The 72089-nt window shown below is 31.3% G+C and overlaps 2 protein-coding genes across 2 annotated transcripts; one reads left to right on the forward strand and one right to left on the reverse strand.

Moving 5' to 3' along the window:
• Positions 1 to 3387: 3387 nt before the first annotated feature.
• LOC131854762 (uncharacterized) lies at positions 3388 to 5741 on the forward strand. Its single transcript, XM_059205903.1, has 3 exons — positions 3388 to 3482; positions 4811 to 4934; positions 5055 to 5741. Exons 1-3 carry the CDS (start codon positions 3388 to 3390, stop codon positions 5739 to 5741), a joined length of 906 nt encoding a protein of 301 aa, XP_059061886.1.
• Positions 5742 to 15417: 9676 nt separating this feature from the next.
• Positions 15418 to 20044, reverse strand: LOC131854763 (uncharacterized). The gene is made up of 2 exons (XM_059205904.1): positions 18652 to 20044; positions 15418 to 18560 (listed from the first exon to the last, which is right to left on the reverse strand). Exons 1-2 carry the CDS (start codon positions 20042 to 20044, stop codon positions 15418 to 15420), a joined length of 4536 nt encoding a protein of 1511 aa, XP_059061887.1.
• Positions 20045 to 72089: the final 52045 nt, after the last annotated feature.

Genomic DNA, 72089 nt, shown 5'->3' on the forward strand with positions numbered 1-72089 from the left:
AGGATAAACCATTGACCCTACACTAATGTAATTAATTATATAAATTCTTTTTTCAAGCGTTTGGGGGTGAAGAAGCAATGAAGAAGATTAATAGAAACAAAAGTATTTTGTAATAACTAGCTATTACTCGCAATTTAGTTTGCTTTTTTTTTACATTACAGATATTCGTTCTCATGATACATTCTTACCTCGTATTAAATTTAATTAGTATTCACTCAGCCGTTCAGCCGTAAAAAGGTAACAAACAGACATATTGTAGAATTAATACTATTCTTACGGAAATATAATAGTAATAGTTATTTTATGTATGTACACAGCTATGTACTGTTACTAAAATAACTATTACTAACTTGAAGAAATACACAATTGATATTTTTTTTAATATAATGTTATATGTTGTCAGGGAATTACGTGTCACGAGTGAGATAGTTAGTCCCTCTATCTCACTCGTGGTTTTAATGCAAAGCAATTAAATTAGTTAACGATTAGAGGTTGTTTAATGCAATTTATTTATTTATTTTAATATCCAGAAATAGAAAAACTTCTGTTTTTATTTTTATCTATGTATACATTATGTACGTATTTACAAAAAAAAATCTAGGTATTTATATCAGTTGTTTAGTACCTATAACACTAGCTCTGCTTAGTGTGGGTTTAGATGGCGTTGTGTTAATTATCTAGGATTATTTATTGTTATTATTATTTATTTCAATATGTTGTACAAAGAATGGCTGCTTCATCTATGTCCGACTATTGGAATATGGAATATACAAAGTAAGTTTGGAAGTAGATTGCATTTGTCGAATGCACTTGGCAAAGCATTTTGCTGACCGCGGCATGGCATGCATAACCAAGTACTCGGGAAAACAAGTTCACAGAAACAGAATATATTTGCTTAACCATATTTCAGATATTTGTAAGACTAAATTTACTAGTCTGTTGGTATTTTCACTGATACTTTTACTTGGTTAAGTTTAAATTTATTTTTATGTCGAAGGAGAGACTCTAAAGGATTAATACAGTATTATGTGTCCTAATATACATAAGTTTCTAGCTTGATATAATAGAGCGAGTCTTATGTCCTGACTATGATCTTTCTAGTAGTATGAAGACGGTATATGAATAAAAATACTAACGGAGAGGGTAGACTATTTGTTTGTTCATAATAATTCGTTTACAAACATAAATCGTGCTATAAATTGCCTTAGTGACTAACGAGCATGGAAAAACCTGAAATTTCAGGAGTTCATTATATTTGTAACCACCGTTAGTATCCTGTTATATAAAATGTACGATTCTGGTGGTAGTTTTTTAATGAGCGTTCTAGCAAAGGAATGACATCACATAAATATTTTAGATGATATGATAAATTTTGTATGTAAATGTATACTCAAAATCCTTGAAATATTTTCAACTGCCTAAGCGTTATTACTACATATTCATACAGTATAGCAGGAGTTACATATAAATTTCGCTGCTCGTAAAACACCTATTGAGATTTTTACAGCTCTCTTTTGCTTATTAGTAAGCCCTCTTGAAGAGCCTATTGGGTGTCGTTTATGCATTTATGTTTATGTAAGGTTGACATAAAAAATAACAACTTTAGTGTAAATAGCTTAAAATATATACCATATTTCTTAGTACCATTTTCTGACATAAAATATAGCTACGTTCCTCCGCGTGATAAAATCCATCATGGTAAATATAATTAAAAGTAACAATAAACTATTATAGACGTACGGACTTTCGTATTTATAATATTAGTATGCATGGATTTTAAAAACATTATACAATTTTATGTATTTTATTACTTAATACCGTACATTATTTATCAAATATTAAAAAGTGTTATTATATACTAAAACGTCCTATTTAATAGTGTATATTCTTGTTATTTATTGTAAAGTTTTTATGAAAATTCAACTAAATAATCATATTTACCCGAGATACTGCTCCTAGGCATAAAGTCAGTATTAACTATAAAAAAGTTTTTATACTTTAGGATACATTCATAACCTTTGTTAAGAAAGTTGTAAAAACCACGAGTCAGATTGATAGATGTATAAATAGATACAGGACACTAAAAAATAATGTAAATAAATTTATGTTAATATTATTTGGTTAAAAATTATGTGTGTTCAGTAATACACATACACAATAAAACATGTTAGTTCATAAAGAACCTGTAGAAATTGCTGTACTGAAGATAATTTGTTATGGCATAATGATATTGTTATTTCTATACTTTACGCGATTTTTAAAATACATGTCAAATAAGAGATATTGTTTAGAAAATCGGAACACCAAGAATTTAGCGCGGTCCAGTCCAATAACGTGTTCACATAAAGCTAGAACCCATACACCGACTAAAACAGAAACGGCCAAGGACGATAAGAAGTCTAAAAGAAATAGGAGACGACGCCACAATAAATATACGGCAGAACAGTGGCTTCCTAGACGAGACCCTTACCATAGCCACTATGTTGAATACGAATGAAAAAGAAAGCTGATGTAAAAGTTACCGACTTCGAAACTCGTCCCTTACAACGTCAGCCGAAATGTGTTGTGTATATTCTTGTTCAAAATTTACATGTTTATCATCTGCGTCCAAGGCGAATATTGTCGTTTTTTTGTGAACTTTAGCGTAAGCAATTAAAACTTTTTTAAAGAGCATTCTTTTTTTGTATTCCCAGATATTCAATTGAAAATCTTAAAACATAGTACATTTATTAGGTAGTATAAAACTTGTTATAGTTTCATATTACACTGAATTTTTAACTGAATTCATATATTATAGTAATTTTGCTATACATACAATTCTAAAAAAGTATTAAACCTGAAAAGAAGGTTCATACTTTTTAGCCTAGAAACAAGCAGTTTCGAAGACTCAATTATTTTTTATGTAATTTCAGCATCTATTCTTTAAAACCAGACATAGCTTGCTAAGAAAGCAGCTTTGTAGCAGAATTAGATGAGACAACGGTTAATCCAAACATGTATGTACAATATATCATTTTACCTATATCTATATATATAATAAAAATATAATTGGTCGCAGTATGTATATGAAATATATAAGTGAACTATTGTTGGCGCACTATAGGTATAAGGAGCTAATAATAATAATTAACCTTAATAGAAGCCAAAATAATTATTGTTATAGTTTTTATCTATTTGCCTGTTGCTTTAGTGCTTTTTTATCTCAAACAGCTCAACTGATTTACGTAAGATTTTCACTAATTATTGTGATAAGCTTCCCTTAGGTACGAATCGCAGTTTCTCTAGTTTATCGTATAGTAGAGTAAGATTTTAGTTTTTACACAACCCTCAGCAACAGTTGGTAAAAATATACGTTGCTACTACGATGACTAAATTTACATCAACAAAATGAGATTTAAGTTCATAAAGTTGTCGCAGTGTGTAGTCGAAGAAAGCCAAGCGTTCTTAATTACAGCGGACTATTTTACGGCATGTTACTCAAGGTAATTAGCGTCTACCAAGGAATTAAAAAAATCTACATGCAATGTGAAAATTCTTGCTTATCGCGAAATATGATATACTTGCACTACTAAATCTTTAAACTTTAATATTCAAATGTTTAATATTACTCTACATTGCTAGGCCCTATTACTAAAATAATTTACTAGAGCCTATTATTAAAACGCCGACTGAAGTGAGTGTGTACGCTGACGGGGCACCAGAAAGTTAATTAATATGACGAAGAAGTCAGGTCAGCTGACCCATAGTTATGAATTCATAAGGAATTAGTTCCATCACTATTACATTTATAGTATCCAAGTAAAGAAGATACACTTAATCATATCTTCTCCATCAGCTCATCGATTCTATAATTATTATACAGTAATCGCCCTCTCCATTGTCTTCATCTTGTGCTTTCAACTCACGTCCTTAAAGATTCTTCGCTTGTTGTGACATGTTTTAATAAGACATTTCACAATAGGCAATGCTATTATCTACAGCTTAGGATCCCAATTTATTTGTACGATACTGCAGCTGAAATATTCAGCGAGATTCGTTTTACTTTGCGGCATATTTCTGCTTTTATCACTAATAAAAGTGGAATTATGTGTTGCATTCTTTCAATTGATAATTTATATTTGTTGATATTCCGTCGCTTCTCGTTTTAACTATTGTAAGAACATTATCATCGCAATTACATTTAGAACGATTCTGTGATACAATAAGAAGTACATTAATTATTTTATAATTTAATTGTTAAAATAAGAAATCAGTATTGACTTTCTATCGATTAAACATCTATTTCCTAAGATAATAATTAGAATTCGGTAATAAATACTATGGAACTAATACAATATAGGGGAGACCGGGTACAAAAGTAACGGTAGGTCGAAAGTAACAAATGGTCTGTAGGTTTCTCCAATAGCCATACGCCACTTCGCTACGTAAGGTGTTTGCTGACTGCGCCGCCCCCCGCTTACATTCAGTCGCCGCGCGCGCCACGCGCTTTTAGGTTGTGTGAGAGGACGCTACGTGATTTCACAAATCAAAAGTAAGTTTTTTAACGTTTTCTTATTTAATGTTTTCGTAGTCTGAAAAGGATGATACCAATATGAACATGTGCATATTAATTCTTGATTAGATTGATTACACACTGTTTTCATTCGTTTTTATCTATCACGTTCCCTTTTAAGGTTATCTTTCATGTTTCAACAAAAATATGGTCGGGTACAAAAGTAACATATTCTATGGGTACACAAGTAACATGTTACTTTTGTCCCCGTATTGATTGATTTATTTAAAACTGTTATGTGTGTATTTTTTTCTACAGAATGCCGCGACAACGCATAAGGACTACCACACGAGGAACTACTGACATGGAAGTGTACCGAAAAGCAGCTGAAGAACATGCCAAAGATGGTACAAAAATTAGATCCCTGGCAAAAAAATATAATGTTTGTCATGTAACTTTATACAGATATATAAAAAAGATAAAAGCAGGAAATACTAGCGCAATTGTGGGCTACCGTTGCGTCAACCGTGTGTTTAATATTGATGAGGAAAAATGTCTTCAGGACTATTTGATCGAATGCTCTGGAGTTTACTTTGGGTTGTCTCCACCTGAAGTACGAAAATTGGCATATGAGTTGGCGATAAAAAACGGAAAATCATTTCCTGAAAAGTGGCACGATACACAAATGGCTGGTAAGGAATGGTTGGCGGGTTTTTTAAAGCGACATCCGAGCCTCTCTTTGAGATGTCCGCAAGCAACAAGCCTGTCGCGGGCCTCCAGTTTCAATGAACATAACGTGAGTAAGTTTTATGATAACCTTGCTAATGTAATGGATAGGTATAAATTTGAGCCAAACGATATCTGGAATATGGATGAGACAGGGGTGACCACTGTCCAAAAACCTAGTAAAAATCAAAAAGGAGTTAAACAAGTAGGCGCAGTAACCTCAGCAGAACGTGGGAGATTAGTAACTGTTGCTATAGCGATTAATGCTCAAGGAGGACACATACCTCCTTTTTTTGTATTCCCATTGAAGCGATACCAAGACCACATGATACGTGAAGGTCCTGTTGGTTGTGCCGGAGCTGGCAATGCTAGTGGATGGATGCAGGAAGCAGAATTTTTACTATTTCTAGAACACTTCAAAAAACAAGTCAAGCCGACAGTAGATCAAAAATGCTTGTTACTGCTCGACAACCATGCATCACATATATCTATAGCTCTAGATTTTGTAAAAAGAATGGAATAGTACTGCTGTCGTTTCCACCCCATTTCAAGCACACACTACAGCCGTTAGATAGATCAATATATGGACCATTCAAAAAAATGATAAACACTGCTACAGACAACTGGATGCGAAATCATCCTGGGCAGACAATGACTATCCATTACATTCCTGGGATTGTTAATGAAGCATTTCCTCTTTCTGTCACTGATCGAAATGCAATTGCTGGATTTGCCTGTACCGGTATAAGTCCATTTAACAGGAACATTTTTACTGCTGTCGATTATGCACCATCATCTGTCACTGACCGGCCTTTACAAGTTAACAATGAAATTCCACCAAATGATCAGTTGACCAATTTTGACGCAATATCCTCCATTCAAGTTGATCCAGATACTCTAGTAGATAATATTCCACCATCGAGTGACCGGACTGTCCAGCGTACAATTAGCGATGATATCTCTCAAAGATCCAACTCGCCAGTACCAGGACCTACTACAACAAGCAAATTCTTCTCAACCATTTGATTTCACTCCTAAAGATCTTAGACCTTTACCACAAGCGGGTCCGAGAACTACAACAAATAAAGGACGTAAAAAACGTAAGACAGCAATATTGACGGATACGCCCGAAAAAAACGCAATTGAAGAAGAATACCAACAAAGAAATAAAGCCAAGAAAATGGTTTTACAACCACATACTGGAAATGGCAAGAGGAAGATGACATCTACGAAAGGAAAGGGAAAAGGAAAAAAGACAAAGAACGAAGCTAAAGACAAGGAAAATAAATCTGACGACGAAGATTGCTTCTGTCTCGTTTGTTTAGAAACTTTTAGCAACAGTAAACGAAATGAGCAGTGGATACAATGTACCCAATGTAAAATGTGGTCACATGTTGAATGCGTCAACGATGATGCAAATTATGTGTGCCATAATTGTGAGTCTGACTAAAAAACTAATGCTAATTAGTCTGTTTATAAAAAAAATATTACTATATAATAATTGATCTCATTACTTAAAGTAAGAATAATTTGTTTTGTTTTCTTGAAACATTTTTGAGCATTTAAAGTGTAAATGTTTACCTGTGTTATTAATACAAAGTCTACTAATAAATAATTTATCGATTTAATATGTATATTACATTCATTACAAACCCCTTTGTCCAGTTACTTTCGACCCACAACGTGTTACTTTCGGCCTGCCTACGTGGTCGGAAGTAACAACTGACGAATTTTTTTGAAGTCTCTGTGATTCATATAAAATACACAATAAAATGATAAATCAAGAGACTAATGTAAAGAATATAAACGGAATTTATTTATGGCTATATTAATTTTATTAAAATAATTACACCTAACTAGAAACCAAGGTAAAAGTGCAAAATGTTACTTTTGTACCCGGTCTCCCCTATTTTGAATAATTATAGAACCAATTGTGTAATTATGCAATTATGAATAGGAAATCCCCTTTTGTATAATAATTATGTAATACAGGAAATTTTAATAGTAGTAAATGTGTATATTTTATTAGAAGACAATTTCTGACAGATGTCTTTTCACACAGTTCTAACAATGTGCTATTTTCTACCAATACGATACGATTGATTCCTATTCACGAATAGAAATTGATCATATAGCACTTACTAAAATTAGATAATTCACGTGACACTGAATAAATAAGATTTCCGTTTACAATAAAAACGTTTCTATAGTTAATGGATTCTATATAAATAAGTTAATTTTGCTATTTTATATGGTCGAAGTATATAATGAAAACTCTCAACAATTTTTTGAAAGAAATTGCAGGAAGTTCTGTAATAATATAAGTAATTATAACTGAACTAGCAGGCTCTTACCAGAATAGGCTGGACAGGAAGCATGGACAGGGAGTGAACACAAGCAGGAATACAAGGTGAGTATTGATGTACGTCAGTAACGGGAATCTTACAAGTCCCAGGAACTGCAAAAAGTTCCACCCTTTGGCACACGATGGACCCGGCTCTGACATGGTGAAACAATGGAATGCTAAGAATCTTATATACATAGATATAATAATATTATAATAATTGAAATTTTAGATTGTAATTAATTTTACATATTGTTTTTAAATTTAAAACAATGTAACCAATCATATAATATATTATTGTATTATGGTATATTATACCTCCATTTTTTTTCGGAATAAAAATAATTATAGTCTGTATTTATTTGAAGTACATAATCATATATGTATTTTAACATACAAAGAATGCTATTGAATTGACAGACTTTATAAAATTGGTGCAATAATAATGCCACCATCCATAGTACTATATAAAATATTTAATACATATAATATAATATAAAAATAAAAAAAATATTTTATATATCTAAACACAAGCTTTATTAAGTTTGGGACGTTGTAGATAATTTGTACGTATTATACAAGATTATTATTATATATTATAGACGCTGTAAAATTTTTTAAAGAGTTTTTATACCATTATATTTATAAACTTTGTTAAGAAAGTTGTACAAAATACGTCAAATTGACAAATCTATTAATAGAAACAGGATACTCTAAAAATATAATGTAAGTAAATTTTAGTGAATTTTATTTGGTTGGAAATTATATGTGTTTAGAATACAGATATATAAAAGATGTTAGTTCACAAAGAACCTGATGAAATTACTGTACAGAAGATCATTTGTTATGGCACAATAATGTTGTTATGGGTATACTTCATGCGGTTTTTAAAATACATGTCAAATAGGAGTTATTGTGTGGAAGATCGTAACAACAAGAATGTTGCCAAGTTTCGTCCAACAACGTGTTCATATAAAGATAGAACTCATTCACCGGCTAAACCTGATATAGCCAAAGACGATAAAAAGTCTAAAAAAAATAGGCGACGACGCCATCACAAAAATACTGCAGAACAGTGGCTTCCTAGGCGAGACCCCTACCACTATGCTGACTATGAATAAAGAAAGAAAGCTGATGTAAAAGATTTCCACTTCGAATCTCGCCTGTTTCAGCGTCAGCCGAATTGTGTTGAATACATTCTTGGAGAAAATTTACATATTTATCATCTGTGTCCAATTAAAACTTTTTAAGCAGCAAACTTGTTTTGCATTTGGATATTCAATTTACTAATTTTAAATATTTGTATAGTTTTATTATATTACATAGAATTTTCAATTTCAGTTCAAGAACTAAGACATTTATGTAATTTCAATACTTTATCTCTTCGTTTAATCCGGAACATAGTTTGCAAAGCAAGCAGCTTGGTAGCACAACTAGATGAGACAGAGGTACCCATACAAACGACTTACAAAATCTCCCTAATGTATATATAACGCAAATGTAACTTATGTTTGTTGTAAATAAAGATAGATAAGAAAAAATATTATTGGTGAAATACCTTAATAAAAGCCAATAAATATTGTTACAACTTTTTTCTATTTGTGCGCGTCTGTCACTGAAACAGCATAACCAATTTTAATGCAACTTTTAGTAACTTATTGTGGTAAACTTCACTTAAAAATGTTAGTTTTATTCAAATCGATTTACAAACAAACAAGAAAGTTATACGGCTACGAACTAGCGGCCTCGCTAGTTTCTGTTATATTAAGATTTTAGTATTCTCACGTTCCGTAGCAACAGTTGGCAAAAATATACGTTGCGAGCTAATGTACGACGACTAAATTTACATCCACAAAATGAGATTTAAGTTCATAAAGCTGCCGCGGTGCATAGTCGAAGAAAGTCGAGCGTTCTTAATTGCGGTGGACTATTTTGCGGTATGTTACTTAAGGTAATTAGCTTCTACCGAGGAGTTAAAAAGTCTACATGCATTGCAGATGTGAAAATTCTTGGTTATCGCGAAATCTTATTATTAATATTATAAACGTCAAAATTTGTAAGTATGATGATGGATGGATGAAGGATGGATATTTGTTAGTCTTTCACGCAAAAACTACTGAAAGGATTTTAATGAAACTTCACAATGGCATAACTTTTACATCAGAATAACACATAAGCCATAAATTTCATGTGGGTGAAACCGCAGGCACAGCTAGTACTGGTACTCCTAAATCTTTAAATATTAATAGTTAATAGTTTGATTAATTTAATATTACTTCACTAGATGATAAACTACTAGAGCCGGTTACTAAAATAGCAAAGATGATCATGGTATTGTGCATCTGCCTGTTCAGTGGTGATAGGACATTAGGAAGTTGATAGTATGAGGATGTGATAAGATCAGTTAGCCCATAGTGCCGGTATTACCAGGGGTGACCACATGAAAATCGATCTAACTATCACTAGAGTCCATTACTAACAATATCCTCCTAACTTCAAATAGGATCTAGCTACATCCCTGTGGTATTAAGGTTTATAAGTATACACAATTTACGCACATTAAAATGATAGGAGTTTATATGTCTCTTTAATGATATACATATTTATACTATTCCATCTAATCATTCTTCTTCTTATTAAATGAAGAAGATACAATTTGTCATATTTTCTCCATCAGTTACGATTCAACAATTATTATTCAGTAATTGCCTTCTCTAATGTCTTCGTCTTGAGCTTTTAACTCACGTTCTTAAAGATTCTTCGCTTGTTGTGACATGTTTTAATAAGACATTTCACAATAGCAATGCTATTATCTACAGCTTACGATCACAATTTATCTGTACGATATTGCAGCTGAAATATTCAACGAGATTAGTTTTGTTTTGTTGCATATTTCTATTACTTATAAAAATGGAATTGTATTCCATTTCTTGGATTTTTGTATTTTATATTTTTTTATTGATTTCGTCGCTTACTATTATAACCTTTGTACCAATACAATTTTAACATTGAGTGATTCAATAAAAAGGTATTGATTGTTTTCTAATTTAATTTTCAAAGTTAGGAATCAGTATTGATTTTTCCTTATTTTAAACATCTATTTCTTAAGATAATAAATATACTTCAATAATAAATACGTAAAATTATACAAAGAAGGTTTACGTCAAATGTTTGTATGTCTACATACAAATGATACAGTTGAACTCCACACGATACCGATACTTTAAAATAATTAATATTATATTAACTTTTAAATTAATTAACACTTGATATACATATTAAAAATATATTTCTTGACCTCACAAGTAGAAATAAACGAGATTATTTTTGATATAAATTGATCAAAACTAATTTTTTATCACGTTCAAATTTAAATTTACAACTTTTGGACTCTAGAAAATCACACGCCTTTACGCTCTGACTCTTTACATGAACAGAGGTTTAAAATAATTACTAAATGACACTAATATGGATTCCATACTTAACTAGCTTAACTTGTCTGGGTACTATAGTTTTTGCAACACTGCTTAGTTGCCTAGTTACAATTGCAAGACGTTGCGGTCACCGGCCGTCTACCACAACCGCAGTCTGTTCGTGACACCGGCTACGGAACAGGCTTACTATGTTTGGAAGGAGCCGATACTGTGTTCGGGGGTTATAGGGTTGTCACAGAACTTTTCATAGTTTTATTTACTATACTGAAAATTAGGGTTTATACATATGTATCAAACATTATAGCGTACAATGATTACCATAACTAACGGGCTACTCGAATCAATACTCTAATAGACTACTACTATTGAGTAAAAACAATAAATGTATGACTAGGGCCCTCACTGGATACTGCAAGACCATGGCGAAATCACTTAACATCAATTTTCAGATTTTGCCAAGCATAAGAGGAAACACCACTGCATATCCTATGTGGTTGTAGCTCTCTCATGTACAAACGAAGTATCCTCCTTTAGAATGTATATATACACTACATCCTGGGGAGATAAAAACCATCGCTCCTAAGAATATCCTTTAATTTTGTCCTCAGGGGTCTAGGTAGCGAACTTTGAATAGGGGCGAGCACAATAGAGCACAGGCCGCAGTGTTACATGCCTTAGCACTTGACAATAGCCCAAACCTCCCAATAAAAAAAAAACACGATTACGATTTCTATATATATATTTTTAATATTGATATTGCATATATCATATTTATAATATAAGAAAATATATTATTAATATAAAAAGATTTCTGTATTTGTTCTCCACATGAACTTTATAAGCACAAAATTACGCTATACTCCATCCGCTTTATTTCTGTAGATAAGAGTACAAAGTTTAAGCCTGAGATAACACTACTGTAGTTTCTTATCCAAATTAAATAGATACCTACTCCTAATATTACTCACAGTTAGTAGTATAATTACTGGTCATATAAATTCTTTAATCTTGTTTTGGATTCTATAGAAATTTTATCCAACTTTTAGTAATACCAGAAGCCCATTTTTTTTCAACAAGCAACCTAACCTAATAAAGTATGTAATGAAAAAGAATATTTTATTTATTCTTAAACTAATGACATAAATATATATCGCAAAAATAATCAAAATCAGTCGATAATTGTTTCTAACGTAACATACACCAAAATGCTGTTAAATTCATAACGTTTTCATTTTTGTAGACCGTTGAAACTATACTTAAAATAAAACTTTATTTATTTTAACAAGAGATGCCAACTATGTTAATTAAATTTCATAATTGTAACAATGTAGTTCAGAGTAATCAAAAAATTACCAACCTTAATAATATCAGTGTGAAGATAATTTACTTAATTCAATGTTGTCTCAGGAAATTTCTTCTAGGCGAAAGTTGCTCAGGTGCTCTCTGTTTAATATTTATTTAACTCAATTAAATGTCTATTTGTATGTATTGAAATATATTAAATCAGTTCTTGTCAATGCCAGTCTGACCCCGAACTAACTCGGTTTCTAATCTATCTTTCCAAGAATATTAATCTTAGGTTAGGTACTTAGTTAGTTTGCTTTGACTACGATAAGAAAATGCCCGCATAACTCAGTAAATTAACTATGTTATATTTATTACCTGCCCTTTCAATTTAGTGTTCATATTTATGTATAAAAAAGAAGTGTTTTCTTTTATACATAGGTACATATGTACCCTCATGCCTGTTACCCCAGATGATATAGTCAGACTATAGTCAACTATCAACTAGCAACACTTGACTAGTTCAAGGCAAGTTTATCGGCAACTCTCAAATTAATTTTTGGATTGATATCGATGTTTCCTTCACGGGAATGACCGTATTTTATTATCGAGTACATATGTCTATCCAAGAAAGTGGATCAAGTAACAGCTAGATCTATAGTCTAACCAATAGCATGTTACATAAGTAATACTGACATGCGTTTTAAAAAAGCGCTCTAGTTAAGAGATTTTTATATATTTGTTTAAATATCTTTAATGCACACAGTAATAGCATATTTGGCGGCCTTAACACCACCGCGGTATTTTCTAACAGTCAACCAATATCAATATCATCGAAAATATATAATCAAAAATGTAATGATAAAAAAAGGAAAATTAAAATATGAATAATTCGTTTAATATATGAAAGAGAATACATAACAAATAGTCTGACATTCAAGGCACAGAAAAGAAGAAAAAAATCCTTTTCTTTAAGTTGGTAAAATGTTAAAGATAATTCAAATATACTTGGAAATAACTAAATAAGTCATCATTTTACATGATAAACATAAACATAAGTACCAAAATATATGTAAATTGATATTGATATATTATTATTATTATTATACATATATTGATACATGTGGTATACATATATACGAGAAAAGAAAATTTAATTTAAATACCGACTATTTTATAAGTATTATTCTATTGCAGTGCGTCGAGAATCTATATTTTATAGTATCTAGTTTCAATAATAACTTCAGTTCGCAGTTTTTTGCTTTAGGGCTTTTCGCCAATGTCAAATAAATAAAAAGTATGTAATATTTAAAATTTGTGTATATTTTGAATATATATTATATTTATATAACATAAATATTATATTGTACATAGATTTTGTTTAGTTATTTATATATTATAATATTATTATCACAAATTTTCACTATCACTGCCTTACAACGCTTTCTAGTTCTACCCAAAGGTTAGCTGGTAGAGAATGCCATATGACATTAACCTCGCCCCTTGTGCACTCTCTATTGTGCAATAAAGAGTAAAAAAAATATTCAGATTATTCATACATTTTTTATTACTATTTGACTATAGAATATATAGCGTTCAACATTTAAAATATCACCCCAGGAAGTAATACCACCACTGAAGTGAACGGCTTGTTACAGCCGTTATCGCAATATCGTCGGGCAGACGACCGTTAGTAGAATTGTTACAATTTGTAATCGGAACACAATTTGCATAACAAACACGCTGCCACCCGAAATCACATGAACTCCCATTCCTTAGATAAAATAAAATATATCGCTCTGTCGTTGGTACATACTTTGATCAGTGAACAAACATAACAAAAGTGGTATATATTTAACAAACAGAAAACATGCCAAACTTTATTGATCCTTTTTAAATGAATATAGTTCCATATAATAGTTAAAATAACTTGAATTATTCCAGACAGTCCCATAAAAAACAATTTTCAATAATCTTGATGTCAGTATAAGACCCATGACCATGTATAATGTCTCAAAAACAGAATTATCTTCATTTGTAGCAATTATTGAAATTGAACTGATCAAGCAATAATTTTTATTTGAAACAATTTGAAATTGATAACATTCTAATCATAAATATTGTTGTTGTCTGTCACAATGTTTATTTGATATTAAAGTTCTGTATACAAAAAATATATAATAAAATTCTTTAGAAAAATACAATATATGAAGTATAAAAGTATATGGCCAGTACGTCAGCAACATGGCGCCCCGCGGTGTGAGCACCGGTTTAGTTTGAGCTGACATGCTGGCGGTCTAGTAGAGGAACCAACTTTCGGGCTGGGCGCTTGAGGATACCTCCTTTGGTGGCGACCTCTGCCACACGGATCGTTTTGTCGGGACCGAGGAATGTTTTTAAGATACGGCCCCGTGGCCATGAACCGCGCGGAAGGTTGCCGTCGGCAATGAGAACCGGGTCTCCGACTTTAAATTCTGGTTTTTCTCCTGGTCGTCTCGGAATCAGTGTGGGGAGGTATTCCGTCAACCGTCTAGCCCAAAAGTGGTCAGCAAGACGAAGGCCCTTTTTCCAATTTACTCGACGGATAAGGTCGCGTTCATCCATCTCTCCGAATGATTGGTGGGGAGAGGAGCAACCAATTAGAAAATGAAATGGCGTTATACTTTCTTCGACATTAGGGTCTACGGAGACGTGGGTGAGTGGCCTTGAATTTATTAAGGCTTCGGCTTCTAGGAGGAGTGTGTGTAGAACCTCTTCTCGTGGGGATTTTTCTTTTGGTGTTGCAGAGAGGGCTGTCTTTACGCTTCGGAGCAACCTCTCCCAGCATCCGCCCATAAAGGGTGCCCCAGGTGGAATGAAGTGCCACTGGATTCTTGCGCAGCAGCGGTGACCACGTCGTCATGGTAGAGTTGTCTCAGTGTATTATTTGCTCCGACGAAGGCTGTCCCGTTGTCTGAGTAAATTCTAATTGGGCATTGGTCTTGATATAAAGCGACGTAGAGCCATGATTGCCGCATCCGAGGATAAGCTGCCAACAATTTCTAGGTGGATGGCTCGTACTGTCAGGCAAGTGAAGAGTGCCACATAGCGTTTTTCGGTTCGTCGGCCAATGGATACAGTAACTGGCCCGAAATAATCTAGCCCAACAAAGGAGAATGGGCGTACGCTATGAGCCATCCGTTCTGCAAGTAGATCACCGAAAGATGGGGTCGGTGGGTTCTTTTACGAAGGTGACACATCATGCATTCGTTAGCGACTTTCTTTACGGCTGGACGTATACCGAAGATGAGTTGAGGAGACGAGTTCTGCCGTAATTCGTTGACAATTAATTCTGTGTTCGCATGTGCTGCTCTGTTGTGATGGTATTTTATTAGAAGTTTTACGATGGGATGCTTGCCGTCGAGCACAATGGGGTTGCTTGTGGTGATTGAACCCGCACAGGCTCTTGTCCTCCCTGCTAATTTTAATATTTGGGAATCGTCCAAGGTGACAGCTAGCCGTCTCAAACGACTTCTAGAAGGCAAGGGCTTTTCGGCTTTAATAAGGCGACGTTCTTCTCCAAAGGAGTCTAGTTGGGAACGCAAGAGTAAGCGGAGTTCTGATGCGACTAGATCTGAGGCTTGTAGCCGTCGAGAAGGGGCTTCGTCAACCCTATTCCCTATCTTACGAAACAATAAATGTATAAAAAACTTAGCAGCTAGAGCAACAGTAGCTGTAGCGTGAACTAGACGTAACCAATTACTGAAACGACAGTGATTAGCTACTACTGGGGATAGTTCCGGAGAATTATCTGTTGTTAGTGCAACTAGCTCTCGATCACATTTCATTTCTTCGGGGCCTAGTCGCACATTTGTGGAAGGTTCCTCAGGCCATTCATTTTGACCGAGTAATAGAAAGGGTGGCCCGGAGAACCATCGTGAAATTTCGAATTTTGATTGTGGCCTCGTAGCGTCGTCAGCAACATTCAGATGAGTTGGAACATATTTCCAACAAGAAATGTCTGTGAGTTCTAAAATTTCTCCAACCCGATGTGAAACGAATACTTTAAAATTGCGAGCATCACTACGAAGCCATTTGAGAACTGTCAAAGAATCTGACCAAAGGAAAATTTTGACAGGCTTATGTTTATGAGCCTCTATTAAATATTTACAAAAACGAGCAGCGATCAGAGCTGCCTGGAGCTCTAATTTAGGTATGGAGGCTGGCTTTAGAGGAGCTAACCTCGCTTTTCCACCAATAAGGCTTATTTTGCAATCGTTGGGCGTTATGAAACGCCAATACGCTACACAGGAGTATGCGTATTCGCTAGCATCAGCAAAGACATGGAGTTGTTTTTCCGTCCACTCACATGTTGTGTAGCAGCGTGGAATAGAAGTTTGGCGGAGATTTGATAGGTGCTCAAACCAATGTTTCCATTTTAATAGAATTTCGGATGGTAAGTGATCGTCCCAGTTGATACCGAGCCTCCAGGTTTGTTGAAAAAGAATTCGACCTCTTATGACAATAGGAGCCAAAAAGCCTAGAGGGTCATATACTTGCATTAGTAATGATAGGACATGGCGCTTAGTCCACTTAGAAGACTCATGGATAGGGGGTAAACTTCGCAAAAGGCCTAGAGAGTCATCAACGATGTTCCAAGACACTCCGAGAATTTTATGGTTTGGAGCATTGTTTGCAAGATTTACCTCTAAGATGTTTGCGGCACATAGATCTCGAGGAATCAAGGTAAGAGCTTCTTTAGAATTAGAAACCCAATTTCTCATCTCGAAACCTGCGCGAGAGTGGACTTCTACAATATCAGCTACGAGACGAGCTGCTTCATCTGCAGAGTCGACGCTACCCAGGTAATCGTCCATGTAGTGGTTGTTAACTACGGCATCTACGACCATCGGAAATTCTTTTTTATGATCTAATGCGTTTTTATTTTTCAGGTAGAGAGCTGTGCACGGACTGGAGACCGCACCGAAAATCATCGACGACATTCTGTATTCCAAAATCGGTTGGGATGGTTCATTACGCCACAGGAAACGTTGAGCGTCTCTGTCCTCCTTCCGGATTTTAATTTGGGGAAACATTTCCCGAATATCGCCGTTGAGAGCGATGCGGCCTTCACGAAAACGCATCAGAATTGCTAACAGAGGTTGCAGTAAATCGGGACCTGCTAAAAGCATAGAATTGAGGCTAACACCTTCAAAAGTGGCTGCTGCGTCGTGTACAACCCTAAGTTTCTTTTTTTGTGGGTGTACGACGCCGAAATGTGGCAGATACCAAGTGACTTTGGAGGGGTCTGCAGGTTCTGTGCATATTTCTGCGTAACCCTTGACAATGTTGGCATTTATCTGTTGCCTATATGATTCTGCAAGCGACTTATCACCTATGAGTTTTCGTTCTAGGCTTTTAAAGCGGGACAAGGCAAGTTTATAATTATTGGGGACATCTTTTAAGTTGTCTCGCCATAGGAGACCTGTTTCAAATCGCCCTGAAGGAAGACGAGTAGTGGTGGACTCTAGTAAATCTAACGCTCTTTGCTCAGTAGGGGTGCGATAATCTTTAGCTACAATGCCTATAGAATCTAGTTTGTAATCTTCTTTTATGAGATTTTCTAACGATTCATAGCTGTTTGACGGATTTACAGTTGTGGAAATGGTATGGTTTACGAACTCGATTGGTTTGGTTTTACTCGAGCTGAAACCGAAAAGGACCCAACCAAGAGGGGTGAGACCGGCTACAGGCTGAGACTTAGAGCTCTGGCGGATCTCTGTGGGCAGGGTGAGGTTCCAGTTGTCGATACCAATTAAAAGCATCGGTTTAGCATGTTCATAACATATAAAATCGACCAAATCAGATAAATAATGTAAACCTTTAACAAACTCGCGATCAATATGTTGTGGACCAAGGTTCAGGTTAGGAATAGAACGAACATTTTCTAAAGAATGCCACTCCGTACTATAACGTCCCTTGATTGTGATGTCGACTAGGGATATATCGGACTCAGTTGACATACCTCCTATACCATCGATCTTAATATGGCTTCTTCGTCCCTTTGCACCTATGGCGGACGCTACTGACGAGTCTAATAGGGTGGCTGTAGAGCCATCATCTAGCAAGGCAAAAGTATCGAAAGTACCTTTAGGGCCGGCTACTGTGACGGGAACTACCTTCAGTAGTGGACGCTGGGACGTAGGGAGCGATCGACTGTGGGTGACGGTTGCAGACGAACTCGGCGCTGTATCGTCACTCGATGGACTTGTCGTTTTGAGTCTTTGTTGGTGAGGTGGTTCTGTGGAGTAGGGAGTTATGGCTTAATCTACTCTTACACCCTTTCACCTGACAATGCTTAAGCGTACAGCGGCGAAAGAAATGGGGATTGCTTTGGAGGCATTTGTAACAGACTTTGTTAGCAATGACCCACTTCCATCGATCTTCTACTGTAGCTAAACTAAACTCTTTACATGTTTCAATGTTGTGAGACTTTGAGCAATAAGGACAAATAGCAACTTTGTCTATGGTACTATGACATGACGTCAGTGGATGACATTGACGTTTGGGCGGTTCGGGCTTTACTTGTTCAGAATAGGTTCCATACCGAACACGTAATTCCGCCTCGAGCATAAGAAATTCGGACAGTAGTTCGAGTCGAAACTTGTCCAGAGTCTCTTTGCTTGCTGCATAGTCTGCCCAACGGATCCTGAGTAATGGCGTAAATTTTGTTAAGATCTCGTTGGCCAAATCGGGTGACGCCAAATACTCTGGTCGGTTGAGCAGTCGCACGACTTCCGTGCATCTGCGTACTTTGCAAGCAAAAAGATTGAGTTCCTTCATGCTCTCATTATTACTTATTTTTGGGAGAGCTCGCATTGCCGAGATCTCTGAAAGTATTATGAATTCGGGTCTAGCAAAGAATACCTCAAGAGCATGAATGACCTCACGAGGGTCGCGCGTGGCCGCTAGCAGTATAGCTACGTGATCGCGCGCGGCCCCACGGAGACTAGCATTGAGCCTCGCCAAGTTCTCCGTTGGTGTTAGCGCCGGGCTGGACTTATCATATGACTTTTTAAATATAAGCCAATCCGTCGCGCGACCATCGAAGAGTGGGAGCGGTGCACTTACCTTGGATGATTGGGCCGCTTTTATAGCGACGTCAGCGACTGCTCGAGCAAGGTGTAGAGTGTGGTGGTTTTCTATGCTTTTATTTGTGATACAATTATGCGTATGTGTGCCTATGGTGTTGTTTTGTGGTATGTACGGGTCCGTCACAATGGGGTGGGCCGAGAAGTGCCCACTATGGGCCGCCTGCTCCTGTGGCACGGCCTTGAAGGCAGCACCGTGAGGGCCCTCCATGGGCATCGGCACTGCAGGCCCTGCAGGTACTGCATCGCATGCAGCAGGAATGGCAGGTGGACTGGATGGGTTCTGAGTCTCCGGCGCGCAGTTTGTTGCTATATCTTCTCTCGGGGCTGATGCGCAGTTCTTGGATGTCGTAGCGAAGTTAGCGTCCAGCCAGTTCTCTATTGAGTTCCTGGAGCTACGGCGGCTAGAACGACTATTTAGTGCTGCTATCTGGGCACGCATTTCTGCTTCAGAAGCAGCGCGTTCTGCGGCAAGCGCTCGCTGCTGTGCCTCGCGTTCGGCAGCTAAGGATCTACGTTCGGCTTCGGCAACGCGACGTGCATGATCTGCTTCTATTGCTAGCCTCTCTGCTTGCACGGCGCTTGTTGATGAGCGATCAGAAGGTGCACTTTTTGCGGAGGTTCGCTTTGTCATGCTCCGAGTTAGCATTTTTATGAAATTGGACTAGTACTTACGTAGTGAAAATAATATACAACACAGTTTTGCACTAATATATCGATAATAATATTAAATTATTTTGTGTAGGCGAAGATTTTTATAATTTTTCAGCTTCTGACACCAGATGTTGTTGTCTGTCACAATGTTTATTTGATATTAAAGTTCTGTATACAAAAAATATATAATAAAATTCTTTAGAAAAATACAATATATGAAGTATAAAAGTATATGGCCAGTACGTCAGCAACAAATATATTTAAAAAAAAGACATACAATTGGCTACTGCCATTCTTGATCCTCTGTAAATTTACTCTCACATCTCATTGAACAAAAAAATATCATCTATTTCGGAAGACTATGATGTTATGCTTCTATACATTTTTGTGAGAACTGTCAGAAAAAGGCTCACATCGTTATAGCGCAGTTTATAAATTGGGAAAATATCAAACTGTACAAATAAGTCGACTGTTATTTTTAAGTCAATTGAAAACTACATATAAAATAATAGTAACTATCGCATACAATGTGAATGTAAGACTTATTAGAGCTAAGCTTAGTTCAGTATTAATAGTGGGCAGCCGCAGTGAGACGGTCAGTGGATTTGGCGCGCACAATATTGATGGATATTCCCTTTCCCGCTACGTTATTGCTTCCTTAATGGATATAGATTGATCTATTCTTGAGAATAACCTTTGTATTTTCTGTATTTCAACGTTGCTCGAGTTTAAGTTAAAATTTTATGCTCTAACTTCTACCTAAGTATTAGAGGCTTCTATATTATTCTTATGATAGATAAAAGACAACTTCGTAAATACTTTATTATATATAAAATTTTCTATTACACTTCGTTTTATTTTGAAAGAAAAAATATCCTATAATATCCCGCGATAAATACTTATTTAAATTTTACTTCAATATTTTTTTATAATGACCAACTTCATTTCCTCTATAAAAGCAATTGAAGTATAATTTCGTATCTATTTTGCAAACTGTTACCAAAATAAAATAAAATAAAGTATCAAGTTCAGTTTTTTATGTATCTCCAATATTTACAAATCTTTTATTACTTTATTGTTTATTTTGGTCACGTATTTCGTTGTCATGTGTTAATTATCTTCTGAACTTATTATTTTAAAAATTCCCGACTGTAGTCAAAGACAATGAATCTGAAAGTAAATCTTAGACAAACAATAGAACTCGTCTAGACTTTAACATTTAGAGTACTTTTCAATTTTACGCATTCAATAAAATTACTGAAAGTTGGACTTTGAATTGTTAATACTTGCTGATTAGTTTTTGTGAGTGTAGTTACGTCTATTTACATTTTCTGAAGCCAACCAATAGCTTAATCAGCGACCTGCTTAAGTTTACTCAGTCTAAATAATACACAGTCAAACATTACTCGCTCTAGTTAATTTTGTCGCTGGCGTAACCATACATTACGTAGTCCGACCGATTCAAATCGACCTACCACCCCCGTCTCTTTTCTATTGTAATATGTTCTCGGGGATGGATGAATATGAATAAAGACGGGTCATGTATACTGGTCTAAATTCGTAGTGATGTTTAGGCATCTAATACACTTGGTAAACAAGCTTCGTGATCCGCTTACACAATAAGCATAGTTTTGGATACGTATAATTATTAAATTCTATTAATTAATAATCACAATAAAATATATATCATGTAGGTTATACTTCATAGAGTTGATCTCAGGGTATGATGGTAATTATGTCCTTGGACATCTTAAACGGATTTTCTTGATTTTTGTATTGATATTAAAAATAGAATTAACAAAATATGAGGAAATAATATATAAAAGTATTGTTATTGTTTAGTATTGCACATAAAGACTTTTTTGTAAATTTATATCTAAGGAATATTGATTAACTTAAAAGTACGTGAAGTATAGAAATGACTTACGTTTTTTTTTAAATTGTGCCATAAATAAACGTAAAATACATCAGAAATAAACAAGTAAAATAATTCATTTTACTGACCAATGACATGGAATGGACAATGATATTAGATGGACAATTCATGTCAATGATTTACGGAATAATTCATAATGTGGTAAAACTAAAAGACTATTTTCCCACCAATTTCTAAAATTACCTAATCTGACCCGTTTGGACTTCTAACTATGAGGTTATTTTAAGTCTCTGGTATATGCAAATCACGTCAGACTCTGGCAGCATTATAAATACATATATTGCCGAATACGTTGTGACAAGTTATTCAAAATGTCATAAATAGGGCTGAAATTGGTATCAACTTTGGAGTTATACTATTTAAGTGACATTATATTGAAATCCTATTAATAAGAAATTTCTTATTCCAAGAGTAGAACTTTTCTGTATATACAGAAAAAAATTGTCTCTGTGAGGGTTGATTAACAGACAAACCTCACAATGACTAAAAATTCTAAAATAAATTTATTTAGTCTGTGGAAGTTGAAACCGAGGTGCGAATATTACCAGATTAAATCTGAAATAGACAGGGATTATCTTTAACAAAACATCAAAATGTATTTTGGCAGATAGCCGTATTCTATAAACTAATTGTTGGCTTAACAATAACCCTTAGATATATTTTGTGAATTTATCCCGTTTAATTCGTAAAGTAGCTTCAATAATATAAATCTGTGGAAGAAAATGATATTGGAACGAGTCCAAAAATAATAATAATAATGAATAAAAATTCTGAACGAATACCTTTTTCTATCTCTTTAATGTTATTACAAATTAATTCTTACCATCCATTGAGAGTTGAAATAATGAGATATTTGATCATAAAGGTTTTAATAAGAACTCTAAATGAAAGGATTATTATATCAAAATGAAAATATTTACATTACATATGTAAGTTGGTTTCTTTACTAACCGTTGTATACTTCTATTAGCTGGTAGGTTTTATTTGGATAGCTATAGGATCGGTATAGGATAGATATAGCTGCAATCGTAATCTTTCTTTTTCTTATTTGTTATATATATATATATATATATATATATATATAATTAAAATAATCAATCAATCAAAACACCTAGTAAATTATCACCGATCACATAGCACATAGGTACATAAAAATATGTTTCAATAGAAAACCACTTCTTATTTCAAGTCGGTCAAAATTATACCTGAAACTAAAAAACGATTGGCCCACCGTCTGTTGTACAACATAATATTGCAGTAATAAATCCCGAACTGGAGATAGCAGGAGAGAAAATATAAATAAAATGAGCTTGTTTTGACATCTTGCAAAAGTAGCCTTATTTCAGAGTCACAGCTGTCTTGTAATATTAAAATGTATGCTAACTTGACTCTCTAATGACCGCAAGATTTAAATCTAAAGAAATACTTTTGTTTCAGACTTAAATAAGAAAAGTTTTTTGTTTTTCTTTTTTGTTTCGCCAGTTACAAAGAATGCGAATTCGGTATAAATTATTATAAGCAAAATGTATTTTGATTTACGCATAAACATTTTTGGTGTATTTTTTTATATTTATGTTTAGTATTTTTAGAGAATAAAAGATATACTTATTATATTTTATTAGCCTGTGTTTAGCTGTGGGCGTCAAGTATACAAATTACTACTACGTGAGACATTCACGATGGCTTTGAACGAAACATTTATAGAAATCATAGAAACGAAACGGCATTTCTAGAACAAACATATCAACTGTCATCCCCATCCTAATTTTAGTTGTACGTGATTATTATCATTAAAAAATTACTACCTCAAATTCTAAACAAAAAATGCAAAGCGCAACCATAGTACGGAAACGGAAGTATTATTATTATTAATTTTATAAAAAAAACTTGACGCAATAAAGTAACACTGCTATTAGTTTATAATTTTTACAGCTTATATTTGCTTTGCTAGCATATCTCATATAATATGTATCGTAGTTTTCCCGTGAACTCTTAATTTTGTTATTTCAGACAGTAATATACTATCCCCTATTTTAAATGAATATAGGTAATACTACTAAGTAATATATATAATTTACCATGACAGAGTTTTACCATCTCCTAAAAATGTATAAATATTATCAATTTATAAGTATAGTAAGAATAACACAGACGTGATAATGTTTGAACTCCAAAGATGGACATAGTTTAACTGTTATCTCAGAAAACCTAAGTCTGGGTAACAACTAGTTTCCGAGTTAATTGTTCTTTACTCTAATCTAATAATAATGTTTTAGTTGGTAATTTTTATATTTACATCTGAATTTTCACTTAACACTTATTTACTGTATCACAGGCTTTGTTTTATTATAGTTATTATTGACTAGATTTTTAGATGCAACTATTGCGTTTAATAAACTGGGTTTGTTACTTCACCTCCACCGGCACAAATTATGAATATTGATTCTCCTCGGAATGTATTTTTTCCTTACCAACCGCCATTACCTCAAGACTGACTGCCACTTTTCTTACAATACTAGCAACCAAACTATTTATTCTGTTAATAAAACAATAATTACTAATAATTCATGACACGACTTAATTGAATGTTGTCGATTTATCATTTATTTAATTACTTAAGATTCACCAACATAAGATATATCAAATCAGTATGTACTTATATGCATGCTTCAATGTATATATGTACTAGCGGTTTTCAAACTGTTTTTATATTTCAGGTAACCATACTGTTTTATGTTACCATGTTAAAAGGTACATATCTAAATGACCTGAATATAAATGATATTAGTAATATTAAATATGACTGTTGTGATATGACAAAGATCGTTAACATTTGATTAATAAGTCCTTATTAATATATTTTTTTCGGTGTACATCTAGCATTCGAAGTCTATGAACAAATGTGTTAAAAGTTACTTCACGGGTAGAGTTTAATTCCCACTACAATCATTGTCTATTTAGCTGGTCTTGATTAATTATCGGATTCCAGCAACAAAACATTTTTTTAATATAAGTAATTATTTATTAATTAATTTCTTTAAAATTATACATAAATTTAAATAGTATTATTCCTATACCTCTCTTCTTCTACGTACCTGACTTTCATTGTTGATTTAATATATATATATTTATAAATATCGTGTATATGTCAATATTATGTTATTATATGTATATAATTGATAATGCAGCGCCCACTTGAATCTCTATTTGTCCTATGGTTGACCGGGAAAAAATGTCTCTAGATGTTAAGTCGGTCATGTGCACCTTTATTTGTGTATTTGTGAATTACAGTTTTTAATAAATAAACAAATAATATAGCAGTTGCAGTTTATTGCAACCTTTATTTAGTTACTACGTATCTGCCGTTAATAGAACTGAATGATAACCTATACAGATATACTCAGTTTATCGATATAAATAAACTTGAATGTTACATACGCGCTCGAATATTCATTCGAATAGAATAGAAGTGGATTCAAGTATCGTACGTCCCAGTCAAGAACTTTATAGCTCAATATACAATTTTCCAATTCGGATGTTGGCACTTTCAAATATCGCTCGTATTTCACGGTAAGCGAATCACAAATCAAAACTGTTGTGATACCACGTGTTATTTGTTGAACTATCCAGAATATATTTTAATATTAATAAGTTTACTTATCAGTAAAAGACTCTATATAACTTTAGGTAGAGGTGTTTGACTTTGGCTTGTATATTTTACTGTCAAATAGCTTGCTGTGTAAGCTATGTATTCACTGAGGAAATAGTTCGTAAGTGACTGCGTATGTATACCTCAACAGTAGCAATAAATTGAATAATAACATTATCTCGAGCATTTACCATTAAATATAGATATACATATAAATAAGTACAGTAGTAAACATAGATTATGAATTTAGTGGTTTTCGAAACTCGTATTCTTCAATATGTAATTTAACCACTTTACTAGAATTCAGCCCGGGACCTTTCCCTAATTTATCTGAGTACCTCTTTTTCTTTGATATTAGTATCAGACCGGGAAAGATAAACCACTTATTGCTGATTATATAATTTTGTTCAATTTTATCTGATAAGTACTACTTACTGACTTATGAAATATTCCTACTCAGAGAGGTAACTTGTAGCTTATTAACTTGAAGTTTTCATCTAGAAGTCCTTATAAGATGTAGCTTTACTCTTTTAAGTAAAAGGAATATCTTCGACAAAAAGACCACACTGTGAGAGATTCGTGAGATTTATTTAATAGTATTAGTATATACGACTTCGCGTGTTCTTTTGTAGATGCTGTCTAGTGGCGACGATAAAATGACAAAAATAAATAAATTTATTTTTACCACATCACTTATTATTTCATAGAAAATAAATAACAATATGTAAAAATAATAATAAAAATGTCGTATTAGAAATTAAGAAACAAATACAAATTTATCTTATTATATTTCTAATGTTCCTTTAGCCAATATTTACCTATTTTTGACTATCATTTAACAACGTATACTATGAAAACATCATCCTAATCCCTCCTGTCCTTTTAATATGAAACATTGACATACAAAAAAATATACTTTTCGTCTCGTCTCGATTTTACAAGTTTATTAAAGGTATTAATGACAATATTTATTTTTAAATGTAATAAAAAAAAGTACTTCTAGTAAACCGGTAAAAAACTCAAAACGTTAGTATTCAAAGAGCCCTCCGAGTGGGCGGTTTACATAAGTGTACTCTATACAACGGGTCTGGCACCGGTAATTTTGTCGAGTGCGCCCCCTTTGTGTCATAAACGTTTTAGTTACGGTAAACGGCGTAGATTAAACATTGTTTCCTTATTTCTTTTGGCCTTTTCAAAGCTGTCAACAAAATAAAATGCGTCACCTCAATTTGAATTACCACTGTACATATACTGAAACGTTCGGGGAAAGACATAGGTAAATGTAATTGCGACATATATAAAATAAATTACGAGAATCAAAAGCAAGGGATATAAAAAAATTATTAATGAGTTTGAATGATGAAGATATATTTGTACATGGAATACATTCGTCAGTAACTATTTATATATTTTTATAGGTTTCTATTTATGTACAAGATAAATATGTAATGTATACGAATTCTGAATTCTGAATTGATAATTAACCAATTAATAAACAAATGCAGCATGATAGGTCCGCAAAGTCAAACATGCTGTGCCGACAAATCTATCAATATCGCTCAAACACTGACGTTTGCATGCACTTCTATTGATTTATTATAGTAAATGCACCTCGTATTGTTTGTTAATTGAACGAAGCTAATGGATTCGCTTTATTAATAGTTTGTAACTTTATAAGAGTAAATAAAGCTGTTGTTGGTTTTATACTAATAAAATAAAAAAATATTTTTACCAAACATTTTAGGCAGTGGGCTGTGTGGCTACTCTTTTATTTCGGATACAAAGGAGTTTGCTATTGTAGCATGTATTTCGATTAAAGGGTAAGAAAATGTAGTGAAATTACATGCTACAAAAGCATGACATTTTAGTACTCCGAAATGGCGATAAAGCACTGTTTTTCTTGGCGTCATTAGTATGACTAATGCAAAAAAGTTGTATTATCAATAATTATGCATATATTGTATTTTAACTTTGTAGAAATTCGGCTACGTGGCTACCTACATCTGTCACTTATTTTGGGTACAAAAGAGCTTGCTTTTGTAATATGTATTTCAATTAAATAAGGTAGTGAAATTACAGGGTACGAAACATGACATCTTCCCCTCCGGAACAGCGACACAACATTTTTTCAATTTTTTTTTTTTTTGCGACGGTTACCACTTATCGTAGACAATCAGCTTTCCAAGTACTACTACTATGTTACTGTATACGGTTACCAGTTTCTCGTCATATGATTTGTATGCTTGTTTTCTATCATTGTGGAATAAAAACATCGAATAACAGCGATTTAAAGCTATAATGTTTAACAATAAGAAAATTGTATTCTGATATTATTGTTTGCTGACTGGCAATTTCTATGCATGGTCGTTTATGGAGTGAATAGGAACTGAGTAAACAGAAATATAGAAAAATACACAATACTATGATGAAGTTACGTTTGCAATTTTCGAAAATCTATAATGCAAACTGGAAATTGCAGAGCAAAACAAATATGGTTTGAAAGGAAATGCGGAGTAATCCTTAACTCGGTATAAACTTACCACGATTTGCTCAAGACTTTTATAGTCGATATAAAATTTTCCAATTCGACTGTTGGCACTCTTCACTAGGTATTACTTTGTGGGGCGAGTCACAAATCAACTTGCCGACATTCTGCCGAAGGCGGCCATCTTGGTTTTTCGCGACCGCTTACCCGTGGAAATTGTACGAATTGTATTTTCATGCAAGTCAGGCAATGCATGACGCATACAGATTTATTGCATCTCACATTCACTAGATACTTCAGGTTATACGTGTAACTACCTAAGTGCATTATTTTGTTATGAGACAGGGACACTTTAATATTACTTTTAGTATTTGTTTTGCATGTACTTTGTTTTGCCGTCAATGTTTTCTATTCTCTATACTTTTTTTTATACATAACGGTGTATAGGAAAAAGAAAAATTAAAACGAAAATGGAAAATAAAGTCAAACGTACGTAAACACCTATTCCATTCTGCTACCGCATTTGAATAAAGAAAGGGTAGTCCTAATTTAGTATTATTTTTTGTCTTTCTTTTATGGAGTCTCAGTATTATATCAGTTATAAATATATTAATATGATTCTAACATATTTAATGCCAAAAAATTATACTAGAAAAAACACAATCAATATGTTATATAACATTTGGTTTATATCTTTAAAATGACAAACTATCTGACTGCAACGTCTTGCAGTCAGTCAGACTTGTCTATAGATGACGTGACCGTCATCTATAGACATGAAAAGCACCATGGATATCACTTCTGCACACCATGCCTATAGTATCCCTCATGTACTAAAGGACTAAAGTCTCATGCCGCGGTACTACGTAACTTCAATATTCAACAGTAATTTGAAATCAAACACTGAATATTCAAATTTGCAGCATGTATCAGCCCTATTAAAGGTATAATAAACTTGGAGTCTAACATAAGATGACGGGATAAGATAGGTTGTGAGAAGCCGCTGCCGAAGTGCATTCCCTTGCTCAACTGGGACGGGGTCGTGGTCGGCATTAATGGAATATTTACGAGGACATGACACAATGACGAGACTTGGCGGATACAGATCATGTAATACATAACATATTTGATTATACATCTTCATGCTTTTTTGTTGAGATTTAGCAATATACAAATAATATTAACATATGTACATACTACAAGTACTAATTTTATTCCGTGACGGTATCCTGTAATTATCAACAAGGGACAACCTTTGTACATTATCATGTTAATTCATTATCATCCCACTGCTATGCGTTGGCCTCTCCTCTTATAGTTAGTCTTTTTTTAATGTATTGGCCAGGCGGCTTGGTATACTGACTTATTTCGAATTGTCCTCTTTTTTTCACTGATCATACTAGTTTTAACTTATAATTGACAGTAATAGACCTACAAGAATACAAACATTTTCAATAAATTTATTTCATACACATACTTATGAATAAATATATGTACGAAATATATGTAATAAAATTTATTACATGTATACTAATTTCTTTCGATGTTTTGAGTACGAAAAGGAGTTATGACATATTGTGATCTTACTACATAATTACATAAGGTATATTCTACATAATATTTATAAGAAATGAATGTGTTAATTGGCATCTTATTCATCATATATTGAAATGAGTATATGCATTGCTACGAAGAAAATAATTAACACGATCGTTTTCGAAATAAAAGAAACTGTTTCGGTGTAAGTGAAACATATTTGTAAAGGAATCGTTAAATGATAACGCAATCAAGAATTCGCGAGAACTCGAAGATTGCTCGTGTGAATTAATCTGAAGTGCGTTACACTGCTCGACATGAAATTTGTATGTTCCATTTATTTTTTCCCACGGTTATTCTAAATATCGACATTCGATTTACACCTGTATAATTTTGTGACCCTTGTATTTGGTGTCTATATTTTATTTATTTGACAATCTTTCTCAATTATAATGTACTTTATGTTTTTTTTTTATTTATTTCTTATATATTTGGAGATATAGTTTCAATAGAAAAGAACTAACAAGTAATTTATTCTATAACAAGCAATTTAATTGACTACTATTATAAAGCGTATATATAATACAAGAATTATTAGTATATCTACAGTTATTTAAGTTACATTGTGTGAGTAATAAATTAATTCCTGTCCAGAGATTAGGAAGATCTCTACTGACTTGGCAGTCCGTTATCAATAGCAACCTAAAGGAAACCAAAGTATATAACTCGACGACAGATAAGCCTGACAAGGAATAACTAGGAGAGGCAACCCCAAATGATATGAAAAGTGGTTATACAGAGAGAAAGAGAGAGTAATAAAGTATATTTGTATGTAACATATGTATATTTTTATTGCATTACGATAATGGTATAGACATTGCTAGCAAGGGGTCAGTAACAATCTCCTCTCATATTATTATTACGAGTATTAAATAATAAATTACAAATTAAAAGTTTGTAAAGATAAAATATATAGCAGTGTACAATCACTGTTAGCACGCGCAAGAGTATGAAAGCACGTAATAAGATGACATTTCAGATTGTTATTTCGCGACGACGCTTTTTGATTGTCACAAGTATTAAATAAACGAGAGCTAATTCTGAGGATGTGCCTCTAGACGGATACGGTTTAACATTTAATGAAGGAAAGTCAAAGAACAATGATACGCTGCTTGGAGTGTGAGCGTGTTTTGTGAATCGCCCGGGGGACGTTATACTCATAATCAACATATGTTTTGTTGAGTTGTTGTTTTAGAGCTATTCTTTTGACGGATCATTTGTAATTTGTTTAATGTGTTCTGCCGGGATAATTAGACATTTCTAGTAAAGGTCACGACTTTTACAAGCATCAATGTTAGTTGAGAAGTAAAAGAATAAATACAGGTTGCATTTAAAATTTCTTGAGTGAATTAATATTTGTAGACAAAATATTAACACTCGTCATCATTAATGTGACAGAAAACGGTATAACTATTCCAATGTTACTGAAAGCACATGAAAGCAATTTAATGCAACTATTAATAATTATTTTAAGGGTATAAACTTAAAATATGGCTCTAAATTCTATAAAGAACTATTTCCTGTAGTATAATAAAATAAAGATCTCCATAAGCCATAAAGAAACCAAATATCAAAGGCAGTATTGAAACATTGACAAAATCCCTTGACTACCTTATTCATATTTAAGGCATTACTTTGATGGTAATTTGTCGTTCCTTTAACCTTTCACGCATTAGAAAAGATTCGTTTCAAAGTTCCCAACAAAAACATTGAGTAAAAGCCTCGTACGCTTTTAAGAAAACATTGATTGCGTGCTTTGCATCCGCGTCGCTAAACAAAGGGTGATATGAAAGCGGGAGGCTTGTTCTAGAGCAAGAAATGTATCGTTAAAAGCCAGAACCATCAAGCCACTAGTACTGTGGTTGCTTTTATGTCTAACGTTTTGAAGATGGTTTTGAAGGTTTTCATTGGGAGTTTTAGGGTTTTGTTTTTAACTTTGATAGTACATTAGATACGGAAATATTGAGTATCTTCACGGAGTTTGACATGTTTTATTAGTTTATAAGTAATACTAAAAATGAATTTGATCTAATTAATACACTTATAGTAATAACGCAAAGATTGTCAGCTATTGCTATTATACTATAAAGCAATAAAAGGTATTGTCTCTAATTAATTTGATCTATTATTGGTATTTCCATTACTGAAAATGTACAAATAGAATAAAATATTTTTATCGTCGGCAGCTTCTATTTTATCTGGGCTATATGTGGAAATCCATTTGATGGCTAGGGTCGGTAGTAAACCACTGGTTCATAACGCTCTTATTATTATGATGAAACTTTACAAGTTAATGATTTAACAAATATCCTCTAATTTGTAAGTACATAATGATGGTATACTTGTTACTTGATGGTACATTACATAACAGCCGTTACAGAATTACCGACCACCATTAGCTATGTTATTGAAGAGCAGGTAATGGAAGTGTTACATTTTAATAGGTACAAAATAAGTTTTACGTAACTACTACTAATTAACTATCATATATACCATAATAGTAGACTTTAAACAAAGCCATCTGCATTATCTCTATCTCACCTATTTCAGCCTTCAATAAGCTTGTTTGTAATATATATAATTTTTGGGTTCAAGTGGCATAACATCCTATTATTTCGGTAGGCAATATATAGCAGGCGGTTATTTCCTATTCTAGTTACATAAAAAAAATGTTAGAAGGACAGTGATTTTACTCCAGTAGGTATTTGATAAAACACTTATATTAGCATTCTCATTAAATTCACTCGTATTCCGGATCCGTTGGGTCGATGTTTTTGCGTTGAGTGTTCCGTACATTTGTCGCGGGGTTAAGTGAATGTCGTGGACAGTGTGCCGGCACCGACCGGTCCATTTCCGGCGCCGGAATCCTGAACTCCGCGGACCGCTATTGTTGCCGGCTGGCCGGAACCGTACGTTACTGATGTTAGCCGGCACATCGTAGTGCAGATTAGCTGTATTATAGTTATGTGTTTATGTATGAGGACTATTTCTTTGCTTATATTATTTCTAAAACAGATATTATAAGCTGAGTTACAGATTAAGTTAATTTAATCTTAATCTGTATATTCATATAGTACTTTTCGAGGTATGTATAACAAACCGAATTTTATTGATTTCTGTCGTACATAAATCTTGTCTTTGCATGTATCTTATTAGCCAATGTAAAAATCTTTCTTACATATTTGATACGTCATGATATTTTAGACACTGATATTTTACGAAAAAATATGTTTCTACAGAGTCAAATTAATATATAAATACATACGTGCATGTTTGTATCTTAGCATAAGCGAGTATCATTTGAAATAGAATATTTTCAAAATCGGTAACATATATACTTTCTGTATTAATTTATTCATTCATCAACTCACGAGGGAAGAAATGTTTTTATTTAATGTAATTGACTTGGCAAACAAGCTGAGAGGCTACCTGATTAACACGTCACGCCGGTGAAGTTACATATGCATGGTCATTTCGAAATATACTGATATATTATGCTTATTATTCTGTGATTTAACTGCCTTATCAGACTGCCTCTTCAACCTATACACCGATTATAGGATACAAAGCAAAACTGCTTGGCGGCTAAAATAGGTGAGACTGAGGTACTCACGTATGCAACTTTGGACAAAGTCTACTTAGAATCGTAACTGACTCATCTCTATCAGTAATAGAGAACAAAGAAAAGTACTGAACTATACGCTAAAAATACAATGTAATAAATGTATAAAAAATAACATATGCTGAATAATGTATTTAACGAAATGAACATGCAAGGGGCTGAACAAGTGAGGAATTCTAGAAACGAATTTAAATATTTAGTCGTATTTCATGAACATTTTAAAATGCTAATATACAAATGGTATATATGCATACATAATCATTGTGTAATTAAAGTTAACAGCGAAATAACACTTGCCGTGAAAATTACTACTGAACTCTGCAATTGTTCTACAATTTCACTATCATGAAGAAATCTAAAGAAAGGAAAATATTTTCAGAATTCTTAGATTTGTTTGTTATTTTTAATATGACTTTTAGCTTGGTATAGAATAGAATAGAATAGAAAATCATTTATTCAAATAAACTTACATTGAAGCACTTTTGAATAGTCATTACATTTTTTAATCTACCGCTCGTTCGGAAAGCTGTCTCATCACAAGAAGAACGAGCAAGAAACTTGCGTGCTGCTCTTTTAAATAATTTTATTATTACTTTACATTTTTAAGTTTACTTTAGTTAATACAAACCACCAATTAGCACTAATTCTATTAAATACTCAAATAGAAATAATATTGAATATATAACCAACTGGTTAAACAATTAATAAGAGGAAATCAGTCATAGTGATTAGAGCAGACCAGTCCCTACAAGCAGCACCCGTTCACGAGTATGACGGATGAGCCAGCCATCACTGCGCTCGACCATATTTTAGGGAGCCCAATGACCCGGCCCACCACGCCGCCACAAGTCTGGACATTTTAGTGAGCATGACTACTCAAAACACTAGACTACGTCAAAGCTACTTACAATTGCTATCTGATAGTTATAGTATTCACATTTTACATAAGAATGCATGCGGCAATCAATACAAAAACCGCTACGCTTTCATATTTCTAAAATCAATCAATTAAATCAAGAAAGCAATGAGAAAATTAAATTATAACGTTGTATGCTAATAAACTAGTTATTTACTTGATATGTTGTCGTCTATGAATTCGTCTATCCTGTAATAGGCTTTCTTACACAAAAATTGTTTAATATAAGATTTGAATTGCCTCTCTGTCAGATTTAGTGCAGATTCTGGCAGTTTATTATAAAATCTTACGCAATTACCATAGAATGAATTACTGACTTTGTGCAGGCGGCATTTAGGTAAAATTAGCTTATTTTTATTGCGTAAGTTTCTATTTGTACAGTCTTTAAGTTTTCTAAAACTCTCTAAATTCTTCCGTGTATACATGATATTCTCATAAATGTATTGTGAAGTAACGGTGAGGATATTTGAATCTTTAAAACACTGACGTAATGACTCTCTTGAACCCATACCATAAATAGAACGTATGGCTCTCTTTTGTAAAATAAATATAGTATTTATATCGGCTGCTTTACCCCACAGTAGTATACCATATGACATAATGCTATGGAAATAACTAAAGTATACAAGTTTAGCCGTCGCCACGTCTGTTAATTGCCTAATTCTTCTAATTGCATATGCAGCTGAACTGAGTCTATTGGCCAATTTTGAAATATGTTGACCCCATTGTAATTTCGAGTCCACTGTTATACCTAAAAAAACTGTATCATTAACAAAATTTACTATTTCATCATTAAGCAATAACTGTGTATTTATTGGTCTTACATTAGGAAGTGTAAATTTTATACACTTTGTTTTGCTGGAATTTAATAATAGGTTATTACATGTAAACCAATTTAATATAGCAGACATAGCACAATTTACATCGTCTAATTGATTAGTTTGACGTCCAATTTTAAACACTAACGAAGTATCATCCGCAAACAGCACTATATCTGCAATTTTCTATACCATAAAGGGAAGGTCATTTATGTAAATTAAAAAGAGAAAGGGGCCTAAGATTGACCCTTGTGGAACGCCCATCCCAATATTAGCTCCCTTAGATTTTATACCGTTAATATCTACAGTTTGGACCCTATCCTCTAAATAAGTTCTCATTAATTTTAGATCATTATCTTTTATACCATAATGTTCGAGCTTGTACAAAAGTGTTTTATGATCCACGCAATCAAATGCCTTTGATAGGTCACAAAAAACTCCGAGTGCATCCTGTGACTTCTCCCATGATTGGAAAATATGTGTTATCAGCGCTACACCTGCGTCAGTGGTAGACTTGCCGGCGGTGAAACCATATTGTTGACTGTGAAGCAGTCGGTTATCCCTAAAGTGTTGTAACATTTGATTTAACATTATCTTTTCAAACACCTTACTTAGAACTGGCAAAATAGATATAGGTCTATAGTTCCCTGGCTCAAATTTATCACCTGATTTAAATAGTGGGATTAATTTGCTAAATTTCATTAATTGTGGAAAAGTGCCATTATCAATACATTTATTAAAAATAGTAGCTAGATATGGAGCAACAATATCTATGAAAGAACTAACTACTTTTACAGATATGCCCCAAAGGTCTTCTGTATTTTTTAAATTTAGATGTTTGAATATTTTTATGATATGAACGGGGCTAACATGTGAAAATTTAAATCTTAAAGCACAACAACCGATATTAGACTCTAGTAATATTTTTGCTCGAGATGGAGATGAGTCCAGAGAAGATGTAATGTTAATCGGAATGTTAGCAAAAAAATCTTCAAAAACATTAACTACATCTTTTGTTGCTGTTATTAATTTATTATCATAATTTAATGCAAATTGATTATAGGCTAATTTAGATCTTCCGGTTTCTTTATTTATAATGCCCCAGATGGTTTTAATTTTGTCAGAAGACTGGTTAATTTGTTTATTAATATAATTAGATTTAGCCGTAATACAAACTTTTTTAAAAATTTTTGAATAATTTTTCACATAAGTGGTGAATTTGTCATCAAATCGATATTTTTTTTGATCGTATAAATCAAACAAAATATTTCTACTTTTAAGTATACCTACTGTTGCCCATTCCGTGAATTTAGATTTAACATAAACTTCTTTTTTCTTGAAAAATTGTTCATATTCTCCTGATAGAATAGTAATTAGCTTGGTGTAAAGATAATCAGGATTATTACTAGATTGTAACAGCAAATCCAATTTATTTTTAATCGCGCTTTTGTATTTGTTAATATTGTAAACATTTATTTGTCTTTTTGATTTTTTATTATTGTTGACTTTATTGATCTGACTGTTAAACTTAACAACTTGACCACAGTGATCTGAAGGAAGTTTATTTATTATGAATTTTTCTGTATACTCACAGTTACAAAAAACATTGTCAAGACAAGTAGCAGACGTGGCAGTTACACGAGTGGGTTCATGAAAGACATGACTTAAATCAAATGATTGAAATAAACTAATAATTTTTGTACATGTGGGTGTGTTACAAAGAATATCAACGTTAAAATCTCCACATACAATAATTTTTTTAATACTATTAAATATTTTTTTTAATATATCCTCCATCACCCCTTCAAATACATTGTAATCACTATTAGGAGGCCTGTACACACATATAAGGATATAAATTTCTAGTTCTATACAATATAATTCTATACAACACTCAATAGAAAGTCTAACAATGTCAGCCACGTTCCTTTACTTTAATATTATTTCTTGCAATTATCATAGACCCGCCTCTGTTAACTGACTTTCTATTGAAGCAGCTGACAACGTTATAATTATTTAAATTGAACATCATATTGCTCTCTTTAAGCCAATGTTCTGTGAAACAGACAATATCAATATTATACTTTTCTAAAAATAATTGTATAATTAACTCGCTGCCGGGAAAACTTTGTATGTTCTGATGAACAATTATTAATTCTGATTGCTTTCCCTTTGTCTTTGTGAGCAGTTTAAATCTGCAGTCATAGTATTTATGTCACAAATATTAATAGAATTATTTGTTATGTCAGTATTTTTATGTTTAAGTTTACCATGTAAACTGTTCATGTAGTCAATATTATAAGCCACTAAAGTGGCTATTTTATTTTTAGATAATTTAGAGAGATACATTGTATCTTTTGTCAAATAAAAATCACTAATAAAAATATTAGTATCAAAAAATGTAAAAATGTCACTATGACGACATGTCAATGTATGTAATAAGTTGTTCAGGTAATGTACCTTACTGTTAATTTTTTTATGAAGATGTCCTTTTGTGTAAGGAAAAGCGCACAATACAATCTTATACACATTTAATTGTAATAAATATTCAATTCCTTTAATTACATCCTGCCTATTTAATTGAATACTATTACCAAAAAATAACACAATTGTGGTCATATTGTTCATTTTCGTAGACTTCATTTTATTTATTATTTGTGTAAATGATGCTTCTGGCATACAGTAGTTTAATAAATCACCCTTAAGATGATACTTCAAAATAGACCCAAAGTTACAGCCTATTCTGTCAGAGAACACCATTGTGCTACTCTTAGGGTTACAGTCACTGGCACAAACACCCTGAACTTCATTTTCCAGCACAGTTACAACTGAATTATTATTTGATATATTTGTGTGATTACATGTACAATGCTTAGTCAACGACTCAAAACGGTCAGCATTGTATTTACTGACATCAATCAGATCATCCATTGCTAAAATATGCTCCTGGATTTGTTTCTGAGAGATAATATACTTTGTATTTAAATCATGAAGCGAAGATTCTAAACTATTAATTTTTGAAGTTAGGTAGTCTGTATCAATGTCATATAACTTTTAACTTATTATTACATATATTAATGTAATCATGCAATTTTAAATTATTTAAAGTGTTTTTTTTTCTATAACTGTCCCTTTTTGCAACGCTTAACGCTTAACTTTTTTAGTTTTAAATATTTTTTTAATTTATTATTACTCAACATACAAATGTTACTGTTATAGTTGCCTAATTTAGGTGATGTATCACTAGTAAGGTCAATTACAACAGGATGGGTGCATGGAACTGTAGTAGAAGGAGGCACACAGTCAACACTAATAAGTTCCTCATATAAATTACTAATCTCATTATTTTGTTGAGATTCCAATCTTGTGTCTAGATCATTGATTTTAGAATATGCCTGCTTTAACTCAAGCTCCAATTCAGTGATACGCCTCAAGGCTTGCTCATGAGTGTCACTACATTGATGAAAGCTACTTATTAGTTCTTGAAGCTGATCCCGCTGCTCAATAACTTCCTGATGGCTATTATGAAGTTCTGACAATTCTGATTTTAATTGGGTATTTTTATTTATAATTTTTAAAATTTCATCTTCACTCTCTTCTCTCTCCCTGATCAACTTGTCACTGAGATCTTTGGATGCCTGAAGTTCTTGTAGGGCCACTTTAAGCTTCATCTCTGTCTGCCGTGCAGTTGTGAAACGGGTAGATAGTGACATTATTGAATATATGAATAGTTACTAGGGAGAGTGAAGTGAGTTATTTCTAAAAGAAACAAAGTATCACAACGAGAACAGCAACTGAACCTTACTTATTTTATGTGTTAAAATTTTGAACAATTTCTGTTAGAAATATATTTACAACCTATATTTTACAAGACTAACTAAACGGAATTAGATTGTGCTACTTTCCTTCAAATTATATTAATATAAAACATAAAATTACTTAAAATATATTTTGTGGGTATATTTTTTCCTTCGACGTACGCAACAACTGAACTTCACAATTATTAATATCAATTTAACTTTATGTGAATATTTCTATAAAACTTGTATATATGATGTTTCCTGTGGTTATTATTGCAGAGCGCAGTGAATTAATGTATAATAAAGATGTTTAACTAGTTCTAATTATTTTATTTAATCATTTTACTAACAACTAGGTACTTACACCTACATTACAGAAACCAGAGAGAACGCATAGACAATGAGTTACAGATTAGTAAATCTTTCTGTATCACCACAGATTATACCTTAACACCCCTCCTCGATTTAAGGTTTTATTAAACTTCAGAAAATAAAAGCTTACATCGCTTCCTTACATAAATCTTTTACAACAATACAAATTACTAAACAAACTAATTAACATTCATTATTTTCTCTATGTAGTTTTAATAAACATTTCTTTTTCCTTATTATTTATATAAAAGTAATATTCTCTCTGTCTGCTTAATTTTAAATTCTTAACATAAAATAGTTTTCTTCTTTAACTTATAATTTTACTCAAAATAACTTTATTCTTATTTTACTTTCTAACTTACTTTTACTTAATTATACAATACAAAAGTTTTTACTTTGTTCATACACTTTTATTCTATACTAAACATACTATAATCACTCATTTTTCCAAATATATTTATTGACATCTTAAACTTAATACAAAATAAATTCTACAAAATAATTGAATTTTATTTTTCCTAAACTTTTAGTAAACAAATCAGCTACATTCTCTTTTGTTTGTACATACTCTACTTTAATTATATCTTTACTTATTAAATCTTTTATATAATGAACTCTTATATCTATGTGTTTAGTTCTCTTAGAATTTTGATATGTTTTAGAAATAAAAATAGCTCCCCAGTTATCCATTAATAATTTAGTTTGTCCTGTTTGACCTAAATGCTCCCTAATTCCTTTTAAGTTTACAAGTTCTTGTGCTGTTAATGATGCTGCAATATATTCAGATTCCACTGATGATAATGCAACACAACTTTGTTTCTTTGAGTGCCAATTAATAGGGTTTTGTCCATGAAATATAATTGAACCACTTATACTCTTTCTATCTTTTCTTGTAATGCTTTTGATATAAACATTCTAACGGTTGATAATCTTGCTACAGGTGAATATACTACATCATATTCATTTTCTTTCTTTAATTGAAAACCTTTTGCTACTAAACGTGCCTTTTTAGTACCATCTGATTTAACTTTAAATATCCATTTCGTTTCTATTGCTTGTACATTTTTCTTTTCTTTAATTTCTTCCCATGTTTCTAACTTTGTTAGTGCTTCTACTTCTTTTCTTATAGCTTCTTTCCAGTTTTTATCTTTTATAGCTTCTTCATAACTTGTAGGTGTGTCTTCATCTGTCATAAAACAATATGCTTGATATGCTTCTTCATTTTCTTCATTAAAATTGTAATCTTTATGCCACTTAGGTTTTTGTCTATTTCTGTTTGCTTTTTCTTGTATATTATCTTCATGTACTTTATTCTCTCTTGTTATTTCTTCTCTTGTAGTTGATGTCAATCTTTCTTCTACTATATTTTCAATACTTTCTTGTTCTTCTTCTTCATTGGATGTAAAATGATCCATATATAATTTATTTTCTTTATCACTAGAATGTTGTTTTTCTGTAAAATCATAGTAGTAATCTTCTTTATTTATATGTACTATCCCCTCCTGTTTTGTAAGTGTTTCATCAAATATGACATTGCGACCTGTGATAATTTTTTGTTGTTCATCATCCCATAATCTGTATCCATTTATATTATAACCAACCATAGTTAATTTCTTGCCTTTTGGATCTAATTTATATCTTAATTCCTTTGGTATGTGGTTGTATGCTATACTACCAAATGTTTTTAAATTTGCTACATTAGGCTTTTTACCTTCCCATAATTCATACGGAGTTTGCTGTTTATTATTTGTAGGACTTCTATTTGTCACATAAGCTGAATACAATACTGCTTCTCCCCAAAATTTCTTTTCCATTTCTGATTCTAAAAGAATAGTCCTTGCTTTGTCAATGAGTGTTCTATTCATTCTTTCTGCGACTCCATTCATTTCAGGATCATATGGAACTGTGTTTTGTAAGATAATACCTTTTTGGTTACAAAAATCAATAAAATTGTTAGATAAATACTCTCTTCCATTATCTGTTCTCAATTTCAATAAGTTACAATTAAAATGTGTAGTAGCTAAATTATAATAATGTTTAAATTTATCAAACACTTGTGATTTATCCTGTATTAAATATATACGAACATAATGAGTATAATCATCTATGAAAGTTACAAAATAATTGTTTCCATCCCATGTAGTTGGTTTAATAGGACCACATATATCGCTATGCACTAATTCTAAAGGTTTTGTAGCTCTACAGCCAAATTTGTTAAATGGTTGTCGTGTCATTTTTCCTAAAATACAATATTCACATAATGGTTGTTCAACTGTAATATTTTTCAAATTGCTCATCCCTAATACCATGTCCTTTTTAATTAAATCTCTTAAACTATTTAAATTTAAATGACCATAACGTCTATGCCACAAATTAATAGAACTGTTTACCGAATTTGTTTGGTTACATTCAATTTTGTTTATAACATTAGGATATAACTTAATAATATATAAAGATCCTTCATTATGTCCAAGCATAATCAAATTATGTTTAATATTACAAATTTTTACTTTATTATTACAGAATGATACATTGTATCCTGATTGTTCAATTTTACTTACTGACAATAAATTCCTCCTCAATTCTGGTACATATAATACATTACTTATTGTATGATGACGTTCGGTGTTGTAAAAATAACTTTTCATATGAATATTTCCTATACCTATTGCTTCCATTATAACACCATTTTTAGCTGCTGATATCTTAATTGGGGTACTTAACTCTCTATACTCACTATATATGTCTCTATTATTAGTTAAATGTTCTGAACAGCCTGAGTCAATATACCACTCTATTTCTTGCTCATTATTTTTACACTGATTTATTTTTCTACACATAAATGCACTATAATCACTATCACTTTCTGCTATGTAGGATCTATGTCCTCTTCCTCTCTGTATTTGACTTCTTCCTCTCTGTATTGGTCCTCTTCCTATATTTGCTCGTCCTGGTTCTGTATGTTCTCTATATACTTGCCCTCTATTATTTCCGTATCCTCTATATACTTGTCCTCTATTATTTCCGTATCCTCTATTATTTTCATAACCTCTATATTCACTGCCATTTCTATTATTCCAAACATCTTGTGTCTTTTCATATTGATTTCCTTTATAATAACATTGATATTTCTTATGTCCTTTCTTTCCACAGTTGTAACAATTAAATGCATTCACCATTTCACAGTTTTGTTTAAAGTTTTGTTTCTTTTTCTTTTCTTCTTCTCCTAATAAACGGTTTTTTACAAAATCTATTTTTAAATCTTCTATTGTTTCTATAGCTGTGATTACCGATTCATATGATTTGGGCATTGACAGTATAATATAATTAATTTTTTCGTCTTCAGTTATATTTGTACCGGTGTCCTCCAATTGTGAGAATATTTGTTCAAATTAAATGAAATGTTCCTTTAATGAATTGTTTTCATTGTATTTAATTTCTGTTAATTTTCTTCTTAAATATATTTTGCTTCTCGTTCCTTTTCGTTTGAAATTGTTATTTAAATTTATTATCATATTATATGCTGACTTATCTTTTAAATATTCCAGATGACTGTCTGCCACGGATTGAATAATGATTGATTGTGCTCTTGCTTCCAAATTTTCGTTTTCTTTGTTTGAACTGAACTGCGTATTTTCTATGGCATCTATAAGACCTTGTTCGCGAAGTAATGCTCGTAATCTAAATATCCATGCGTTATAATTTTCACCATCGAATTGCTTCATATTATACAATTTGTCTTTTGCGAACATCTTGATTTTTATTCAATTTAATTTTTCTTTTGAGTAACAAAATGGCGTATTGCGTCACCTTATTCAAATTGTTGATTTTCTTTTTCTTGCGACTTCTGGGCCCATAACCTGATGTTTTCTGTGGTTATTATTGCAGAGCGCAGTGAATTAATGTATAATAAAGATGTTTAACTTGTTCTAATTATTTTATTTAATCATTTTACTAACAACTAGGTACTTACACCTACATTACAGAAACCAGAGAGAACGCATAGACAATGAGTTACAGATTAGTAAATCTTTCTGTATCACCACAGATTATACCTTAACAATATATTATGAAATTCTTTGAATAAGTCCAACAAATAGTAATAAAAATAGTTTTAAAATTAGTTGTTTACCAACGAAAGAAGTTTGACAGATGGCCGGTACACTATTTTGATGTCGATTTTTGCAAATAATACACTACCAAATTGTACACAAACAATAATCGACACTTATTGCACTATTATATCACTAATAACGATGTTGAAAATATAATATTCGTGTGATAGACTATTAAAAATTATTTATTTATTACGGCCAGCTGATAATGACAACTGTCGTTGGTGTTGCTAGTCGAAGAAAAATATAATAAATAAGTATATACCTACTTCATTCATTCGGACTTGATAAATTAATAATTTATCACGGTAGGTCTCTTATATAAAAATAAAAATATTACTAGAATAAAGTATAGGTTTCATTGATTTGTATTCGTGTAGGTATTATTTTTTTGGTTTTTATATATATTTTCTTTTCAGACGTAATTTTTAAGTAAATGTTATTGCTATAAAAACTACATGTTTATTGAATATATAAATAATAAATCTATATGGGGACTAATAATCTGTTTTAACTTTATTGCATGCCATTTAATAGATATAATCTTAAACGAGTTAAAGTGAACGGCAAGTGTAAGAAAAACTCAGTTATTGAGGGTTCTGTAAAGGCTTAGAACATTTACTTTATTAAAACTTGTAAACAAAATTACAGCTGTGGGTATTTCAGATGAAACGTTAAATAAATCTAAATATGACAATACTTCTAACTACCTCTGTTAATAACAGTCGTGCAGGTACATATTTTTTTTACTATTTTTATAGAATGAACTATATGTGACTGACTATCACGACAACATTATTAAGATATATTAGTGAAGTACCTTAGTACTGTAATGGTGCCTACTAATGTCTGATATTGCCTACTCGAGGTATTTTTTTAGACATGTTGAATCTTTGTAAAGTAATAAATAAAATAGAGAGTGGACTGTGTTGTTTGAAAAGAAAGTAAAAGAAGGAGAAATACGATTTCGACCTGGAAGAACGTCTTCCACACTCCGAACACCCCAAAGTAAGCAATGTAACAACAAACTTACCGTTGCTCAGGAAGGTCCCGGAATGTAGTACTGTTTAGTGGTCACGCACTCTAGAGTGTATATTTTCATAAAAACAATTATATTGTAATAATTAAATCGATAATTTTCATGTTTTATATTGTTAAAAATACGGAGCGTCCATTTTATTCCAGTTCTTATTTTCAATTGCTTTTTTTATTCTAAATTCGAAATTTAAGTGGCCACATGCATTTATTGGTGGCCAGTATTACCTTTGCTTCAGTAAGCAAGACGGTGATACAACCTGCTTAGACTAAGTAGGTTCGGAATACGGAACACATATCATATCATGGTGTATTCTAAGTCAGAGTATATTCATATAGCTACTTCTAAAATTAAATACAAAATAAAATTAAGATGCTGTACCAGCTACTAATAACCAAAGAGAACTCAAAAATCAGTGAAAGTTTGCATTGTAATCTGGTAAACCAATTTTATTTTATTACCTACACATACCGTATAAAATACTGCAAACATTATTAACACGTCCAAGTCTATTCTGCGTTGATTCCCAACAGGGATTTGCTCGCATTTGCGATAAAATTTTTGCGAGCCCCTAAAAGCTCTGTCTGAAACTTGTAATTAATTTTTAATCCGTTGTCCTTATAATTCGTGGCTTCACATAATAAATTAATTTCACCGACGTTCGGATGATAATCATATAATTCAGCGTTCCTCTTTTGAGGCAAAGGGGTTTATGTGCCACCATTGTTTTAATTAATCATTTTGCTTTTCAAAGGCGAGACGGGAGTTCGAGCCGTTTTCGACCATTTGGTTTAATAGCAGAGGCGTTTGGTACCGGAAATTGAGGCTGTAAGTTTGAATCCTATGTGGGCAATGATTTCCTGTGTGGATACAGGGGCTTTATTTAATCGCATATTACAGTAATTGATCCAGAACTAAATCTTAGCTGTGAAAGTTTGTGCTTAATTGTAATTCTGAGAAATAAATCTTATGTCTTCATTTTGAATTCCCTAGTTAATTCACTAAAATAATATCTGAATCTAACAGCAATTTACACTATTATCACTCTGATATATTGTGGCTGCCATGCCTAAAGTATATTAAAAAGACTTTCTTGTTAGACACCGATGTGAAATAGGTTTAGAAAACTTGCAAAATTGTAACATATAAATGTTATAATTATGCAAGTTTTCAAAAATAATAAAAGGATTCGAAATTTAAAATCTTTATTTTGCACTGCCCTCGAATATTTATCTGTGGCATGGCTTTCAGTAAATGTATCCTTATTTGGATCATATTCAAAACAAGTTAACCCCAGATTTGTATATCTTAGCTCTCCATAAATGTGAAAAGTCGAAGCAACCCTTTGTACAATAAGCGGAGGGGAGATAGCTGTATCGCTTTCACGTAGGCTGCTAGAATTTGACAAGGGACCGAAATCTGTAGAAGCAGTTGGAGAGTTTCAGCTTAGTCTTGTCGGAAAGTTTAACATTTCTTCTATTCATTTATTACTTTAATAAACATATTACATATAACAAGCTTTTGGCCGCCTCGCATAAAAGAAATTAGTATAGGAAATTTTTGAATCTTTAACAAAAAACATACCTGCAACCCACCTACAACCAACTCGCTGTTAAAGTTTCATATTTTTTTTTCTATAGCTTATTACTGCTGGGATGGTAATGGAATATCGTTCTAATAAATATTACTATTACTAATACTTACTATATTTTTTCTCCGTATATTTTGCTGCTTACCATTAGAAAACAAAACGTAACAGTTATAGAAATACAAAAATTAAAAAAAAAAATTTTATGAAAAACTCTGTGCAAATTTGGTTGTGAATTTTTAAAATCTGTTAAGTAGTTATTGATTTTACACAAAAAATAATCTTCCCTTTTTCGATATTTATATAAGGCTGAATACGAGTATATAAGAATCTAAAGTAATAATGTGTTCTAAAACTAACAAGCCCTGTTTTTAGGAAATAAAAACTGAGCTTGTAGTTTTATTACTGTGTAATTAATAGACATGCTCAAACACATTCTGTTTTATACCTCAACTTTACAGTTAGATAAAAATTCAAATCCACGATAACAACCGTATACATAATCTCTACTTGATTAAACGCAAACTCTGTAACATATAAACATAAATTGTCGTTTACTTTTTTCACCGCAGTCTCACACGCGAACTTATTACAGGTCCTATTACCATAGGACAGGTTTTTATCGTCCAGAAAATGCGCTTTGACTATAATGCAAATGCAAAAAATCGCGTGTCACTACACCTTAAGTGACGGTTTTGCGTGTTCCTCGAACATAATAATTATGTGAAAAATACCTAATATTGGTGCACAATGCGGTCTTAGGAAAGTGGTAAAGCAATATTCTTATGAAAGGACACACTGAAGGCAATAACAAAAATTCAATGAATATTTTCCTTAATCATATAGTATAGTAAGTTACTAAAAGAAAATTCATAAGACACAACTACTCGTAATTTTAACGTTTCCCTCAGAATTTGTTGGGTTATAATAGTGAAATTAATGATTATAGAAATAATACTATTTATTTTATCTTTTTCCTAGAAAAGATAAAATATTTCAAATAATATCAGTATCGAAATGTCGAATGAGCGAATTTATAAGTACGTAAATAAAGACTTCAAACTACTAAGTTAACTAGATAGTCTATAGGTTATGAAGTCGATAGTTCTATAACTATAATTTAAATATTTTATGAATAAACAAACATTGACATCGTCTGTCCCTAAAGATTTTAGTTAGAATAGATTAAAATTATAGTTTCCAGATGAGAAGATGGAAGTTTTACTGGATCTATTATTGTTATAATTTATTCAGCAATCTATTGAGAGAATTGTTATAATTGTATTTATTAATGAAATATATACGTACCAATATATAATTTGTTAAAATGTAAACAATTTTGTATAACAGAATTTCCTAGTATTACTTTTAGAAATTCTATTCATTTACAGTTACCAACGAGTGAGATTTTATGAATTAATAGCTATATAAATTATAAAGTAATTCACAAACCCCTTAATTTATAAAGTATAAATTTTGTTATTATACAATTAATAAAGATAATTTGAAGGATTCGGTGGTCTAGCAGTTTAGAACACCGCTTTATTTCCGATGGTCGCGAGTTTGATTACTACACGGTACAAATCCATGAATATATTATATTTATTATGGGCGCTTAGTATGAAACCTTGTATTTAAGCATTTATATCAGTTGTTTGTTATATCAGTACTGACAAAACAAGCTCTGCTTAGTTTGGGATTAGATAGCGCTGTGTATTATGTGTATTATATAGTATTATAGTGATATTATAATTTTAGGCATAAAGTGCGTATTGATAAAATTAATACGCATCTCATACATTTAAAATTATTTGCGGTTTAATAACTACGTTGTTAAAAAGATGTACTAACCACTGCGCAAGGTACAATATTTTTTTAAAATTTAATACCTCCGAGTTTAAAACACGTGAAGTTGTTATCTCAACAACGCATCTTACAACTATAACGTTCATAAAATAAATGTCTGTCGTTATTAATGATTAAGTAAATGCATTATTTTTTATGTGATATTTATCCATATTGTTATGATCAACAACAATGACTTTATGCCCTTGTATTTGACAATGCAATTATCGGAAGGCATACCAATTACCAGTTCTGCCAGTGGGCCAAGCTTAGCGTTGTTAGAGTTCCGTGGAGTATTAACAATTAGGTTTGATTTATCGTAAGTCTCTGCTTCTGTTTGTTATAGGTATTATAAGCCCTTCATTATATTACTACTATTTTTATTAATAGATATATGTAGTTTAATTATAAAAGAAAGTGTTCATGATATATTTAGTAAGAATATTTACATTCGTGTAATGGTCATAGTTGTATATGTTTTTTAGCAAATAATATGTTGCGAAAGATATCCACTACTTTCAGTAATACTACATACGTGTATAGTTTACGTACTTTGCACTCATGCGCAGTGGGCATTATTTTTGTACGTATAGATTTAGTCATCACTATATTTAGTTCATATTTGGTCGCCGCCATACCGCGTGTGCTCATCTACCATTTTACCATAACTCATTTTTCTAATAATTACAACATACGAATAAACTTCATCTTTTACTCTGTAACCTTCAAATTTTTTAATTATTAGTATATTAAATTAGATGTGCAGTGTATCAAAACCGTATATGTAATGAATGTTACTATAACAGAAAATTAAAATAAATCTCATATTAGGATTATTATTTAATTTTAAATGTCTGGTATTGCGTAAATTACATGATTTATTTATAAATAGTAGGCAACTTCTGAATGATGTTTAGTATTTCGGCATTAAAGTGTCAAATGTAATTTAGTAATGTCAAATAAGTGAAACAGACCCATGTCAATTATCTATGACTAAATTATTTTGACACTGATTACAGTGTTTGTATTGAGTACTATTTTTAGCAATAACAATAGGTACAGAACTCTGTCCAGTATACAGCCATTCACTCATTGCTGTGTGGTTTAATTAAACTAATGCATATTATGTTGTGATCACGACTTATACATAATTTGATAGACAGGTACATTGTCTTATACTGTGATCGGATCTGTGTAATATATCCATTTCCCCCTCCTTACTCATAAACGTTGCATAAATTTATTTAGTCGCTAATTTAATAAGCAAAGTCAAATAACATTAATCTTACGCTGTTTGTCGTATATACATTCCTATTTTTTTCAACATTCTCCTAAGCGGTCCTTGGACCTTATCCAATAAAAGAAGGATATTTCTCCGCGATTACTTTTTTAATTAATTTTCTTACTTGTATACTACTGTATAATTATATAATCATATATTCTTATAATGATTTGGAGATAAAATAAAATAGTGATACATATATTTTTTTTTTACCTATTAGCGTGCACTATTTTATACATAGGTGGTACCTGTTTTCCTGGTAAGTTTCTTTTTGACACAATAATGTATCAGTTTAGTTTCTTACCAGTTATCTGTACTGAATCCGTAGGGATACTGATATAATCTTGGCGTACATTCATAAGTGACAAATAATGGTCTATTTGAATAAATTCTTCTTCTTTTAATTAGAAGGGCTTCACAATCGTTTGTGAAGCCCTTCTAATTAAAAGATTAGAAGGGCTTCACAAACGATTGGTGATTTTGCCAACTTCGTGGTTAGGGAGACACAGTTGTGTAGTTTACGATTTTCTTGACTACCTTCGTAAAAGTTAAGACTGTTTTGTTTGACTGAGAATGCAAATAAAAATAAAATCAGCACAACATATGTTATAATATAATATATATAACGGGTATATAAATTATTTTGATACTTATTTTGATATTGCAAGGTTTTGATATGTAATATTCTTTGTGGTACCTAAAACAAATAACGCCCGGCACTCGTATATGTCAGCTAATATATTATATTTTGATTTCAGAAATATCAATAATTTAGACATAATCATTAACCAAATAGGTTGAAATAGATAGGGAACTATTTTAGTTTGGAATACGATTTTAGCATGCAACAAATATCTGATTATGGACACTTTTACAAACTTTAACATTTAAATGTTAGGATGTTAGGATAAAGGGATTGTGAATAATCCATCCCGTCGTTTATTTTAGCGTGGGTGTAACAGAGAAAAAGGAAAAGTAAAACTAAACCTAACCTAAAAATATATATTGACCTTTCTTTTATGTTCGTATATTTTATAAATGAATAACGTATTGAATAAATTTTATGTTTTCTTCTTTATACAAATTTTGCCTCATGAATTATCATAATTCTAATCAAACAACAGTAAACAAAAACTTAACTATAAATAAAAAATGTAATAGCTAAACGTACTCATAATATTTCTCATTTTTAATTTTCAATACGATACTATTATGAACACGAACTTCCATTAGCATGGCCACTGCAAGATGGCGGCACTTTAATTATGTGATTAGATGCTTTGAATAAAGCACACCAAGCGAAAATATTAACAATCCATAATGCGTAATATTCTGTTCACGTTTCACGGAATAAATAGCTGGCAATTGCTGGCAGTTACAAATACAAATTGTTTGAATTGTGCGGATGCTGTAAACAATGTTTTATTTAATTGAATTATTACATGTTTATATTTTACAATTAATATTTTATATATAAATATAAAATATTTGTTGTTGATAGATTTTTTATCGAAGTTAGTATACGGGAAACACGGTTCATCCTTCCCATTCAACATATCTTAAGCTATGAGTATCAGGTACTGTACTAAAGATATTCTAGTTATAACGTACAGAAAATATGCAGTCTTATATAGTTAACTAAACACGTGTTATTTTAAAAGACTTATGAGTAAGATTCAATTAGTCAGTGTATTGTAAAATGCAGTTGCACTTAAAGTTTAGCTTTTATAGTAGAAAACTTTATAAGTATAATATTAACAATATCCCGAGCTGAAACAAAATTATAGTCTAAATCTGAAAAATTTAACCAGATTCGATTAAGATGAAGCGTTCTCAAGTGGCGAACCTCAATTAGATGGGGAGAGACCTCAAAAATTTCGATGGATTCAAATGGGTCAGGACTGTACTTTATAAATACGTGTGGGAAAAGTCTATTTGGGGTAAAATTTGGATAAGCTGAAATAATGACGCTAATAGTGAATTGAAAACATTGAAGAAACGTTTTGGGGCAATAAACCCACCTTGTTATCTTTAAGTTCTTATCAACTTGGTAGTTGCTCGTTAGTCTAACATTATTGTTATTTTTGTAATACTCGTACGTAGTTTATTAACACAAGTATTTGGTATTAGAACTTTTTGCTTGCAACTCTGTAATACTATTTCATATACGCGATGTAGGCAATAAAAATATTTCGACCATAATCTAATGTTAATCCATATCAAATAATTTAAGTTATGTGCTACCTACACCACGCAGAATTTTATTGAAATTAATAAAGTAAAAAAGAAAATGATAAACGAATACGAAACTGTCTCTCTATACATATATCTGATTATTTTATTTTCATAAATAAACGATATATTGTATCACCAGATCGGAGATATGGTATATTTTATCCATAAAAAGCCGAGGAGTCGCTAAAAACAGCTAGCAATCAATATCTCTACATTCATTAAAGTATAGATAGTATGTGAAACATTTCTACTATATTGATAGTTATAACAACAAAAAATGAAGCAGTACTATTAAGTAGTAAAATTTCGACGACAGTTAATTTAAATAATATTAAATTATATCAACTATTTTACATTAAATATAATCAATATTTATTATACAGTTTAAGAAGAAGAAGAATTTTCACATCTCTTATTAACTTCAGTACTAATTAAGTGTCTATTTTAAGTTAGTCTGAAAAAGTCTAGTCTAAGATAAAAACAGGGTTTTCAATAATAAAGTTCTTAATACTGTACTCGTATATTAAGAACTTTGCAAATAATTGATAATACTGCTTTCATAATTTCATTTATTTTGTGAATGTTTGAAGTGAAATGTTATTTTAAGGTAAATAATATCTCCTTTTCTTATAATTTTTTAATCTAAGTTTCAACTTGAATAGCAAACAAGCCAGATCGACCTGCCAGATGGTAAATGGTAACACCTATATATTTGTATATGTAAATGATCAGCACCAAGAACATGATATCATCATGTGATCACCGTGGCCCGTGTCTTATGTGTTGTACAGGAGGACAGTATGGCCGATAGTAAAGGAAGTGAAGGAAAGGTATGAACATTTCTATTTTGTAACTTCTCATTTTTATCTTAGCCTTCAACCGAAACACCTTGTATTTAATATATCATATGTATTTATGTATGGTATGTGTTTTGTATGTAAGTATATGTGTTTGTAGGGATATTTATATATAGAAATTACGTGTCAAGTTGTTTATTCGCGATGAACTCCTAAACTACTGAACCGATTGCAAATTTGATTTGCACATTGTGTGCAATTTGATTCAACTTGAAAGATAAGATAGCTTACATCTCAATTTATATACGCAATATTATTTTATTGCAAATTATTTTTATATATAAAGAAACTGTTAGCCACAGCAACGTGTTGGGTTTGCTAGTTATAAAAATATTATAATTGTATTTGCACTGTCAACAACTTATCTCTGCACAACTCATTGTTGACTATATACATATAGCGGACTTAACTCATAGTTAAGTTCGCCAAATGTACTTTTTACCTATGTATAACATATATTAAAGTTGTTTAAATAAATAAATTTAAATTACATTTATGTTCCACAGTCTACCACGCACAGTTTTTTAACAATTTATATCTAAAACTGTCAGGTGCAGCTGCTTAAGTAGATCTAAACCAGTAGTTGTATTAATTTCATGTATTAAAACGAATTTTATGACCTTCTATGTCGTTCATAATTGTGTTGAACGAACATAAATCTTGTCAATGATCATATGGGGTCGTTTGTGAGACTTTAATGGTGGTTTGACTTGACTGTTAACATTAATGGAATTGCGGTAGTAAACCTAAGTAGATATAAACTAAATCTAACCGGCTGATAAAATTTATACCTATTATTTACTACATTGTAATAAATAGGATAAATCAGGCTTTTGTGAATTCAATTTCATGTTTGAATAACGTCTCATGTAAATGAAATGTGCTGGAAAATAGTACTCATCCATGCTAATATTATAAACGATCTGTTACCCGCGACTTCATCAGCGTATATATAACCTTTTTTTTTTTTAGTTAAAATGAATAATATTTATTAAATAAAAGTAGCCAAGTTACACCTTATAACTTTAGCTATCTGTGAGTGTTAGTCCCGTCAACCTAAGCGGCTAAATATTTTTTATAAAATTTGAAGGCGAAGGCAGATTGATCATAGTGACGGATATAAGCTAACTTTTATCTCAAACATTAATCTAGAAGGGGGTGAAATAGGGGATGTAAGTTTGTGCAGACAAAGTCACGGGTAATGGCTAGTTGCTATTTTGGCCAAATTTATTATTGGTTGTTATACCATACTACACTTTATTAGTTTTAAGTTTCTCTTATAGGCAGATATACATTGTGGAAGGTTTTGTAGAAGGCCTATATTATAGAGAGTGATGATTTTTTTGTATCTGTATACCCTATCCAGAAATAATGATAGGCATTTAAACAGGAACACATTTTTTTTTATAGATTTTATTTATTGTTATTCCGTTCATTTAGGTAAATATAAACGTCGCTGGAGTCGCGGTAGAATACTAAGGCGATCTCAAAACTCCAGCACTAGCGCTCGTGGGTACACGATATGGTATTTTAGTAGATAAAAATCTCATACATCTCATAGATCTTCTGACAAGTGGATGGTCTTTTGAAGATTTCTCAACACGATACAAAAAGGTACGTATGCAGATGACGATCGTAGTGCTAAGTGAGAGAAGAAGATATTCCCATATTTATATATGTCATATTGGTTTAGGATGTGAAAATAATACTAACAACTTATAATCTCATGTGTAATAATTGGAAAATAAACCATTATACTGAACATAGTAATTTACGCCAATGCCTACTTCCAAGAACTAAAGACATATTTCAACCGTCATCAATTAAAATTTGGTTAATACAGCTGACACAATTTGGATAAGACAATTTGATAATTGTATTACTGAGCAAACAATTCAGTAAACTATATATATGTGTATACATTAGACATATACAATATGTATATATACATATACATAATGATAATAATAGTAACTCAGAACACACAGCACCACCTTACTTCAGTTATGGGTACTAAATAACTGGTAGAAACACTTAAATACATTTTTTATACATTGAAAATACTCAAATCAAAACCCAGCGATCATACTCCCGAATACAAATGTTTGTATCGTGTGAGGAATCAAATCCTCGATCATCGGAAGTAAGACGGTGTATTAAACTACTAAATAACTGAGGCTGTCAAATATATAGGTATAAAAACCTATTCATCTTTGGTATGTAAACCACCGACTTCATTTAAAACTCGATCTAAAATGTAAAGGATTATTCTTCGCATCTGGCACGCCATGTTTAGGTTGGAATGTGGGAAATTTCCTGAAGTGCACTCGCCTCTAGATCCGAGCGCTCTTTGAACGTGTTCTCTTGCGCGAAAACTCGTTTGTGACTTAAAAATATTATCACGACTAAGAGGTTGCTGACTTATTTCGAAGACGGTCTGTATTTCGCTGTAAAATATTACGATCTGCCACCGTTAGAGTGAATGCTTTATCTAGTGTAGCTGGTTAGGGTTTAAACTAAATATATATTGTACGTACACTGACTTAGTCATAAAGTATACCAACCTGAAAATCTGTAATCTGTATTATGAAATTGAACAAGATTCCCCAAGGAAGAGTCCAAACATTTGTAGTTTTATTTCAAATATTTTTTTATTAAATGATCACGTGAACAAACATTACGTTTTAGATATAGTGTATCTGGATTATAAATTATTGTATCATTTACTTGAAAACAAATATGGACACAATAATTGCGACGTTTTCCATATTTAAAATCCTTATAGAATGCATGAACTAATCAAAAATACCTACATTTGAATTTAGAACCTTTCGAAATCAGTGTAAATATTATTCAGTTTGTGATTTGTAGGTAACAGTTGATCCTTCAAATAAAATAGTGAAGTCAACGTTCTGTGTCGCTTGACCCCTGCTATAAACAGGACATTGACTGTACATATTTCTTGTTAACTTTTCGTATACAGCGTTCAAATAAAATTTTATTGCTATTACTATATATATATGTAGTTGTAGAAATGTACTGAATTTAACATATGTATTGATACTGGAAGTTAATACGAGAGGTTTATTGGCCGCTGAAGAAGTAGTGTACATATATTCTTGTTTGTTGACTGATGATTCTAATATATGTTTATTGGCAGTCGATTCCTAAAATTACAAAAAGTTTATATTTAAAAGTACAATTATATTATCAGAACTATTTTGTTACACTGTGCCATTTATATTGGTATTTTTTGTGACTAGTTTGTTCAAAGGGTTATTAATAGTTATTACTATATATAACTTCTATTATACAAGATTTATACAAACATACAAAAATGTTATCGTTTTAATTTCTTCACTTCATGAAGATATTATAAACATTTGACAGATAATAGTTAGATAACCCTAACAGTATCTTATGTATCCGAAGGGTCCAAAACTCTCCGACTATAGAACTGTAAAGTACCAAGTTCTAAATGTTACTTTAGACAAATTTTCAGATAAATTTACATAAAAGGGACGACAGACACCTGTGCTGTTAGGATGCTAGCCAAGTTATTTAATGTAAATTAGACTAGACTATACATATATACGACTACTACTTCTTAATCGTAATGAAATATAACATCATCTACTAGTAAATTGAAGAGAGGTTGTTCTATAGCTACGAACTACAGTATTTTTAAGACTGCATTGATAAACAAACCGATGACCGTCCGATGGCAAGTGTACCTACTTCTTACCCTTTTTTACGAAAAGTGCGAGGAAGGAGGAGTATGTAATTTCACACACTTATAGTTTATATACGGAGTGCAGAATGCAATTTTTTTTAATTATGCATAAAAAATACATCAAATTAATAAAAATAACTTTCTCCTACAATGTATTAGACACAAACATAAGCATATATACTCTTTTGTTGTTTTTGTGCCTGTGCGACTGCCAGTGCCAGCGATTGTAGAACTAACTCTTGACTCTCTGTTAAAACTTATCATTTAAATTGACTGTGGTCGACTACTAGGTGAACACTAGTAATATATAATATACAGCACCACGCAAATCACATCTTTATGTTATCCCCTTAGTATCCCTCGAGTGTTTATATTTCGGAGGAGTAATATGTCATGCGTTAGCCTGTAGTTTCATGGCCATATTTCACTGGTCAACCGAAATACAGATTACAAAGAAAATTGCGACAGAAATAGGCGCGACAGAGATACCCACGTAGACAACTTTGTACAAAGTATACCTCAGTAGAACTATTGATATTTACGTTATCAACTATAGTAATTTAGTCCTTGGTATTTCATTCCTGGAAATCAATTTTGAAGGCAACTATTTAATTTCACACATGGAGTTATTGATAATAGAGAAACAGAGACTAACAGCAAAAGTTAGTCGGATCAGATATCCTTGTGAAGTGTCTACAGTATTAAACGATTTCGAATAATCTGTCTTTCAAATTGATTGATTAAGTTCATGTTCCTGTAAATAATTACTATAACTTTCAAGTTATCCATACTTTCATACTAATATTATCAATGTAAATATGTGTCTGTCTGTGTGACTATTTTTTATCATGTCACGACTAAACGATCATCTACTTCTGCTTTATTCCATTTTAGGGTTTCTTTCACTCCATTCCTTGCCAGATCATCTTTCACGCAGTCCATCCATCTTTTGCCCTTCCCCTGCTCTTATAACGCTCCACATTCAACATTCCAAATTAACATTTTTTTTTTAATATTCTCTTCATACCTATTATTACGTGTTGTACGTTACCTAATATTACGTGTCCATAGTAAGGCGGACAATTACTCTTTAACCACGTTTAATACTATCGGTATTTTCTTACTTCCTCTGTTGTATTTATTCTTTATCTTCTCCGTTCTTGCCACATCACTCAACCATCTAAACATTCATATGGATGAAAGTGTCATAATAAAATTTAATATAAAGATAAATTGTATCACGATAATAGACCTATCTTTTATTTTAAAAAATTGACCAAGTTGCAGTTAACAGTTAGCAAATCATAATTATAGTCATTTGATTTTTATTGAATTTTTCATCACTGGTATTTAGGTGTTATACAATATATCAGATACTAACAACTTGCCCCGACTTTGCACAACCGCAATTAATATAAATATTTCTATTTTGTTTCCTTTAAACAAAATAGTCCATGTTTCCCGTCGATAATGGAGATTTCTATGTGTATAATTTTAAATTGGTTATATATTTTTTGACTATACTTTATAAACGAAATATCAAATATTTCCTCTATTCAATATTACTTATAATTCAATTTAATAGGAAGCTGACTGTTTCAATTTCAAATACAACTAATTTATACACATTTCATGAGAATACAATGTAAACGTATAAGTACTGAAAGTTATATCTTGGTATTTAGCATTACTGTTCTAAAATAGAACGTGCATGGTTCCAGCGAATCCCAGCACGGCTATGTTTTACGGACGCAAACTAGGGAATCAAGTTTATTATTATCTATTAAAGCTGTATCACGTAGGATACGTATATATGTACTAAACTGTATGTACCTATATATTGTTACAAATTTAGATTTACTTAATCAGATAGACTGTGTACTATTCTGAAGGAGAGGTTAAGACTCTCCTAAATAGGTAAGTACAGAATGATGTGAGTTATAACAGTGTATGTGTGTATAGATAGAGGATATATATAAATTTAATGTATAACTTTGGCTTGTTTGTTTGTTGTATTATTCGATTAATAATACTCAGTAGTACTAATATGAATAATTTAAAAAGTTAGCATAATATTTGGATTAAACATGGGCCTATGACTCTGAGACATTTAGTAATAATAAAGAATTACTACAAATTGTTATTACTAATTTCCTTGTACCTACATAGACTTCAATCAGTTCTGATTAGTTTGATTTCTAAATAGCGTTTATCAGATACTTATTCTATTGGAGATAGCAAAAAGTCTTTAAATGTTTATTAAAAATAAAATTACTAATTTAAAAATAGAATTTCCAACATAGAACGGCGTTATTGTTTTGTTTTTATAACATTATACACATTCTTTTCTTACATACCACGCTGTCACCAATAAAGGCATCAAGTATGCGAAAGTATTCATTATTTTTTTATTTATTATAATTACAGAATGCAATATTCCTCTATCAAATATGTATTACATACACAGACCCTACACTACACATGTACACAATTATAATTTATACTCACATTTGTATGTTTACACATTACCTAATCTTACTTTAAATAAACAGAATAGCTATATTCACTAAATACACAGGATTATTATCGGCTATGTCGTAGGGACCAAAACTTTCATAATTTATTAGGCAAAACTGGCCCCGTTAATGTTTTGGGTGCTAGTTTTCATATGTAATGTGGTAAGATTACAATTTATAAATCCCGTCTAACCACTGCTGGGTTATAGCCCAAAAACTCTGTTGGGATCATAATGTATGCTCTTAAATTAGACATATTTTATTACTGACAAATGTTTCATGTATTGTCATTGTATATATTTTCCATAAACTGATATAATAATAACTGTACTTTTAACATGATTTTTTTAATTCGGACTTCATAATTATAATTAAATAGTTGTGACAGAAGATCCTGCTCTTTTAAGGTTGTTTATTATTATAATCCTACATATAGTTAAGGATTGTTTTATAATAAACATTTTTATATTAATTTTGTAAGATAAATTTGACAGTTGTAATTATTTATACGCATGTATTTAATTTATATAATATGAGTATATATCTAATTACTTTTAATTATTAGTAGAGTAAAAAATACACAAATATTAATAAGTTATCACAAAAGTATTTATGTATTATTTTCTAACTGGCGACACACTGTTTTCGCATGGGTATGTATAGAGTATATGTGTAGAGAATCAAGACCAATAGAAGCATGGAAAATGATGTTGATCATAGTAATAAAATTCTAATATAAATTTAAATCCATTTCAATATTTGTATATATAATGATCGACATAATGATTTTCAATACATTTTGATTACTGATAAAAAACTATATTGTTATTAATAGCAACTTTTAAATGCCTTTTAATATTAAAAATTTGATAGCTTCCTACTAACAAATTAGCAATGTAACAAAAAAAATATACTACAATGATATATTACATCGGAATTCTGATTATGTCAGTTGACAGATATGAAGTGGGCAGTCTAATTCGTCATGTTAATTCAAACAGACAGTCACGAGTCAAGCTCAAGGTTCCCAAACCTTAACCCTGGTGCCCACTGCACACACAAATAATTGCAGTGTCACACAACTTGTATTACTAGATATACCAATAGTTTGTTTTTAAACTAAGCTTGAAAACATGGTATCCTAGTACTTTAGTACCCGACTTACACCCAAAAAATGGTGAGGTCAAATCTGGCTGATACAAAAAAAAAATAACAAGAGGCAATTTACCTAATTTTAATCCGAGAGACATTGGTAGAGTCGTTCCCTGCTACATATCAAATATTGCGTTTACTACGACGTAAACAATAAACAATGCCTCTGACTACCCCATCTGGGATAATAGTCGTGAAGGCATAACCGGAATAACAGTTGTGAAGGCATATTTCATGTATAATGTACAATATATATAAACCACATCTAATGGAGAGGAGAAGGGACTATTAGTAATAGGGACTAGAATCCCCACTGATAGTCATGTAATTTATTAGGTTGACCTGCACGTAGCCTCATTTGAAATCGTTGTGGTTAATTCTAGTTAATTCCTGAATTGAATTCGCCACAATTCATCCTTATCCTTTACTAGAGCCTTATCACTAGCGCAGGTGGCACTGGTGCTCTATATTCATACCTTAGAAAATTTTAACCGGTGGTATAATGATTATATAAAAATTATTATAAATAATTTAGAATTATGTACTAATAATATGCCAGATGTCATGCATTGACAGAGTATTGTAGATCAGAGTATTTAAGAATATTTTGATATATATTCCCTTATTTACATAGGTCAATTTATGCTGTACTGAGGACCAGAGACAGAAAACACAAATTCCGGTATATCTAGACCCAAACCAATTTAGATAAGGTTGTTCTTTGTATTCTCCAGACAGAGAATGGAACTGGGAATCTCATTTACACGAATCAACAGTATGTTGTGAATAGAATGAAAGGATAAAACAGTAATAAATACAACTTATAAAATAGAGTATTTGTTATTGAAAATTGTAATTATGAAATGTTATTGTTATCTATAGTAATATTGTAGAGATGTTCAATTTGCGAGTTTGGTACAATAATTGTAATCTTCAGTAGTACTGATCCGATACTGAGATTATTTTAGTGTTATATAGGGCATTTATCTAGGAAGACTGTATGTATAACATTACACTAGACTACGCTATTAGTCGAAGAAGATCTGCAGTAAAAAAAAAATTAAAAACGGCTAAACTGAAGTAGCCGAAGTTGCGCTGGTCAGATAATCTTACGAAATGTTAACGAATATTTAATTATAATTTTTTTTATATATGAGACCTATAAATATTATTTTAATAATATTTATTACTTATCACATGCTAATGGTAGATTTGGTAAAGTCTATATTAATAATAGTCAGAAACTAATAGGATTTGTCTTATAAGCATTAGAACTTCAATAAGTAATGAAAAAATTCTTATCCCTGATGATGATAAATTGCTGACACCGACTTTAACTCAGCAGTACTCCAGTTAGCTCGTAAACGCGTCTAGTGCAACCTAGTCGAAACGTCACGAGAGGTAAATGTCATGTTTACCATACCATTATAATAATGTTTAAACTTAAGGCGAAACTTTATAAATAACTAAAATCTAAAAATGCGATTAATAGATAAAGTACATCATTGTAATAGAACTTTATACTGTGTACAAAAAATACTTTACAATAAAGTACATTAAATTATATAAAGTACAATAAAGTTCATAATGATGAAATGATTCTTTACAAAAGACCTTATCATTAAAGGCAATCGCTTACAGAGAATTTGCATGTAGTATTAGGTACAATCAGAGATTTGCAGAATGTAAATTATATAATATTTAGATATATACAATCTTATTTAATTAACTTTAAAATTAATAAATTCTTCGGATAGTAACCGATTTATATTAAATAGTTATTCATCTATCTATCAATGAAAGGAATGGAATTACTTTCCAATTATTCAATTTACTTATTTGATCTAGTTGACGGATCTAGAACTGATACATCTATGGCAGCTGTGACAATGACGAGATTACAATTAGATTATTCAAATCCAATATTGTGGGTTGAGATTTGAATTAGCAGAACACTGAGAGTAGTTAGATGAAAACTTATCTGTACGCGATATAAGTACTGTCAGTGAATTCTGATTTATATTTAAAATAAGGGTCAATATTGATTAATAATTCCTCTCCACCAAGAATTTCTAAAATGGTTAAGATAGTTGTATATAAAGTAAATAAAATAAAGAATAGTGAACGTTAGCTGTCCTACTGCTAAAAAATTTTTACCCACACAGCACCATTTTATCTCACTCCCAAGAGATTTTTCAAAATTCCTTTTTTACACTATAAAATAAATTTGTGATACACATTTCTGCTTTCTAGTCTTTCTATCCTTTTTGGCGGATTTTTGGTGTGGTGTGATAGTTAATCAGGACGGTTTTATAAGTACATATATATAAAATAGTTGAATATTAAGAGTAAAGACATAATAGATTACGCATCTCGTTCTTTCTACCTACATTGCCATAAATGGATATATACAATATACATACAAATTACTGTACCCACTACAATTAATGCAATTGATGTTATATTTAAACTTTTTGGAAAGTATTTATGGATAATAGTTGTTTTTTAACCCTTTAGCAGTTAATAAATTCATTATTAAAAAACTACGTAAGGTAAATTGCGTATACATGTATCTACATAAGGTAAACTTCATAGAAAGGGTTATTGTACTTGATTTTAATATTATTAAATCATTATTCATTTCACGTACTTCTCTGATGAAATGAATTCCTCTTGTTTTACATAAAATAACATTTAATTTTATAAAGTACATAAATTATTCCAGTAATGCTTTTAATTCATTAAATAAATATGAATAAGTTTGAGTTTAATCAGTTCAATATGAAATGCAATTACGCAAAAACTGTTTTAAATAATATTATTATAGAGCTGAAACTATTACCTTTAACCATATAAATAATTATATATTTAAAAGAAATATTATCTATTTATGTAATTGTCGAATATATCGCATTTATACGTAAAGATAGACATACCAAATAAAAACGTCCTTTTTAAATCGTTTGAATACTTCCAAGAACCATTACTTTGTTATTTATTATATTCATCATTTATTTAAGTAATACTTTTATATTATAATATAATTATGTTTGCTCACGAATAAATACCAATCATATAAACCATGAAAATATACACTATAAGTACCCTTCATCTACTATTTTGAGATAAATTATGTATGGATTATGTCGTACTCTTTTTCGGACTACTCTAATGCCGTTGGCCGCAGTTGGTCTTTACAGCTTCTCCGGACGATAGGCTATATAGGTTAAGGGCGGATAGCACTCCAAACCCGCGGAAGGACTTTTGGAGCGGCTGAAGGCCAACTACCGCCTGACGGATACAACTTTAGTTTGAGGGTACCGCTAGGGGTTCGAACCTAAGCTCAGCCCGTCGTAATTTCGATCCCCGTTTGAATTTGACGTTAATACATCCTCATGTAAAATACATTAAAACTCATTCTGCCGTGTTGTCATGAAAAGTGTAAAATAGATTAACAGACAGACATAATTTCGCATTTGTTGTATTTGTAACTATCGTAATTTATATGTCCACGGAATATAACAGATTGACAGACAGACATAATTTCGCATTCGTAACTATCGTAATTTATATGGCAACGGAATATTTGATATATTCCGTTGCAGAACATTCAATACAGCTTTAACTTGTCACGCATGATCCGGTTTTAAAAAACAATAGTTAACCTAACACAGCCTGGGTACTTCCTACAACAGCTTTATTTGTTTTGAATGGGGCGTGAAAGGTGAGGTAAGGTATGACGAAACCATATTGATATTTTATTTTACAAAAGAGGGCCATTCGCTCCATTTATAGCATGGGTTCCAGGGAGTCTTTGCGAGAGTGCTTTAAGGAATCAAATATTCACCGTTGCTTCTCAATATATTTATGAAAACATATGTAAGGAAGAATATAGACAGTTTCAAAAGAGTTAGTGATTCCACTAATAAATGCTTACGACAATAACAAACTGATTTATATAAATGTCGTTTGGCTAAAGTTAGTAATTCGTTTTATGGCAATTGCGTCTTTTACAATAAAATACCAGAGTCTGTTATAAATGTCAGAAAAAAGATTTAAATGTCAAATAAAACACTTCCTTTGCAAAAAAGCTTACTATAAAATTGAAGAATTCGTTAACGATAATAATGTTTTTGTAGAAAAATTTTAAATACATAGCACTGACAATATTATCTGATTACACTAATAATGAGTGCGTAGCGATTTCTATGTTGATTGTCGCATAAATCTTATTGTTACACTGTAATTATTTATATAAAAAAAACATCTATTCAAAAGAGCATCACACAAGTTTCTTGCTCATTCTTCTTGTGATGAATCTGCATTCCGAATGAGTGGTAGAATCAAAATATGACTATTCGAAAGTGATTGTAATGAGTTTATTTGAATAAAGATTATTTCTATTTCTATTTCTATTTCTATATCTGTAGACATATATATATATATATATTTATGGTTATTATTACAAGATTTTTATATATTAATAGTATAATATTATTATATTAGAGACATTTTTTATATATCAACTCTGAAACCATATCCTTCCCCTTGATTCTTGTACAAAATAAAGTATTCAAAATTATTCTGTGATTCATAATGGTTATAAATAAAAAAGTGTTGACATACATATTATTTTATTCTAATCAAATACCTATAATAAATATATTTTATTGCAATTAATTTAACATTAGAAAAAGTTGTAATCTACTAATGAAATTTTGGTCGGTAGTGTTTATTATATTTATACATATAATAAGTATAACTAGTCACTATAACATATATATATATATATATACATGTGCATGAATATTTATTATAGATGTATATTTATATACCTACGCAAAGTAGGGGTGGACCTCTAGTATAATGTAAAATGATGCAAGAAAATAAGGCAGGTCTTAGTATAGTGGTCGCATTATACTGACTACTCTATTTGGCGTGTCATCGTACACAGGAAGGCGTTGGCAGGTAAGAAAAAATCAATTTGCGATGCCGTAGAATGTCATTTCCTTAATACACTATGAAATAGGTGAGCTCACTCATCAAAGCGCTTTGACTGTCAATTGAGTTCCACGGTACTCTCAGAAACCTCGTAGATTACATGTTTTATGAGTTTACAAACTTTTTAGCGTTACATTTTACATACATATTCAATATATTATTTATTTATTCAGGTCACACTAAGCGAGCTTTACAGTTTGTCAATATGCTCACTTAGGTAGATTGTATACATACACACACTCTTATAAAACATAGTTACTAATACATACACTAATTATAGTAGAAAAAAATCTTAAATTTCCATACTACATAAAAATCTACTGCCACGCCGTCCTACGAAACTCCAGCAAATTACAAGTAAATATGTCTAGATATTTAAATATATAATTTATAAAATAGTGTATTGTAATTAGAATAATATCTGTAATTTTTACCGTCTATCTCTAAAATGGATGGAGAAAGGAGAGAATTTCTCCAGTTTTATGTACCAAATTTTACACCTCGATAACTTTTTAGAAATAAATAATAATTTTAATATTCTGGCTTATGTTTGAGAACATTGTGTAATTTCTCAAACATAAGCCAGAATATTAAGATCGTTTTTATACATTTATACATATATCATACATACTCATAATATATGATGTTTCTATGAGACAAACAATAGAGTTTTCCTTTCATGGTTTATAAATTTCAATTACATTACTATACTTACTTATAGAACAATTTGTAATTTCAATATATTGCCTATTAATATATTATTCGCATATGGTTCCGTAAATAAACTTTCTTAATATCTTGTTATAATTTAATCAATATTAAATTGGTTTTAGTAACGATAGGCAATATCAATAGAGACTTATTATTAGATTCATTAACTTATGTAATATTCTGAAGTTATTAATACAAGAAAATGTAAAGCAGTTTTACTTTTTATATTGTAGTTACTGATTAGAATTATTTATATATGAAAAAAACATCTATTAAAGAGAGCATCACACAAGTTTCTTGCTCATTCTTCTTGTGATGAATCTGCATTCCGAATGAGTGGTAGAATCAAAATTTGACTATTCAAAAGTGCTTGTAATGACTTTACTTGAATAAAGATTATTTCTATTCTATTCTAAATAAAAAATTACATAGTTGTAATAAAATAATGTATTTTCATATAAATTATCAAGAAACTCTCAAGTGAACCAAAGGAGTAAATTCTTATTATAAAGTTGAGGGCTGAGATGCCCTCAACCGAAGGGAAATTAATTAAGTCGGTGTTATTATAAACAATCAACGAACTTGTATGCCGATCCATTATAAACACAATGAAAAACAATTTTGAACGCCTTCTTGTATCCTCACGAAACAATTTTGCTCATATTGCGTTATCCTACTTCCAAAATATATTTCCAATTATTATATCACAATATATTAAGTTTTCATCAGCAAATAAAGTAAACATTGTAATATATTCTAAGAATTTTTATTACTACCCAATATTATTCAATATCCGCGAATAATAAATTTTGATAGTTTTTTTTTTATTAATAAATGTTATTAGCTTTATGAAGTAGAGATCGACATAAGATATCTACAGTTATTTTGTTTTTGTTAATAAACTGTATTTTATAAAAGAAAAACGTAGCAAGAAATATAACATTCCATGCTATATTCATATTACAATTTAGGTTTCTAATAACAAATTTGAATTATGAGTAATACATATTTGTAACGATATATATTTTCAAATTAATAACTATTGCCTTGATATCAATTCCATTTCCATTGGTCTATCGTCATATCTGAGCTTACCTTTTATGCATATCATCATGCACACAGTCCATGCATCTTTTCATCAGTCATCCTCTCTTTACATCCATCCACTTCCATATCAAATATCTTTTCATGTTCATATTATTATTAATTTTTAAATTTTGGTTTTTATTTTATTGTAAATGAAAAACTTTAACTAACTTAGACTTGTTTTGTCAACTTTACCATGTCATATTAACACATTATTTTTGATAGAAGGAGATTATTCATATTCATAATAGGTTCTAGTGTCTTCATTCCTTGTAAGGTAACCCTAAGGTGGCAGGTCGATCTCCACGCGGTCCCCTCTAGAAACTATTTTGATGAATTCCTGGAGGATTCGCGCTTACTAAACTGACTTCATGCTCATCCTATCATCTACAAATCAGCGTATACCGTTAGCACAGGCGTAATAGCAACAATGTATTATCATAAAAAAAAAATATATATATATATATATATTACTGTTGCACTGCTAGGGAAAGATGCCTATTTGAATTTTAATAACACGATGGCAGCAGGCGTAATTTCTACATTAATGTAACTTCTCTAAATTACTACTGTATTGTCATTTGACCTCACAGTCACCCTTTGCAATGGGAAAGAAAAGGACTTCTAACTTTACTGTCTATAACCATACATTTAATTTATAGACCCATGTAGTAAATATTATATATTTACAATTATACGTTCTCAGAGGAAAATACGTAAGACAATTTAAATTTATGTAATTGCGTGTAATATTAGAATGATTCACGCCTACGTACACTTTTATCCCTGACCCTTCGGCCGTGACACCGGCCTGAGTATGACGTGATTGCAGAATGCAAAATCACAATTATTGTGTACTCAATTGAAATACCTCACTGTTAGTACGCATAAATATAAATATGGATAATGTATTCAAAGCTATGTGTTTTAATTTAAAAAATCTACTAGTCGAATTTGAATAAATATAAAATTAAGAAGAAATAGTTTATTTTACTTTAACAAAGTCAAAAAATAATTGTACCAAGCTATAATTACCATTTATTTTTTTATTTAATTAAATCTATACGTATAAATAAAATTGGAGTATCGGTTTGTAATATAAATACGGGACATACACCAAAATAATATTCTTTACAAATTTTGTCTATCTGTCTGTCTGTTTGTTCCGGCTAATCTCTGAAATGGTTAAACCAATTTTGACGGCTTTTTTTGGCATATAGCTGATGTAATAAGAAATAACTTAGGCAATTTGCCTTCATTTATTTTAGAAAAATAAAGTTAAATTCCACGCGGATGAAGTCGCGGGTACAGTTAGTTATTAATAAAATTAACTGTAATTTCCGAGACTAAATTGGATCTAAACCAATACTATAGACGCTGTAGAAAATAATATGGTACATACTATAATTTTGTATCCTACACACTAGAACTGGTAGTATGAGCTTTAACAAGGACACGTTGCAAGGCTTCTTTATTAATAATGTAGTGAGTACAACTGATTTATAAACTGTATATGTGTATAATACACTAGGATTCGTATATTTATTTACCTTGTAAGTACGATGTAACCTTAAAACCATTCTTATCTGCGATGATATTTACGCTAAGTACTTATGAACTTAAATGTTATAGGATTTGTGGATCTAGAGGGGGTTTATAGTTACGTCTTCTTTTTGCATAGTTATATTGGTCTATTATACTTTAACGATTTCTTTTATAGCATAGTGGACATATTATCCTGTGGCAAACGTGATAATAAGTAATTACCAATATCACCGCAATATAATGTTAAAGATGCGTTAACAGAAAAAAAAAATTTGGTAACTATATTATTGTAGGTTCATATTTGATTTATTGACATTCTTTACATGCAATTTTTTATTATTACAGTCGTGTCTATTTCTTAATTTTATCAAAACTCATTATAATGGAAATAAATTTGCACGGATTTCAAAAACTTATAGGCTTAATCTTGTATTAATTCCGACATTTGTCTACTAATCTTGATATATTATTATATACACATACATAGGTTTTAATTAGACATGATACTGCACTAATGAGTCGAACAACATCGTGATCACTCGATCACGACATTTGAAATAAAGACATTCGAATATATCGCGATCCGATTCTATATTGAGATTGTATCTAGTAAATGTTAATGCTTGATCAGCAAACGTATAAACTTTTGATTGACACCTTCATAGGGCCACGATGTTATGTATATTAGTACATTATACGTTTATACTACGATTATATACATATTATTATGAAATATTCAAACAATAGAACAATAGGCGGTATTTAATTAGGTGTATGTTTGCTCATTTCCTACAAATTTTGCTTCCGTAACAATATTCTGTTTGAACTTAATATCATTAAATGTATATAATCTTAAATTTAAATACAATTATCATAATAATGTAAAGTTCAAATAATTTAGTATTAGTGGAACCGAATAGCTAATAATAATACTATATTATATACTGTTATAATGTATGTAAGACTGCTAAAAGATTTTTTTTTCAAGGCAAACTTATGATAACGGATATAATTGTGGTACAATTTTATCTAATGTCCGTAATCTTTTGGTTATATTGACTATAACCCAAAGATCTTACAAGGAAAGTGTGTTAAACAGTATTAGTAAATACTCAACAGATGGAGGAAAATCGTAAATAAAAAAAACAAAGTATATTTATCATTTGTCACCACAAACTCGTAAAGCCGAAAGTCTACACATTAACAATCCACTATCAATCTCTCACCAACGTAGATATATTACATACGTGATCTAAGAGCTAGATAAAAGTCATTGGTGCGGGACATTGTGCTCTAAATCCAACGGATTACGCTAGAAATAAGAAAACTTTTCTACTCGAGAACACATTTATTAGTAATCCTTTTCCTACATATCAGGCGTCTTTGTTAGGTCGTTAGTTGAGCAAGGTTAAACAAGGTGTTTAATTTGTCTGACGGTAGAATCAAGAGTGTTCGGAAGCGCCGTGTGCGTTCGTAATAACATATGAAATTAAGCTGTACGAGCTTTTCTTAACTTACATTTTAATTAGTTTATATATTAAATAGAAAAAAGTTTAAAAAAATTATAAATGTATTATTATTTATGTATATTGAGTTTTTTGACAAATATTCTCAATTGAAAGCCGAATTGGTAGGGTAAGTAATAATAAATATTTAGACTTTGATTTTAATAAGTAAGAAACTGATGGTTTACTATAATAATGAATCCACCATATCACCATCACTATCCGCCATACCAAAACCATAATAGCAGCTAAAAAAATTGGAAAAATAAAAACTGATGATTATGAATGAGAATCGCTATTATTCAAAACTTTAATTTTCTCTGATTTTTTTTTACAGTTAAATATTTATTTTTAATCAAAATTAATTGGATCTTGAACTTTGTTTGATATTTGACAATCACTAAAATAAGACAAGGTCTACAGAATCATGTAATAATAAATGAAATGCATTTAAAATATATATCTGAATAACTTTTTGTTATTATATAAACTGCAAATACATAGTATCTAATTTGTTGTATAATCTCTGGTTTCTGCTTGCAAAACATTACAAAACATAAAAGCACTAAACCGTCGTTTGAAGTGTAGTAATTCACATAAGTGCCAATAAAATTTGTAATAATAAAATATCAATCATATATAATACAAGCAGACCCGCGCAACTTCGTCTGCGTCTCGTAGAAGAAAGAGAGAGAGTAGATAGTGGATCGATGGGAATCAATTAAATCTATCAAAAGGATTTTTTCCCCATTTCTGCAACATTTTTCAATGTTTTTTTTTAAGGATGTTAATGGAATGGTGCACCCGCCTGCGCTAACGGTTTACGCTGGCGGGGCACCAGTGGAAGATGATAAGATGAACATGAGGTCAGGTCAGTTAACCCATCGTGACAAATTCACAAAGAATTTATCACGATGATTTCCAGGGGGAACCGCGTGGAGGTCAACCTGACATGGTACATTGCTAGTAATGGGTTATTAAGTCCACATTACTAACAATCCCCTTTCCCCCCCATTTTTCAATGTTGCTGCGCTCCGAATGGTTATACTAAGAAATGCTATGCCCACATAAAACTCTGTTTGCCTTATGGTTAACTGGGATAAAATGCCTTAAGGTGTTAAGTTCACCATATGCATCTACATGTGTGTACTTGTGCGTAAATAATATGACGATATAGCCTATAGACTATATCGATTAATAGACTACCCAATTTTAAGAATTTTTAAATTTGTGTTAGGAGTTCCTATGATTAGTGCATTCAACTAAACAAACAATGCCTTTAGCCATATAATATTATTATAATACCTAAAGTAAGACCCTCAAACAGCATGACAGAGTACTTGATGTTAAATTTATGGCCAACACTGCTCACATCATAAACAGCATACAGCTAATGTCAGTGACATAACTCAAGCTCTCTGTGTGTCCTCTGCAACACCACTAAACATTTCTAATAGATATTAATCTACTCGTATGCATATTGCACACGACAACTATTGGTGATTCAAGGGCTTACGGAGGTGTTGTTATTATGTCTCATGCTACAGGCGTTTTACTGAATTCCTGCTTCTTTGATCCCTTTAGTAGTATAATTATAAAAAAATAATTTATTTATTACACTACTAAAAGTAGGTAAATAACCCTTGTTAATTTTTATATTAATATTATATTTCAATATGCCGCTTGGGCACGTTGATCACAGTAAAGCTTATGAATTTTAAATGTCTACTTTAATACTTATGACTATTAAAATTGAATTAGAAGAAACGTTTATTTTCAAGATGCATATTTATGTATAATAAATAAATAAATAAATAAATAAATAAATAAATAAAACACACAAAGTTTACACATTTACAACGATTGTGATTTTTTATGAATACAATAAAAAAATTAAATAAATTAAGAGTTTGTAACACATTATTTATTTTATAGTTAAAACATACTACAAATGTTAAGAATACAATAAACGTATTACCTACCTTTACATACCAATTATGTTATAAACAATAAATATACTGCCCGATCTCCAGACAAACTATATTGTAAATACTATTGTTCATAGCAGTTTTGTTAATTACAATCCAGATACGGATTTAACGAACTATCTCATTTGTCAGACAGAATATTAAACATCAATCACTCATTGTATGTTAGTCAAGTAGTGCACATTAGTTAATTACAGGCTACTATTTTTTTCTCGTATTTGGAATAAATTGACTAACTGGATTAAATAATACTGTATTCAGACCACAAAGAGAATCAACTACAATCGCATTAATAAGGATAACTATAAAACTACCAGTCAAATATTGATTTTAATTACATAAAGCTTTTAAATAAAAATTATATTACGGAATCGGTTTGCTTAGAAAAATGTTCTGTCTGTATGGTGATACATAAAAATATAGTCTAAATTGGCACGTCCTTTTTGATGTAGATTGAAAATATTTGTTGTATATTTCCATCCCAAAATATATTCCTTAGTGAATCCAGTCCACAATTCCTTTCCTAAATCCAAAATTCCGCTAAGTTTTTTAGTGTTTGACGGATGGGAAAAGCAAAGGATACCACTCTGATGAGAAAAATCTGCCATTGTATTAATTTATATTTTAAAATTATTC

Source organism: Achroia grisella, unplaced genomic scaffold, assembly GCF_030625045.1.
Source record: "Achroia grisella isolate CSIRO2021 unplaced genomic scaffold, CSIRO_AGI_Agris_v1 utg1245, whole genome shotgun sequence".
Lineage (NCBI taxonomy): Eukaryota > Metazoa > Arthropoda > Insecta > Lepidoptera > Pyralidae > Achroia > Achroia grisella.

What these genes read in the sequence shown, in the direction of transcription:
- LOC131854763 (XM_059205904.1), bottom strand. Translation starts at nt 20,044, where the DNA reads ATGACAAAGCGAACCTCCGCAAAAAGTGCACCTTCTGATCGCTCATCA. An exon ending in CTGTTACAAATGCCTCCAAA is followed by an intron (nt 18,561 to 18,651) that starts GCAATCCCCATT and finishes CCTACTCCACAG; the next exon opens with AACCACCTCACCAACAAAGA.
- LOC131854762 (XM_059205903.1), top strand. Translation starts at nt 3,388, where the DNA reads ATGAGATTTAAGTTCATAAAGTTGTCGCAGTGTGTAGTCGAAGAAAGC. An exon ending in TTTACGGCATGTTACTCAAG is followed by an intron (nt 3,483 to 4,810) that starts GTAATTAGCGTC and finishes TTTTTTCTACAG; the next exon opens with AATGCCGCGACAACGCATAA. An exon ending in CCCTGGCAAAAAAATATAAT is followed by an intron (nt 4,935 to 5,054) that starts GTTTGTCATGTA and finishes AAATGTCTTCAG; the next exon opens with GACTATTTGATCGAATGCTC.